The following is a 72,089-nucleotide window of genomic DNA, read 5'->3' as shown; positions in this document are numbered from 1 at the left end:
CCATCCTTGTCCTGGTCAGGTGCTATGGTCTCTATGTTTACCCAATGTCAGCTGTTTGAAGCTCTAAGCATCACTGTGAGCCATCTAAAGCTAGATGCCCTTGCCAACTGATGTTGAGAGAGTGCCACAGTTCTTCCTTTAACAATATTTTCAAATGTAACGAAAGTTGAAGCCCTTGGGCTTCTCATTTTGATGGAGAAATAGGAGATCAAATATGTTGGCTGACTAAGGGGTATTTCCAGGGACATGACTAAGGGGTATTTCCAGGGACAGCTGACTTGATCATTGTTTTTCTTTTATTGTTGTGTGAATGACGGGAAGAAAAGGGGAATGGAATGGGTATAATTGAGCTTTTTTTTTGACCAGAGCTTATTCAAAAGGCATTTGAACATCAGGAATTACATATAGCACACAAGTAGCCACAAGTTTTCCTTTTAATAATTGGAAATTGCCTTAATGTCCTTGATCTTTAGTTCAGGGGTGGGTAAACTATATTTCACCAAATACTGCCCACAGCATGTTTTGTAGATAAATTTTATTGGAACACACCCACGCCCATTCATTTGCATACTCTCTCCAGTAGCTTTCACGCTACAATGGCAGAGGTGAGTATAATCCACAAAGCCGATAATATTTACTCTCCAGTCCTTTAGAGAAAAAGGTTGCTAACCCACATTTTGGTTGAATCAAGGGTCTTAGGGGTGTTGTAGCCTGGTTGGGCTATATGCCTATTTTGATCATATTCTTTGGGAAAGATGGTAACAACATGTTTCCCATTTGTTCCACATTTTGTGTCTTGGAACACACAACTTATTTTTAGAATGAGTTGGTTTTATCCAAGGATTTATTATTTCAGTCTGTGAAGAAGTAGTCCCCACAGTGTGTTGTGTGTCTCAAGAGATATAGGGGTAAAATCATACGTGCAAATTCTGTGGGGTGTGTGTGTGTGTGAGAGAGAGAGAGAGAGAACAGAGACTGAATAAAAGATTTTTTTTTTTTTTTGTTTCAGTGCCTAAACATTTCTTTTGAGTTATTTACATTGGCTGTTGTACTCCTCAGTCAGTTTCTTGCAAGATTAAAATCTGCTTCCCACTCCTGGCTATGGCCCTAACTTCACTCAGCATTTGGAAAAAGGAGAAAGTTGGCATTGGTTTAATATTTAAGTTTCGGTGAATTTGTTCTTATGTATTTGTTTTTGCTTAAATAATATATACCCAAGGTAAGAGATCAGAAATACAGATGAGCTTATGATGGGGAGGGAGGGAAACCTCCCTGCTTTCTTCCTCACATTTCCGGGCTCATTTCCACCAGCATTTCTTTGAACCATTAAAAAGAAAATCTGGTAGCTATTGAATAAAAATCATCAACACCTATTTCTTAATTTAATGACCTAGGACCATTTCCCCTTATTCGGTGCTGTGAGAGATGGCAATTTGGCTCCCTCACCCTTTTCCTTAACTTTGGTGGTTACATTAGTATTTTCAGTTTTACTTTTGGTTCTTTTCATAACTTTAGAAAAAGTATCAATACTCCGATCTCTTGTTCCTTTTATTTTAGTCAATTGACTTGATTTTGCTCTGGGATGAAAATATTAGTCCTTTCCCTCTCTTGCCTGCTCCTTCTTTACATTTTTTTTTTCTTCCCATGTTCCTTCAATTTAATTTTGGCTTTTATATTGTCGAGGTTGATAACATTTACATTCTGTTCTGCAATTACAACCATACTTTCTGTGCTCTCTATGTTTGTTGCCTTTGAGGCTAAAAATAATCAATCTTTTATATTACTATAAGTATGTAATTATTTTTTACTGCCGAGACATGTAGTGTGCTAGGATTCCATTTCTTTTCTTCTGGATTCTATTACATGCCCCCAGGCCACTCATCAGGGTAAAATGGAATCTTTTCCTTTGTACCTCTGTGTCGTTTTTATAGGATTTCTGTTAATCAGACGCTGGCCAACCTGGATTGATTTTTATATGTCTCTTATCTTTTTGCTCACATTTTCAATTTCTTTGTCTTTTCTGCTCTATAGTCCAAAGGATGTCTCAAACTTTGTTTTCTATCCATTTTATGGCATTTAAAAATTTTTGGCAATTGGTCCTCCTGCTCTTTTTACTTGCTCTTTCTGGAGAATTCCACGATTAACTTCCTGCTTCAGCCCTCCCTCCTGATCATCGTTTGAGTGATGGCTCCCTCTGCTTTCATGTATACATAGAACCATTCTATTCCCTACTCTGTCATCCAGAAATCTGCAAAAATATCTGGTCCATTGATGTCCCATATGTTCTCAGCACTTTTATGAATTTACTTCCTTGTGTCTTTTTTAACTGCCATTTTAATGAGTTTCAAAGGAGAAGAGGCAAAGGCATATGCATAGTCTACCATCTTGAACTTTATTACTTTAAATTCATATCTCACTGTAGCTTTTTTTCCCTTTAAGAAGCACAGACTATTTTAGAGTTTATAATAAATAGCCCGCACATTTATCTAGCATATTTACATTGTCTTTTATTCTTTCAAGCAGGCCAACAAATTTTCCTCAAAGATTTGGTTATAAATCAGGTTCTTATCAATGCAGTAAATGCACCGTTGAATTTTTCCTTTCTATAATTTCTCTTTCTTCAAGTCAGTTTTATTTAAAACTATTCTACATACTTAGGTATTCTACAAACTCAGAGTTTTAAAGTTTAAGATCCTACATCATTTTTAACATGGCATTTACATTTAAATTTATTTCCCACCATAAATCAACCATAGACTTCGTATGCATTCAATTAGTTATATAGTTTCTTATGAACACAATAGGCACAGCTCCCTGTTTCCTTTTCCTCTTTTCCTCATTGTGATTTGCTTTTCTAATGAACTTCCCTTCTGGCACTTTTTTTGTACTTTCAGATCATTTACCATTTCTTTTCCTCAGAGAAGAGTTAAGCAGAAAATCAGATACTTTTTCTCCCCACCTCTTATCTTTAAGACATTTTGCATGTGGGTAGAGAGTGCCTATAATTTAGTTTTCTTCAGATGCCTTCTCACAATTAATTAATGAATTAGTTAATTAATTAATGAGACTGCTGTGGACGGAACTGTTTGCTCCCAGAAGTCAAAGGTGGAAGGCCTACCCCTCAGGGTGGCTACATTTGGAGCTAGAGCCTTTGCAGAGGTCATTAAGGTTAAATGACGTCATAAGGGTGGGGCCCTGATGTGAGAGGATTTGAGCCTGCCTGAGAGGAGACCTCCGGGTGCTCCCTCTTTCTTCCCACCCTGTGAGGACACTGTGACCAGATGATCAGTTGCAAATCAGGAAGAGAGCTTTTAACAGTAGCTAAACTGGTTGGCACCATGATCTTGGACTTCCTAGCCTCCAGCACGGTGAGAAATAAATTTCTGTTATTTAAGCCACCCAGGGTATGGTGTCTTGTTATGATGGCCCACACTGACCAATACAGACCCTACAAAGGTTTTGAGTTTTCTATTTTTCTATCCCTTTCTGTTGCTTAGATGTTGACTTAACTAGTACCTCCCGCTCCCCTCCTCCACTCTCTACTCTTTCCTCATGTGGTTTAATGAGCATCGTGACCCTTCCTCAGATACCCTGGATCCCAACAGTATATACTATAGAGGCTTCCTGTTGGGAGCACTTGGTTATAGTCAGTTTTCTTAGGTGAGGCCCCATCAGGCATTTCATGCATTTCATTTCAAGTTCTCGCCCAGCCACAGAAATTTCAAATTTATTTCCATTCAAGTCTGAACAAATGCTGTGCTCCCTTCTTGCATGGTAATGATTGTTTCTGTCATTGCCATTCGCCTTAGATGGCCTCCTACATTTATGCTTCCACGGGCATGAGGCTGCCTATTGAATTTCCCTCAAATGTAGGAATTTGTGTTAATTTCTGCCAAGAATTTTCTTGCACTCAGTTTCAGTGGTGGCGTAGGGCTGGCCTCTGATATCTTTATCAGGAAGCCATCTGCTGGCCAAGCACCTATGGGAGGCAGAGGGGAGCATTTTGCTATCACCTTCTCTACTTCTATGAATTCTCTTGAAATAAACTCCTTCGTGAATCTCTAGCCTACTCTTATGTGGGATGGAAGTGGGAGATGGACACTGATAGGCAAGTTCTGCCAACTTTAATAAGTCTCACGAGAATACTCGGACATCTCTCCGCAGAAGGAAGAATTTCTCCTCATCTAGTGTCCTCAGATCTGATGCTTCAGCCAACATCCCACCATTGCAGGGAAAATCCCAGTTAGCATCTTGTTGCTCTGCTTTGATAATTAACATTTGTTTCCACCAACGCTAGCTCTTCTTTCTCAGTCAGAAGTAGTCAGTGGAATGGAAAGGGGGAAAGAAAAGTTCCCTTCTCTAGAAATTCTCCCTCAAAGTGAGTTCACCCATTCGTGTAGAGATAAGATGAGTATTTCCCTAGGGTCCTTGGTGCTGTCCTCCGCACAAGGCTGTGGCGGCTCAAGAGTCTATTTACTGTTTGTAACGTGTTTCTTCTCTACCAGAAAATGGCCCCATCTCCTCCCACCAAGGTCCCTAGCACATAGCAGAGAACATGAATTATATAGCTGGGACTCGGTTAATGTTGGTTGCACTATTGACTATGAGCTGACTGGGGAGCTGTGAAGGGGAGCTTGACAGGAAATGGCCATTTGATTTTGACATTTGACATTTGACAACTTCGAAAGCTCTGAATGGAAGATGCAATTGTGGGAAGAATAAAGCAGTCCTGAACTTAAGTACTGCAACGAGGAAGGCCCTGTCTCTACCGGCAGAGAGGAATTGAAAGGGATAATCACCCTCTCCCCACCTCCAGTTAGCTTCCTGAGATATCCTAAATTTAAAAAAATTCTAAAGTCCCTTGAACAACTGTGTTAATCCTGAAAGAAGCAGTTTATAAACAGGCAAGGAGTGAGGGCCAGGAAAACACCTTGACTTACTTACTAAGATGCTTTGGAGAATCACTTAAAATTGTATTGAAGGCACAAATCTGTCAGTGGCCCCTGCTTTAGAGACCTGAAATCACATTCTTTAGGTGGGAAGACTTTTCCATTTAGGGCCGTGTACATTCTGCTGATGCAAAATCGACAAGGTTGGCAGCCTCTTTGGATGAACGTGTGGCAGCTTATTATTTTCCATGGTAACAGATTTTTGTGACACCAATATGGGATTGACTTTGCAGTAGGTTCAAGCAGAAGTACAAGCTGACTCGCAGGAAATAAGCCGTTATCTAAATTTAACCATTTGGAGCAGGTTACGAACCCAGCAGAGAAACCCGCGTTCTTTTTCAGGACATGGGTGTTTTGGGTCTGCTCCTGCTTCAGAAGTCTCGGTGTGGAAAACCCACGTTCAAACAGTGTGATGAGAGAGAGGATCGGAGAAAGCAAGTGACAGAGGGACAGGGATTGAGAGGGTCTGTGTGAGCAGTGACTGTGGGGAGGGAACGAGTCAGAAGTGCCTCTGCTTAAGAATGTTGAGGGAAGGGGCACCTGGGTGGCTCAGGCAGTTAAGCCTCTGCCTTGCGCTCAGGTCATGACCCAGGGTCCTGGAATAGAGCCCAACGTCAGGCTCCCTGCTCAGTGGGGAGTCTGCTTCTCCGTCTCCCTCTGCCTGCTGCTCCCCCTGCTTCTGCTCTCTCTGTGTGTCAAGTAAATAAATAAAATCTTAAAAAAAGAAGAAATGTTGAAGACAACCGACGTTGTAGGCTAACGGCACCCCTACCCCCCACGGTATCAAAAGGATAGCAGCATGGCAGTCTGCTGTGTATGTAAATAAAAAAGTTGAGGAAAGACGTGCATGCTCTTAAAACATCTGTTCTAGTAAAACACTTGAAAATAATCATGCACTAACAGGAGAAAAACAGCTGTGTGGGAATCGGTAGGCTCCACCATACGCACGCCTGGAATACAGATACGATAAAACCTTCAGAAATGGGCCCCTGGGGCATTTGGATCAGTGGACGGACTATTGATTATGTGTAATTTTACTGAAAGCTGTTTTTATTTAGCTGTACGGAATATACTGTGCCTAGGGTCCTAGGGAAAGCTTCTCCTCACGCATGTGTCACTTAAAGCCTTTTACACCAACTCTCACAAAGGAATCGAGGAGCAAAAATTACCCTCGAGGGAAGGTTTTGAGGCACCAAGTAGTGATGTTTCTGCAACTGAGTCATGGAGGTGACTCCGTGCTTAACTCGGGGCTTCCTGCTTCCCCTTGGCACTAAATTGTACCCCAAGCTTTGATCCTGTTCTCTATCCCTTGTTTTTGGTCAGCTCACTGCATTGTGATCAGACGTTCTTATTTGTAGAGACAGAGAGGCTAGGTAGCCTCCCAAGAGATAGCTTGTGTGGATCTTAGGAACCCGTCTCTTCTCACCCATCCCTGGAAAGCTGTTGGAGAAAAACACTTTTCTTTCCCCAGGCAGTAGAAAATGTGTAATATAAGCAGAATAAACTCTCTGTTTATTTCTCCCTGTATCTTTTAAGATTTTGTGTCTGGAGACACTCACTATTGAAATTAATTTGCTTCTAAATTAATAACCATTACTTATGTACTATAATTGCCCTCGTGTTTAAAAAAAAAAAAATCATTTGAAGTTAAAAAAAAAAATGTGGGTCAGCTCTTGTCCTCCAGATGTTGATGACGTGATGGAGGGGTTGGAAAATGCCCTTTTGCTTCTCCTTCTTCATGCCCCATGGTGAAAAGCCCCAATTTCGAGGTGTCTCCTGCAGGTGCAAAGCACTGCAATACCGTATTCCATCAAGATGCTATTTTTCTTGTGCTGAAAGAGCATTCCAAAATTTATCAACCTTTACTGGATTCAATCAGGCAGCCACTCAGAGCTGCTCAAGGCAGAGTTGTACTTCTCACCACTGACATGTGGAAAAGCAATCAGACACTGAATTATATGGCTGGCTTTCTTTGTCTTCATCTGTTTAAAGTACTCACCGAACCCCAGTGAAATAACAGCGCTGTGTGGAAAAGCCCTTGGAAAACCTCATTCATCATGAAGTTGGTAGGGAAACCTGAACAAATAGCTCAAGGGCCGACTTCACAAAAGGCAAGAACAGACAGTGTTCTGATGTTTTCAGGAATCCTGCTGTGAACGTCATTTTGCCTCCCTTCGCCCCCCACTCCCACCTTCCAGACTTGAAACATTTGGACCCTTAGACTCCAGGCAGACAGAATATGAACTTCTCATAGAGGGTTAGTGTGGCAGCTGTTATAATAATAGCATTTCCAGACCTTGCTCATCCACTTTGAGAGCCGCAAATGTACCATTAAAAGCAGTTTATGTGTCCCTGTGTATCAAGGACTGTGCCACCAGCAAGGCTGGCTAGGACCATCTAAGTCGAGGTAGAAAAGACAGACCTGCCATATCTAGAGGACAGAACAAATGTTGGCTTCAAGCTGACCTTCCCCGTGGGGATGAACTGCTCTGTAGGTTATTGTTAGTGGTTTAAATGGTAAGTTGGGCTTTCTCCAGGGAGCAGCGTGATTCTAGCTTATACTCAAGTCTCGTCATTAGATGTTTGGGCTTAGGGCGTGTAAAGAAATGTTAATATTTGCTGAAGCCAAATATAATTAATGCTATAATTTGGTCTCAGAAAGGTAATGCTTTAAACAACCCAGGATGTGTCGGTTTTAGATCATTTATAGTTTGGATAACCCACACAATGGATCCTCTATTCTGCAGATAATACGCAGTACTTTTAAAGGATGTTAGAAGCAATCTGTGAGTTCAGCTTCGATTTGGAAGAGTAGGGAAAGTTATTAAAATTGGATCTCTCAAGGAGATAGGACTAAATACCTCCTGCTCAAAGGAAAGATTGAGTTTCAAGAGTGTCTGAGGATAAGGGATGTGGCAATCTGGTAGGCTCCCAGTTTTGGCTTTGCAAGCAAATTGATCCTGGATGTGAGCTGGGTGTGTGTGTGTGTTTTGTGTGAGTGTGTGTTGTGTGCGAGTGTGTGAATGTGTGTAGTCCACATTTCCACACAATAGTGAATCTGATTTCAACTTGGACCCTAACAAGAAAGACAGGCTACTTGTCAAAGAATAATTAGTGTGCAAGACTTTCCATGTTCCTATCATGCCAGAAAATGAAAAACAAAAAAAAAAAGTAAGATATAGATTATTTAGAACACAAAATGCTCAAGTCAGTGAAGCCGTTCTAGAGAAAGTAGGTGGTCTCTTAGTGCCAGACATTTTGCAAAGCCTGTTGGAGAGAAGCATATCTCCCGAGAAATCCTGTTGGATTATCAGCATTTGCCAAAGAATTTCAGCAATTATTGGGTGAGTGAGGAGCAGTTCATTTCACAAAACAAGGTATGGCCCTGACATATGAAGGCAACATGAAGCAGAGGTAACATGGGACAAAAATGCATTCATGTGTAAACAAACACCGGCAGCACTGGACACTTCAAGAAGTAAAAGGTTTCAAACTGATCCAAGCTAGAGGCTAAACTATACATTGTTATAAAGCACCAAGGAATCAGAAACTGACACTTGAATGTGATGGAAAAACTTTGCTATGTATCCTTGTGTTAAAGTTAATGGTACATGTAGACAGTTCTCCTTGTATATTATGTTCATTTCCTTTCAACAGATCTTTTTGTTTTCCTCACATGGTCCAGAGTTAAGGAAATATTCTAAGTGCTATAGTTCTATGTATCTGTGAACTGGGTTCCGTTCAAATTCTAGACTCCAGAGCAGCGAAAGCAGCTATGCAGCACCGCTCAAAAGGATGTTGCTTTAGTTCAATATATTTTCCAAAGGAGGGAGTGTTAGAGTAGAAACTTCTTTGCTATATTCTCATTCCTCCTATCCTTATTCCATCGAGTCCGTTCTCTTAGTTAACTACCTTTTTTTGAGGTCTCCGTCATGGTCGGGCTATATCAATACTAATAAGTCAACAGATAACCAAATACAGATAACTCAATCAAATACAAACCTAGAATGATCTTTAGTAAGACAAAGCAAAGCCCAATCAATACAAAAGCGATCTATAACTGAAATGCCCCACCCAGTAATCGGGGTGCTATCAGCATAGTGTGGTGGGAAGGGCAATGAACTAGAAATCATTCTCCTCACTCTGCTGTCTGAGTTGGTTGACCTTTCGTGATCTCCTTAACCCTTGACAGAAGAAACCCATCTATCAAATAATGGTGTTGGATAGTAGTAATGGTGTTATTCTCTTCTATTGAGTTGTAAGATTATGGGAATTTGACACAAATCTGTTACACTGGAGCAGGGAATTTCATATGTACATATAAAATTCATATTATAGTTTCATATGTATATTTTATATACATCATATGTGAGGTTATATACTATCCCAGTTTGACTGTTTTAGGCAGAAAAGTAATTTCTTAAAATAATATGGGGTAAGTTACAGAAGCAATAGGAGGGCTTGAAAACCAGTTTGGGACTCTGCAGCTAGGAAAAAAAAATGCCCAAGATGGTGTCACAGAGCACGCGTGGTGAGAATACGGTGGAAGAACTTGGGCACGACAACCTCTGTGATAGACCCCCGGTGTGTCCTGCTGCCACTACTGCCTGAGGAAGGGGTCAGTTCACGCCACTTCTCCCCCAATGGGAATCCCCACCCCCCCACCCCAGTCCCTGCATCTTTGCACACTGCCTTCCAAGTAAAGGCTGTGGCCTGGGGCACATGCCCAGACCCTACCTACTGGAGAAGCCACAGCAGTGAGTTTCTAGATTTTTCAACATCTGTCTGGAATTCGCTCCTGTCTCCTATGGGGACTTTTCATATGGGGAATTCCCCAAATGTAAGCAAGGCTTCTGAAAATTGGCAAGCATCCGCCATATCATCTTTATGCCGTCTAGCAAACAAATATTCTGTTCTGAGGTGGAGAATTTATCCGTTGAAGTGCAGGAATACAGCCCATCCCAGGTTAAGGCTCTCTCAGAAGTCTGTGTCCCTCCTTCTTGTTAATTCTGCCTTCCTCCTCCTCCTGGTACATGTAGACAGTTCTCCTTGTATATTATGTTCATTTCCTTTCAACAGATGAAAGCCATTTCTCTTGGCTCACTTCTAATTTCTACCCAAACAATCTCTTTTTCTCTCCTCCTTCCTTCCCCTCCTTCTTGCCCTCCCTTCTAACCTCTCCTTTTTTCCCCCTTCATTACTCTTTGGGATAAACAAATCAGAAAATTATTTCTCTTTGGCCAACTGCCAACCTGACTTGGAACGTTTAAGCCTTAAATCCACACATGTTCTCTGTGAATTACCTGCATAAGAAAGGACTCAGGCATCTACAGTGATTTGAGAAAACATTATTCATTACAAGTACCACAGGCAGAAGGTTCAGAAGAGGGAATGGAAGGCTTGGACAAGGGAATAGTGGAAAAAATCATCCACATTTACATTGGGTAGGATTGTACATGTGAGTGGCATGGGGCTGAGGCAGTATGTTGGTCCTTTGTGGGGAAGCCCTTTGAAAAAGAGGATGAAGGTTAAGTTCAGTTCCATTAGACTCTAAGAATATTGCTCTTCTGTCCAGAATGTGGTTGGGGAGACAATACTCCAGTGTGATATTGAGCCCCGTAATGCCCGGAATCCATGAAAAGCTATTGTTATACTGTGTGTGAAAAATTGCAGTGTGTACACAAAAAATGCCACTCTCCAGCTCCAACTGGAAAATGCTATGAAGACACAATAAAGCAAATCAAAAGCCAGCCCAGTATAAGCTTGAAGAACAGTAATAAGTGAAAATGACTGCTAATAGCATGTTGTCAGTGATATAATGTTGCTGCCTTTTGGGTGTCAGAACTGGACCTTTTCTGAATTTATTACAATACTCATGGGGGGAAATGCATGTTCGTTACTAGTGTCTAGAGCATCTGGTAGGGTAACCTTTAATTCTGCTTAAATGGAAATCGACAAAGCAGATACATGTTATCCTGGTTCTTGAGAATTAGTCCCCGGGGATGGCTCTTCTGATACAGCATTCCTGAATTATGTGCCATCTTCAAAATAAGGCTTGAACATCAAATGACCCTCAGTGGTTCAATCTGTGTAAATAAATTGAAGCCATATGAATCTGACACAAATTGCTTCTTTCAATGAGCTGAGTGATTGCCATGGACTGCCATGGTCGAAATCTGCTTTATATATTGACTTCATGGATCTGAATCCCCTGCTTTTACAGGAAAGTAAAAGTTAGTGTCATCAGAGGTCCAGATTGCATTTTGAATAGATAATACTTATCTTTGGGATTATGGACCTTGAGAGAATATGAAAGCTAAAGGAGGAAAGAATCCCTTCCTGTAAATCAATAGTTATCATTCAGGTGTAGAATATGTGTTATAGCATCCTGGGGAAGGGGAGTTATTTTGTAGGGGATATTTCATATGTACAACAGCTAGATTTTGTTATGAAAACTCTTTGCTTTTTCCAGCAGGCAAGCCACCAGGGAAACTTCATTAAAACAAAAACAAAAACAAAACAAAACAAAACAAAACAAAAAAACCAACCCCCCCCAAACTATTTTACTTCTCTGTCTTATATTTCCTTCATCTACAGTAATTTCTATATGGCTGAAGAAATAACCTCAAGGTGGGCCCAGTGCTTTTGAAACTCGTTCCTGTGTTCAGGAGCTGGATTTTGAAATAATTTAGATGGAGGCAAGTCCCAGAACAGCCCCCACCTTGGTTGAGCCCTAGGTGATTGTGAAACGCTCCATCTGTCATCATAGATGCTCTGGAGGAGTATCTTGGTAGCTCCTGGCAGAAGTTATCAGGTGGATTGGGAGGAGATGAAGTAGAAAGAAGAAAGGAAGGAGAATGGTTTTATGTAAGTAACACAATAAGGAAGAGAGGGATGAATGATGAAAAGGCAGGTGGCAGTCTGACCTCCAGCATTTGGGCTGGAAAGGAAGTAGAAATGTGCGGATGGGGAGGTTGGCGGATTTTTCCTGGTGGTGGGTTTTTGTGCAGTGAGGAACTGGATCTACTTCTAGTGCTGCCACCGCTGTGGTCACTATCACCACCTCCTATCTGTGGGACATTGGGTCTTCTCCCATTTCCCAGTCCCAGAGATTCCTTCAAAATGTAGAGGCTGTGAAAAGTCTCAGGGCCTGGGGGCCAGGAGACCGAGCACTGACTTGACTGTGGTGACCAGCCAGCAACCAGGGGTAACTCACATAACTTTGTCTTTGGAAGATGCAAATAACAAGAGTTAACTCCTATGTGTGTTGTTAGGAATAAATGAAATAACTCAGGACAGTGGCGAGCACCATGTCAGACAGAGAGCTCACTGTTAGGTCAAGTTCCTTTTTTTCCCTTTCTAGTTAAACTCATTTTTTATCTACGATAATTAAATTTTAAAAATTACTTCCAGCTTGAGTATTTAATATGTAAATATTCCTTTTATACCAAATTACATCATTTTGGGGTTCTTCAACAGTCAATAGAAGCTGTGTTTGGTTTATTGCTATATGCTTGTTACTTATTACTTCTAAGTGTCTAATGTAATACCTTGCACCTAGTGAGTGCTCAGAATTTTTATTGAATTAATGGTGGGAAGGCCAAGACAGAAACAACCCTTTTGAAAATAAAGCTTTTCAGAGGAGACAGCTTTCAGTGAAGAAAAATATTATAGGCAACAAAAACATGATGAATGGAACATTTCACAGCCATAGTTTCTCAGGGGAACAAAGGTCCAGGAGGACAACATTGCCAGGTATGTTCTCAAGTCCGATAACAAGTTTCTTTTCTTTCTTTTTAAAAAATTATTTTATTTTTTAAAGATTTTTATTTATTTATTTGACAGAGAGAGACAGATCACAAGTAGGCAGAGAAGCAGGCTGAGAGAGAGGGGAAAGCAGGCTCCCCGCTGAGCAGAGAGCCCGATGCAGGGCTCAATCCCAGGACCCTGAGATCATGACCTGAGCAGAAGGCATGGCTTAACCCACTGAGCCACCCAGGTGTCCCACAAGTTTCTTTTCTGGAGCACAAAGGATCCATTGGGTTTTGCTCAGAACATCAAGATCTCAGAGAGAGTCTATGGGCACTTCTTAAGCTCTGAAAGAATTTAGCTTATCCGGATCCTCACCACCATTCTGAGGTGGACTGAAACACAGATGAAGGGCGCCTGGGTGGCTCAGTGGTTAAGCCGCTGCCTTCAGCTCAGGTCATGATCTCAGGGTCTGGGATCGAGTCCCGCGTCGGGCTCTCTGCTCAGCGGGGAGCCTGCTTCCTTCTCTCTCTCTCTCTCTGCCTGCCTCTCTGCCTGCGTGTGCTCTCTCTCTGTCAAATAAATAAATAAAATCTTAAAAAAAAAAAAAAAGAAACACAGATGAACTCACACGAGGAAAGTCTTTCTTTTTCCCCCACTAAAGTAACATGTTTTCATATTCACATTTCATTTCAATGCACAGTAGAATTTTTCTCTTCTTACCTTTTATATCTGGGTCCAGCGGATGTGTGCCTTTCCAAAGAATAAAATGAAATCTACTGAGTAGACAGAGACAGATTTTGGTATCTTTTGGTCTTTAATACTTTTTATCCTTTTGGAACGAGGTCTTAATTCACTATTCCACGCCAGTGGGTACTGCTGGTAATTGAAACTTATGTTTCTTGTGGATAATTTTGAAGGCCACAAACCACTTCATCAAAAATGTTAGTTATTGTAAAAATTGGCTGCCCTCACTAGTTTTAGTACATTTATACTAGTGGGTGATAGAGGAAGAAAGTCACAGGAACAGCAAAAAAAACCCTTAGTACTCTGGAGCTAGTCCCTTTCAGTTTGAATCTGGTTTGTGTATTTCCTACATATGGTCTTGTGCTAATTAGTGTACTTCTGTTTTGTCATCAACAAAATAAGGAAAATAATAGGATTTATCTTGTTGGATTTTTGTGAGGATTAAATGAATCAATATGGATTGAAACACCTAGAAGGATGGTCAGCCTTTAGTTGACCTAATATTCGCAGTATTTTTCCTGTATATTGGTGATAGTTTTTTGGCTTTTAAATTTTATAATCCTGTAACTTTTTTCTTCTTCATGATACTACCAGGACTTGGGTCCCAAAGTTGGGGAATATATGAGTGAATGTGTTTGTGCATGTATGTTTGATTTTTTTTCTTCTGGGTGAGTAGGCAGGTTTTATTTCATATAGTTAGAGGTATTAACTTTGAAACATCCCTCAGTAATCCAATTTGAAGAGCCAGACAATAAAGTACCATATTTTTCATTGAATGGGAAAATGTGCAGTGGGTATATGTAATAAATGAATATATTGTGCAGCGAGGATATAAAATTTAATGTATGTAGGTGGATAAGAAAGAAAGTCCACCCAAAAGGCTAATGACTTGGAATTAGAACTTTACAGAAGAGGTTTTGTATATCATTAAGTACACTGTGGTAGCCTTTTTCCTGCTCATATCTTCTTAGTTCTTCATACTCCTATTCAAAATCTGAGTATTCCAAGTATTGTTTTCAGATCCACAGTGCAATAGCAGACAGAATAAAAGGCTAAAGCTGAATTCTCAAATTTGATTTCCAAGGACACAATGGCAAGGAAAGGGACAAGTAGGCTCCTTGTCAACTGTCCAGCAGTGCAGAAAAAGACGATCTGTTCCTATGTAGATTGGCAGAATTTAGATGCAATGAAAGCATAGAAATATTCTTAAAGATCCACGTTCTTTTTAAAGTTGGTCTCACTGAGATAAGTCAAGCTTATTTTTCTCTATTCAAGTGGACAATGTGTTAGAATGCTTCAGTTCAATACTCTCTAATTTACCTTTTTTTTTTTCTCACTTAGAAAATAACATGGGGCTTCTTTTGGGAAGACCTGGCTTTGGTTCATGACTCTGTCATTTACTAATAGTTGGGCTGTGGGGAAGCAGCTTGCCCTTGTTGAACCCCAATTTTGGTATCTGTGAAACCGTGAGAACCAGATGCCAACTGCAGGGAGGAGGCAGTATTAAAAGGCTGGACCTGGGAAGTAGTAGGAGGCAGGCGCCGAACGTTAGCCCTCTGTCATAGTCCCAGCATCTAACCACACCTCCCAGCAGCCTTTCAGTCCTTCCCCCATTCCTACCTAGTATACATTTCAAAGCCTCCAAAAATAAATGAAGTGGCGCAAAAGATAAGAAGTTAAGGATTTCAGCAAATCATCTTATTTTCTCATTATCTTCTGCACTGTAAGGAACTGTGAGCATGTGGAAAAGAGAAAGAAGAAACTTCTTTTGGAGATTGTCATACCCCCTCCCTCTATATATTCTGGAATGTTTTTGACAAATGATCACCTGAAAGGTAAACAAATGGCAAATAGCAAGGAGGAGTGGGACACTTTGGTGGTACTTAGGGGCTGAAGGGTTAGCAACAGATGTTTATTCAGCCTTACATATATTCATATTTTACATCCGTTTCTCGATAACTCTATGCATTTTTTAAAAGGAGCATTTAAATTTGCTACAGATGTTTCATGAAAACCATTATTAGAGTAAAGAGAAAATGCATTTGGAAGCAATCGTGCAAAGGTTTAATTTTTATTTCTAAGGGAAAATGTGTGCATGCAGTAAAAGTAATAAAGGAAAGCTGAATTTCCCTTGAGGTACACTCGGCTGAATAAAATCTGCTACATTATCCTTCAATCAGCCACTTAAAAATTTTAATTGTGTAGACTCTTAATCACAAGGAAAGTAACCTTTGCGTGAGCTTTCCTTTGTGGAGGGGAGTTAGGGAGGGCTACCCCCTTTTCTCAGCTCCTTTGGAGGAATCCTGTCTTATTGCAACATTTCTGTGCCTCTCCTATGCTCCTCCAGGCTCTAAGCACTGACTTTCAGGCTCATTATGTTGTATTGCCTAGGAAAAAAGCAGAGCGGTAATGAACAGGGTTTGAACAAGCAGGTACTTGGTTACTGTAAAATGCCTCTCAGCTAACCCCACTCCAAATCCCTACAGTGTGTGTAGATGGGTCCCAGATCACTTGCTGTTCAACAGTCCCTGACTCAGCAAACCGAACACTGTGCAGGTCCCTCTCTGTGGCTCATGCCTCCCTCTTTCTTTTCAGCGTTGTATGCCATTTTGGAAGTGCACTGCAAATGCATAGGAGACGTAGATCTCCTGATTTTCTTTTTACACATTCAGTGGCAATCAAGGGAGCTATATAGTGTGATAACGTTAGAAGATGATGATTTTATGACTCTTAAAATTTGACTTTCCACATATCCCATAAAGGAACTTGCACTTAATTGAGATTCATGGGGTTTTCTGGGTATAGGATGAATTGGGAACCGTGAATTCTGTGAGATTCAATGAAGACACACACTTCTATCGTCCAAGGGAAGCAAGGGGCAAAGCAAATTACCCAGATCATCCAAGCAAAACATCTCTTAGAACCATTTGGCTTAGCCTCGGTACTCTGTGCCATTCGTCTCCCGCTCTGGCTCTCCTGGGTGAATTCTGATGCTGAGAGGCTGTGCCTTTTAGTGTCTCTGCCTATATTTCTTGGAGAGTCCCTAGGCGCCAGCCGTATTAGAACAGGGTCATGTCTTTTGTCTTGAGTCATCCAAAGCCGAAGGGAAATGTGAACCACAAAGCACAGGGACATCTTGTGGCAGTTTTTGCTTATTTTTAAGAAACCGTTTTACTGAGGTCTTATAGGCCTACAATAAACTACCGACATTCTAGTGTCACAATTTGATGTTTCGATACGTGAATATACCTGTGAAACCACCACTACAATCAAGACAATGAACACATTCAGGGAACATCACTTTCAAAATTTTCTTTGTGTCCTTGGCAGTCCTCCTCCTGTTGATGAGCAGCCCTCGATCTGTTTTTCGTCAGTATACATTAGTCGTAATTTCCTAAACTTTTATAGAAACAGAATTATGTTTTATGCACCCTTTTTTTTTTGTTTGTCTCCGTTCCACTCACATATTTAGTTGGATGTGTGCATGTTGTTTATAACACCCGTCATTCCTAACCTTTTACCACCGAAGAGTGTTCCTTTGTATGTATAGATCACAGCAGGATACACGTTCTCCTGTTGATGGGCATTTGGATGATTTCCAGTTTTTCGCGATGTCCAATAAAGATACTGTGAACACGGGAACACTTGGCTTTGCCACCTTCTCCAAAACAACTCCGGGAACACACTTCAGAGAGCTCTGCCTCCTCCTTGTCTCTTTCCCGTTTTTGCAAAATAGGGAAAATTATTGTTACCTATCTCCCAAGACTATTGTGAGGACTGCCTGGGATAAGGCATTATAGAGTGCTACCTAGAGTTCCTGGCTTAATCGTTCTCAGTTTTTTAAACGTTGTTATCATTATTACTCTTGCTTACTTGTAACGTTTCCTACGCTTTTCCTCCATTTGCATCAGCTTCCACTCGCTCCGTGCCAAGCGGTCCCACTTCAAGCACACAACACACTGAAGCTGGGCTGTGTGACTCACAGTCATTGTGACAGTCTGGGAAGAGTCACATCGGAAATGGGTCTTCTCCTAAATCCGGGCAAGAAATTATTGGCAGAATCATCCCCAGCGTCTGAATTCAGCAATTAATTTCATCAGCTGTGAAAAATGTGAGAATTATCTCGTCCTTAGAATCCACCCCAATGAAGCAACTGTTAATAAATCGAGAGAGAACATCAGCCGCTGTGCCAAGAGAGGCCCAGCTGTGTGTTGACAGGAGCCTTGGCAAGGACCGGGAGTGCTGGTTCGGGGTGGTGTGCCGTTCGTTCACGGCGTTCCCACCGCTGGCAGCCGGGCTGTCGTGAGCATTGCTGACAGGCAGTAATCTAATCTGCTATCCCATTTATTCTATTTTTCTCTTCAGCTTCCTTTTGGTTTAGCGTTTTGGCACTTATATGCAAGACATTGCATTCCATCTTGTTAACTTTTTTTGCCTTGGAATAGTTAAAATTGCGAATCTTCACAGTGAGTTTGGCTTGTCTCTTTGCCCGTGGGATCGCTATCTCGGGCAATAAGTGCGTAGCACTCCCCTCTCCCCACCCCCTCACCAAGTCCAGAGACGCCATTAGCCTCCTGTATGTGTGGGGGGTAACTGACATGAAAGTCAGTTTCCCTGGATGTCTAGGACAGCATTGGCACCTTCTAAGGGCTTATTTGGAAAAGAAGGCATATGCCAAACTTCCTAGTGTTTTCTTGGCATCTAGTTCTTGTCTGAGGCCTAAGAGAAAATATTCTGAACAAATGCCCAATGGGCTTTTCATAAAAAATATTCTCCTTCTGACATACTGTTTGTTTAGTCTCAGACTGCCCCCCACCCCACCCCAGAGGATGAATGCTACAAAGGTAGTAAATCTGGCTCTTTCATTTACTGCTGTATCCCTAGTACCTGGAACAATTCCTTCTAAGACCTCAATAAATATTTGTTGAATGAATTAGTGAAATCACTCAGTAAATGTTTTGAGTCTTAAGAACTAGTATTATGCTGAAACCTGGAAGTATCAGCTAACTCTAAAGACTAATTCCTTGTCCTGATAAAGCCGATATTTCAGTTGGGGCACGAGACACAGTAAGTGAAAAGTAATTGCAGATTGGGATTATAAATTACGATGAACCATTATGAAGGGCTATTTGATTAAATGATGAAAAATTACCTGGAGGGGATGGCAAAGCCAACTCAGGGAGATCTAAGTGATGAAAATAAACTAGCCACATGGAAAAGGAAAGGTCGATCATTCAGATAGTACAAAATTGTGTTGCGGGGGGAGGGCTTGGAATATCTGAGGAAAGAGAGAAGACTGATAGAACTCCACGCAAGCAAGGAGGGAAAGCAATGAAGTTGGAGAGGTGTAGGCGAACCACTTTATGAGACCCTGTGGACCCTGGTACGATAAATTGCAACAGTAAGCCAGGCCGCTGGAGGGTTTTGAGCCAGAGTGACATCTGATTTATAGTTGCAAAGATCTTTCTGAAAGCTACGTACAAATCGTATTGGAAAGGATTGAGTAGAAACAGGGGAGCCAGTTAGAAATTTCCAGAGTCCGGGGCCTTTGCTAAAGTGGTGCTGTTGGAGATGGAGAGAAGCAGATTGATTGGAAATACACCGGAAGGAAGTACTGACTCAGTCTGGTGATAAATTCAGTGCATGAAGGGGATGTGTTGAAATTGAATGAAGAATGATTTCTAAGTTTCTGTAGGTACTTTTAGGTAAATGGTAGAGCCATTCAGTGACTAAGGGGGGGGGGGGGTACCATTCATTGAGATGGTAATGACTCCATATATATGGTTCTCCAAGAAACCATATATATGGAGAGCGAGGGTAGTGGGAGGGGAAGGAGAGATTGATTTTAAGGAACGGGTTCATTTAACTATGGAGGCTGAGAAGTACCAAGTTCCAGAGTCAGCCTGCCAGAGACGGAGGAGAGCTGATGGTGTAAAAGTTCTAGTCTAAGGGCAAAAGACTGATGTCCCAGCTCAAATATCCAGCAAGAGTAGTTCCTTCTTACTGCGTCTTTCTGTTATTCGGATCTCCAATTGATTTGGACAAGCCCCACCCCCATTAGGGGGAGAGCCTCCTTTATTTAGTCTATCAATTCACAGGTTAATCTCATCCAGAAATACTCTCACAGAAGCACTCAGAATAATGTTTGACCAAATGTCTGGGCACCTTATTGCCCAGTCAAGCTGACATATAAAATTAGCCATCATCAGAGCTCATATAGGTTGACGGGTGCTGATACCCCTCAAAGTGGGGTGGGAGAAGGGAGTGATACATGCATTTATCAGATCAAAACCAATCCCCCCCACCACGAAAAAACAGAAAAAAATAAAAGAAACAAACAAAAATATAATCATCATAGAGGGACAGATTGTATGTGGACATTCCTAGCTTTGTTTTTATACATATTCAGCTTGAGGGGTCTGGAATCCACAAGTATGGAGATTTTAAATTACATGTTTGGTATATGAGTCAAGAGATTGGAGGTGAGGTCTGAGCTGTAGACATAAATTTGGCAATGTGGTGGTGATGGTTAGTTTGCCTACCTAATGGCAATCTTCCTTCTATCTTATGAATACAGTTCTTACTTGTTTGGTGGTGGAAACAGGTCCCGCTGTGAAAACTATACTACCCACTTTCCCTTGCACAGAGGGTGGTCACATGGCAGGTCTGGCCAATAAAATGTATGTGGCAATTGTTGCGAGGCAGTTAGATGAAAACTATTTAAAAGAGCAGCAGATTCATTTGCCTTTTATTCTTTGCCTTTTCCTTCCTTCCTGATTGAAATACCAACCCAGCTCACTTTTGATAATAAGGTGGCAAGTACCTGTTAAAGAAGGCTGAACAAAATGATTGAGTGAGACTGCACTGTAATTACTGTATCAACCCAGGACTACGTATCCTCAGGAGAGAAGTCAAACCTCTCATGTGTTTAAGCTAGCATTAGGCAGGCAGTTTTCTGTCCCTTGCAGCTGACTGCAATTCCTAACTGATACAGGGTGTCATGAACATAGAGACAGCATATTAGGGTGTTTTGGGCTGTAAGTAAGAAAAATGTGACTTAAACAATAACATTTTAAATTCTTGTATAACTGGAAATCCCAGATTTCCAGTTCTGAGAAATTCCAAGATTAGTTGTTCTAGGACTCTGTGAGGATATCAGAAATAGACTTTTCCTATTTTTACTCTACCATGTTTTATTTTTGTTTCATCCCATTGACTTCCTATTCATGTCCAGTGGGAGAGTAAACAACTTTCCACCAAAAAGTCGACATAAATCCAAACCTTTACTCCATGGAGACAATTTAGACAATTTACTCCATAGAAACATCCTCATCCTAAATCACTGGCATAAGAGAAATTTGCTGATTGGCTTGACCCTGGGTTTTGAACTGATCACCAGCAAAGGAGAAAAGATTACCTTCACTGACTTGGACAACTCAGGAATTATTTCTGAAACAGGGTCAATAATCAAGCTCTATTGCTATTATATAATAGAGAAAGATTGGGAGGAATGTGGAGGATTTAAACAAATGTTAAATATAGTTTTCTCCTTTAACTGCTCAACGTTCCACTTAGCTCCTCCTCAAATAAATATGCACCCTGAAAATGCTCACACCAGCAGGAACTACATTCAGCCTTCCCCGAAATGGGACAGCTCTAAGTCTCCAGGATTTCGGTTCCAGGGCTGTGTGGTTGAGGTGCTGTTTCTCCCATCACATCTAGATGTAGCCTCTCATTGGATTATTGCTAAAACACGGTTATTATCCGTCTTCAGCACGTTTAGTATAAAGTAGTGGAAAAAGAACAGGACAAGCACAATGAAAATTCTGTTTGGAAAAGGGCAGTAGCACACACAGCTCCCTAGTATGCAGCATAAACCATAGCCTGCTGGCTGGGAACAGTGAGAGCCTTCTGACCTGGGAATGCAGTGACTTCTGTTGTTACATACAGCAGCCTCTTACTCTCCTCTCCTTTCGATAAACTCACTTGTCAGTCCTCTTCTATCACTCCATGCTGTGCCCTAGAAAGACACACACTTTTCATTGTCTTTCATCCGAGGGAAACATTAGGTCGGATGCCCCTTGCGGAGCTGCCCAACTTGAGGTGACTCACTGCCTTTAAGTGTGTGTTGAAGGGATTTAAGTTTTAAGTCGTGGCTCTTGATGGGCAGGCTCAGTAATTTTCACTGTGCAATGCCATGCTGGGAGATTTTAGTGTGGTCATGTTTTTGTTTGTTTGTTTTTTTAAGATTTTTTTTTTAAAGATTTTATTTGTTTATTTGACAGAGAGAGATCACAAGCAGGCAGAGAGGCAGACAGAGAGAGAGAGAGAGAGAGAGAGGAGGAAGCAACTCCCTGCTGAGCAGAGAGCCTGATGCGGGACTCGATCCCAGGATCCTGAGAGCATGACCTGAGCCGAAGGCAGTGGCTTAACCCACTGAGCCACCCAGGCACCCCTTTTAAGATTTTTAAAGATTGTATTTATTAATTTGAGAGAGAGAGACTGAGAGAGCACACAAGCAGAGGGAGAAGCTGACTCACCACCGAGCAGGGAACCGGAGGCAGGGCTTGATCCCAGGATGCTGGGATCATGACCTGAGCCAAAGGCAGACATTTAACCATCTGAGACACCCAGGCACCCCCTGGGTTGTGGTTTTTCAGTGTTGGGCTTTGGACTCCTAGCAGCAAGACTCTGTCTCCTAGAATCTTAGTTTTATGCCTCCAATCTATGTTTGCCTTGTCCTTGGAAGAGATTTGAGGCCTTTGCCTTGGGTTAATGGACACCAGTATGTTGTATTCTTTTTCAGGCAGAGAACACTTAGCAGGAATTGTTGGAATCTTGTAATTTTCTTATGCTTCAATCTTACATCCTATCTCCTACCTCCCAATCTTTACCAGCACTTATATTTAAGGTGGTTAATTCAATTTTTTCAACCTATAAAATTCCATGATTTTGGAACATACAAAGGGCCCTTCTTAATGAAGCGAATTGTTTTTCTTCCTTCTGTATTTATAGTGGGCCACATTCAGCCTGTTGGTCTCTTTCCTGTAAGACTTCATTGATTTTCTCAAGAAATGTTAAAAATAGGATGCCTGGGTGGCTCAGTTGGTTAAGCGGCTGCCTTCGGGTTGGGTCATGATCCCAGGTCCCAGAATCAAGTCCCGCATCAGGCTCCTTGCTCAGCAGGGAGCCTGCTTCTCTCTCTCACTCTGCCTGCTTATGCTCTGTCAAATAAATACATAAAATCTTTAAAAAAAACGTTAAAAATACTCTAAACACATTTCTTACCGAGCCTCTCATTGCTGTAGACTTGGTAGGCAAGTCTGAGTTTCAACACAATAGAGACCATTGTTTAATGGTCTTCAAAATGGTGTGATAAAATTGCCAAAAAGTAATAGCAGAGTAAATAGTAGGGTCTTCTTTGTCCCCTACCCTTCATCTTCTATGAAACTAGTGTGTTTTCCACAGCACCTCATTTCCTGGTATCAAAATCTATGGTAGTTAAAATGCTCTCAGCTGAAAATACAGAAATTTTGCAGGGGGTGGCGGGCAACGCCACAATTCAATCAGGGCTGAGCATCAGCCTCAAGCTGTAGTGATTCAGGGTTCTATGTAGCAGCCAAAATAACCCAGTTGGAGATAATCCTGAAAGATTATGATCCTGGAGCTATCAGGGCCCATTATGTAAAGCCAGAGAAAGACACCAACTCAGTAGAAGATAATGTGAAGAGCTGGAGAGAAACCAAGTTCTAATGACATCCCTGGACCTCTGAATCCAATCATGTATGGAGCCAGCATATTTCTGGCCTTCTCAATTAAGGGAATCAATAATTTTTTTTTCTTCTTCTTAAGCTTGTTTGAACTAGAGTTTCTGTCCAATTCACCATTTTAGACTGCTGGGTTGATCTTAATAATTGGACTATGGAAAATCACTCAAATTCATCTGATCACATAATTTTAAAGATAAAAGGGATGCTTAAAATTAATTAATCCAACTGCTCCATTTTTATGATGTGAGCTCACATAGTCTGGCCATACATACAGCCTCAAGAATCACAGTTCTTAGACATAAGATGCTGCGAAGGGGGGTGCCTGGGTGGCTCAGGTCATGATCCTGGATTCCCAAGATTGAGTTTTGCATAGGTAGGAAGTCTGCTTCTCCCTCTGACCCTTCCCCTTCTCATGCTCTCCCTCTCTCATTCTCTTTCTCAAATAAATAAGTTAAAAAAAAAAAAAAAGATGCTGGGAAGGTGGCATACTTAATTCTTTGAAACTTGAGGATTCTATTTCTTTGGCTAAGCCATGGGTCTCTTGGAATCAAATTAATATCTAAGAGGGATGTACCAGTAAGTTGAGGATTTTGTGTTTTACAGTGTACCTCATTGCACAAATATTTTCTTGAGATTGATAGGTGATCTAGTACCAATCTAACCCATTCCACCACACTAATTTTATGGCTTTGGCTTTTGGGAGTCTTATAACCAGTAGATCTATTATTTCTTTTCTGAGAAGGGTTCTTTATTGTGGTGGATTCCCTAATGGCTTTTAATAGTCTGAATTGTGCCTATTTAGATTTTGATGTGGCATTTGTCCAAATAGTCCGAGTTTCTTGTCTTAATTTATTTCCCCAAGTTCTCTAGAAGTTTATGCTATGAACTTACCTTGAGGCTTTGTAAGTCCTATAATGGCTGCCATCTTGTTTTCTTCAATTGAGATGTACCCATTATTTTCCCTTGTTGAAATAATCCTCCCTAATTCAACCAGACTTACTGTTTCTAGATGCCTGTGCACAGCTCTTGAGGCCTGTGAGGACTGCCCAGAGATGTTTACTTTGTAGATGAGGTTGGCACAAATCCACATGTTGCAGTCCACTAAGTCTCATGCAGAAAAATCTGGACCCTCTTACACCCCAGTTTTCCACCAGGAAGGATCAGGTCCAGCAAACCCGAAGAAGGCCAAATAAGCTCAGCTCCACATGAGAGAAGCTTACCAGGGATCTGGGAGAGAACCAGAAAAGGCAGCCAACCAACAGGACTATGGGGCACCTTCATTTAGGAGCCATTCCCAGAATCTTCAGCAGCTGTCTTTGGTTGGTCCCATCTGGGCTGCCAAAACCACCAATGACAAAACTAAAACAAGTTAGTAATGAGCTTGATGCCCTTTATTTAAGGGAAAGTAGTCCCTGGATTGGGGGCCTACAGTGTCTCACAGGCAGAGAAACACTGTTCCCAAGAGATTTGGGGCAAGAGTGAGTTTTCTAGAATGTTAGAAGAGGCAGTATAGAAACAGGGCCTGATTGATCTCCTAGATCAAGGTTTTCCTGATAAGCCTACTGGTCTTATTTTCTAGGTAAAGTTAAGCTAGGAAGAGCTGAGTCAGAGGACTGTGCTTGGTGTATATTAGGTTTCCTTGGCAGGGTTTTCCCTTCAGTGAAGCCTGATTTCAGTACAGATTTTCTGATGCGGGGTGGGTCATTGACAGCCCTACATTGCAGATCTTGATATGTGAATAAACTTTATCCCTTCCTGCCTTATCTATTTTCTCTTTGTTCTTTTTGTTGTTTTGTTTACTTTCATGAAGGAGGTTCCTTCACATGTATAGTGATCTTTTCCAAGAATAACTCTTCTTCTTCTTCTTTTTAAGATTTCATTTATTGTGTGCCTGGGTGGCTCAGTGGGTTAAGCCTTTGCCTTCAGCTCAGGTCATGATCTCAGGGTCCTGGGATTGAGTCCTACATCAGGCTCTCTGCTCAGCAGGGAGCCTTCTTCCTCCCCTCTCTCTCTGCCTGCCTCTCTGCCTACTTGTGATTTCTCTCTGTCGAATAAATAGAGAAAAATCTTAAAAAAAAAGATTTCATTTATTTATTCAACAGAGAGAGAGAGAAAGAGCACAAGTAGGCAGAGCAGCAGGCAGAGGGAGAGGGAGAAACAGGCTCCCCAGTGATCAGGGAGCCCAATGCAGGACTCAGTGCCAGGACCCTGGGATGATAATCTGAGGTGAAGGTGAACGCATAACTGACTGAGTCACCTAGGTGCCCCTTTTCCATGAATTCTTAATCTTGAGAGACTAAAAGCCCCATGGGTGTGTTTGGGTGTGTTTCAATGTAGGATGATGGGGTGGCTATCTATCTTGTTAAAGGACACTAAAATATATTTTTCTGGAGATCTTTTGTCTAACAGGATTAACTTTCTCCGAATAAGAATCCTATAACATCCAGTCTTCACATAGGCTCTTTATTTCCTTCTGTAGAATGACATTTTTAAACAAAAGTTGTTAAAGGTTTGGTCAGATGTTACATAACTCAGAGTCAGCGAGGCCTCCAGAGACTGAAGTTTGTATATAAATTCTTTTAATATAAAATATTCTGAAAATGTCTTGCAAAGTAAAAAATCCTTTAATAAAGATTTTGAATTGTGGTCTTTAGACTTTTGAAAAGACAATACCCCTTCTCATGGGATAAAACTCTTGCACAATGAGGATGATAGTAAATTCGTTAAACAATCAATAGTGAAATCAGGAAAATGCTTCTTGTGTTATCTATTAATAGCAAACTTGAAAGAAACCATTTCCCCCCCCAGCTTTTATCTAAATATAAAAGAAGAAAAGTAGTGCGAAACCAAGGCAAAAAACATTGACTGAACTTTGAAGAGGTTAGTCAGTTTGTAATTATCTTTGAATGATTCCTATAAGGTAGGAGGCTAGTATTTCTTGGTGGGGGGCATGTTTCCTTTGCATTACCCATTATAGCCTGAAGCTGATTTATTGTATTAGCTCAGTAGTTTATATGTTTGTTTTTTGTATGGCTGCCTCAGTCTGGCTCATTATTTAACATCATTAAATAATACTATAATTTTAACCTCTCTTTCTTTTTGTATACTCTCTAACTGGATGGAAAATCAAAATATTGGAGTCATCACCTACCCTATTCAAGTAAGGCCCAGCCAGTTAATGGAGAATTTCTATTCTATTGCTATTTTAATGACCCTTAGTACTGAACTCCACTCTTAATTCCTTGGTCATACCATGTCAGAGAAGGAGGAGGCACTAAATGCTCCCTCCATTTTATCGTTTTATCTTTAGGTTTGCTGTTTGTTTCTTTGCAAGCTGCTGTTTTGAATTGGGAAAAACAAGAGCTTGTGCAAGAAGACAGTTGCTTTTACCTAGCATACAAATGTTTATGGCACTTTTGATTAGTTGTGGATTTCTTTGCATTTCAAAAAGCTTGGAATTCTCATCTAACTTCATGCAGATTCAACAGAACAGTAAATAAACATTTTCCAGGTATGTAAGAGTTCTTCCTAAGACAGATACATTGCATTATTACATATGTCATGCCACATTCCAAAATGTCCATTACATGTTCCAGAAATTAAAGCTTGAGAATTTAGATTGGCAATTTTTGAGAAAGTTGGCGACTGGAATATGTAAGTGAATTTGAACTCATTGTTTGGTGCTAGCAGGGTTGAAAGGCACTATGCAACATTTTCATAAAGTAAAACAGAAGTGAAGAAAATCCAGTGGGCTACTTGTTTCAACTGCTGTGAGCCCACACATAAAAGAATTGTTCAACCTGAAAAGTCTTCCTAATTTTTCAAGCCATCAACCTAACTGATGATCTTAATGTCCATCCTCAGTCTGTAGCTGGCTGAAGGTGGTTCTTGAAAACAAAGAAAACAAAGTGTCTTTCAGGCTGCTCTGATGTTTATTTTAATCTATTTTATAATATTCATAATTAGGGAGAAAGTAGAGATTTCCACTTAGCCTAGCCTTCCCAGTGCCCTAGTCAGTAGCTTTTGATATATTGTGGAAGAAGGCCCAACCGTCAGGAGTGCTGGGAATCTGGGTAAAAATGCGCATTTTTATATCACACCTGTCAATCACTGGTCAAAACTTCTGGGAGTGGCTCCTTGATATCTGTGTTTTAAACAAGTTTCCAAGGTGACTATCTTGTGCCCTAGAGTCTGGGAATCACTGCTTTATGTATGACACAGCTTTCAGATACTTATTAACTTCTGCCATGTGCACATAATTTCTGGCTCTTATCACCAATAAATTTATTATCTAGTAGAGTTGCACTAATGAATATGGAAAAAATAGTAATATATTAGAGATAGAAGTAGAGGTATAATGTACTGGAGAAACTGAGCCTTGCATCCATCCATCCATCCATCCATCCATCCTGTAAATTATGTACCAGAAACTCTTGGGTGCCTTATGAATATTTAGGTAGCTACTTGGTCCTTCTATTCCTCCCTATGTAGGCTCTACCTATTTTGCCTATGTCTAATATGTTTTACAATGCGCTTGCTTTTATATTTAGTTTCATATATCTTCCTTACTGGTCTTATTCTCTACAGCAGAATTGAATATTCCTACATAATACAGCAAACGCGTATGACATTAACAGAGACATTCCTTAATAACGCTAACACGGAAATGATCTCAATGTGAAGAGAATAATACACTAGTTGTCTGAAATCAGGCTTCTGAAAGTGGAGTCTGGAGAATCTTAGGAGCATGTGGGTTGATGACCTTTGGGAAAGTAAATGCAAAATTGCTTGTATGGGTTTCTTTCTGGGAATAAATAGCTTTTAATGGAGTTTCTAGAAAACTTTAGAGCTAATAGTCTGGATTTCATAAAGCTAATGCCTGCAACAGCAGGCAAGTAGAATAGATGGCTGAAATAGTACCCAGGGCCAGAGGCTATCAATGGATGTTCCGGTAAATAGAGAATATTAGGGAATGCATGTGTTCCTCTAAAGGGAGCAGCTCTCTCTGCCTCAAGACCACTGTTTTGCACTGTGAGAACTCAGGCCCGAATGGCCAGGTATTGAAATTTTTCAAGCAAATCCAAATATATGGCATTTCTTTCCTCTCTCCCTCTCTCCCTTCCTTCTTCCCTCCCTCTCCCCTTCCTCCTCCAACTCCTCCTCTCCTTTGTGAAACTCCCCATATGTTTTCACTGGATGTAGAAATCTGGTTTGATAGTTCTTTTTCCTTCAGCACTTAAAAAGTGTTGGGTGACTCCTTTTTAGCTTCCATTTCTGCTGGTTAGAAATATTTGGGGATTTGAATTGTTGCTTTCTTATAAGTAACATGTTGTTTCTCTCTTACAGTTTTCACATTTTTTCTTTCTTTTTTTTGGGGGGGGGTTCAGATTTTTTATTATGATAGACCAGAGAATTGCATTTCTTTGCATTTATCCTGTTTATGGCTGCTCTTTTTTTTTTCTTTAAGATTTTATTTATTTGACAGAGAGAGATCACAAGTAGGCAGAGAGGCAGGCAGAGAGAGAGGGGGAAGCAGGCTCCCTGCCGAGCAGAAAGCCCGATGCGGGGCTCGATCCCAGGACCCTGAGATCATGACCTGAGCCAAGGGCAGAGGCTTTAACCCACTGAGCCACCCAGACACCCCATGGCTGTTCTTTTTTTTTATAGATTTATATCATTTTTCAAATTTGGGACTATTTCAGCTACTATTTCTTCAAATATTTTAACCCCAACCTCTTCCTTATTTCCTTCTGGGACCTCAGTGACATAAGTGATAAATCCTTTATTATTGCACCACTATTCCTCTACACTTTATATTTTTATATCATTTTCTCCTTGTTCAGACTGGATCATTTGTATTGATCTATGTTTATGTTTACTGACTTTTCCCCCAGCTCTGTTATCTCTATTCTGCCCCTGAGCTAATCTAGGGAGTTTTTCAATTCCAGTTACTCTATTTTTAGTTCTAAAATTTTTATTTGGTTCTTTGTTCTATCTTCCGTTTCTTTGCTGGAGCTCTCTCTCTCTCTCTCTCTTTTTTTTTTTCCCATTTGTTTCAAGAGTGTTTGTAATTTCTTGTTGGAACATTTTTATTTTTTTTTAAGACTTTATTTATTCATGAGAGACAGAGAGAGAGAGGCAGAGGCAGAAGCAGAGGGAGATGCAGGCCCCACACTGAATAAGAAACCTGATATGGGCTTGATCCCAAGACCTTGGGATCATGACCTGAGCCAAAGGCAGACACTTAACCAACTGAACCACTCAGGTGTCCCATTGGAGCATTTTTATGAGAACTTCTTTAAAATTTTTGTCAGATAATTCCAGCATTTGGATTATCTTGATGTTGGCATCTGTTGATAATCTTTTCTCATTTGAATTGAGAATTTATTGCTTCTTGGTATGACACATAATTTTAGATGGCATTCTGGGTTTTTAAAGTATTAGGTTGTGATGCTATTAATGGATGCTACTTAAATCTTCTGTTTCACCAAGCAACAGACCTGTTTAGGTTCAGAAAGCATGACTTGGGCCACTTTTGTAGGTGGATTGTAGTTCCAATGTCAATTTAGTTTTGAAACTTCTGCAGTATTACCTAGAATATCCAACTTGTGTACTACTGAGGCCAGTTTCACCCCTGAGTGCTATCTTGCCCCAAGGTTCACTTCTCCAAACTTTTGCTGTATTGATGCTAGTCAGTTTCACACATGGGCTGCTTGGGGGTGTGATCATGAGTTTATGTTGCGATAGAAGAATCTCTTTTCCCAGCCCGCTGCTCTCCTTTATCTCATCTCCCAATCTGCCCATTCTGACCAGGCAGAGGTTGGACTGCCTCTTCTTGACCAAAGATGTTTCCTTGGTGCGGAGCAGGGACTGTAGATGGGGTTCCTTCCATAGTCTTCATAGCGCCTAACGTGGAAAAAGGAGGGATGCTGCCGCTATTTATATTCACGTAGAATAAGATGGGCTTTTGGCTGGGGTGGGGGAGAGGGCTCAGCCTCTTCTGCAGTTATTGTTTCACAGTGGGGCTTATTGACATGGGTCTACACCATAGTATCCCCAGCACCTAGGGAGGGGCAGGGGGGAGGGTCACACTGTGGCCTCTGCTTCATTAGTGAAATGTGGGGAGTTTGACTCAGCTTTGCTCCCCAGTTGCTGCAATGCCTGATGGGAAGAGGGATTGGCAGTTTCTTTTGAGGTGTCTGCTGCAGTAGGGGACATAGAGTTCAATGGGTCTGTCCTGAGGGGATGCCTTCTTCCCCATGCTTTGGCTAGCAAGGGCAGTCTGTTATTTAATTTTTGCATCTTTTATTGCTTTGTCTTTCAGGTTGTAAGTTGTAAGGTGCTCTAGGGTCAAGGCCAAGAGATACAGGAGACAAAACCAAACCAGGGCTCTCCCCAGTACATTGTTCCTTTAAGGTGTGGGTTTTGAGCCAGTGGCCTCATCTCCCTCTCACAGTCTTCTGCTACTTCCTCTATATATTTTTGTTTAGAGTGTTTAGTTGTAAATAGTGAGACTAGTACAGTGGAATGTGCTTATCCCATCTTTTGTAGACACCTGATTCCTTTCTGGTGGCAGTGTGTGTCCAACTTCATAAAAGAGGTTCTAACCAAGTATCTTCAGATTCTTAATGAATTTTTAATCAAGGACTATAATTATAAGTGACCTGTAATTTCAAGCACTCAGTGAAGCAAATTCATTGTAAATATGATGCTATGTGTGCTGTTAAGTTAGGAATATAATTTAAATAATTTCACTGTGTGGAGTTTGCTTCAGGTTTTTAATGAAATATTTTGGACACACAGAAAGATAAATGAAGGACAGCTTTTCTTTTCTTTCTTTATTTCTCTTCCTTTCTCCCTCTTTCTACAAATTACCTCTTTCTTTTTGAGGGGCTGTCTGTTGTACCTTAGCCTTCATAGGTTTGGGGTGGACATGGGACCAAGGTTTGGCCAAATGTGTGCTCTCTCTCAGGATTTGAATCAAGAGCAGAGGAACAAAAACAACTGAAGAGATTTGGAATTTATCTGCTGTGGTAGCGACAGGGCCCTGCATGTAAGTTTTGTTTTAGTTGAGATTTCCCTGAAAGAATAGAGCCTGGCACAGGGTTTGTGGGCAGGAAGTATGTCTTGGGAGGTGGTTCTACATCAAAGGTGCAGAGGACAGAGAGGGTAAACAGGGAGAGTTCAGTTAGAGCTGCTACTTCTGGCTGATCACTGCCCTAAGCGATTGAGATTTCATCTTGCTGGGACCATATGTGGAACCATGTGGAAAGCAGCTCAAAATTACCCAGATGGGGGATGGAAGAGGCTAATATTTTTCCAGCAGCTCATGTCCCACTAATTGCCAGATGAGTTTCTACTTCTTCCCATCTCCATGTTTTTGTGTATGTGCCTGAGTGAGCTCTCCTACCCATACAATGGAGCAGAGACACCCCATACAGAAGGGGCTGTTACATTACACCTGTGTAGTTCTATTCTGTAGCAATGGCTGGAATGAAGAGTTGACCCAAGGGGATGTGAGGTGGGGCCGAGCAGTCTCCAATATACATTTCCCTCAGTGCCCTTTCTCAAGGCCTCACGGATACCTTGTTGTCCTTCCTCACCTTAATCCAGTGAGCAATTCCCAAATCTATTTATGATGAATTCTTATTTTTGCATGTTAGCCAGAACAAGTTTCTGTAGATTGCAACCAAAGAACCCTGACACTTCCATTAATCTGCTCGCTTTCCCTGCGAGATGGTTTCATCTGCGGGAAAAGTCTGTCTCCTTCGCTGAATCTTGGCATGTCTATCAAAATGCTTGAGCTGTGCCTTCAAGGACCATATGCGTGTTGTTAAAATAGAATCCTCTGGCCCCAGATGCTGAAGTTTCCCCTGTTAGCTTCACAGTTAGGCCTAACTTATTTACATAGTATTTAATGACAGGCAGCACTTCAAGTTTTGAATAGATGTAAACAGGCAGCAAATTGAAAATACAAGTTAAAGAGGTACAGGTGGATGTTATCACGTAAATAGTATTTGGTTTTCTGAAATTACAATTATGACACTCCTGAATGATCTCCGATCCCACTGTATTATAATGTGACAGATGTATATTGCTGTGATTTCTCCGGTGATGCTCGCCGCTGCTTCCTTGTCATCTTTAATAACAAAGCGACCGGACAGATTAAATGGAAAAGATTTATTCTCTGAATGCCATAGTCAAAGCATGCTGTCATAGTAACAGGTGAAAGCGTTTCCACTAGGAGGTTATTATGCACAATAGGGTGGTCCCGCTAGCAACCTCTTTACATCCATTGTACCAATGACACAGTATATGCATTTCTAAGTAGGACTTGATGGAGAGGCCTTTTGTGATGACTAGCATCAAAAATTTGAAATGCTAATTATGTTGAACCTACTAAAAAATGCCAGTGTCATCGGTGTACTTGAAATTTTACAAAGTAAACAGCTCGGCACAAACAGTACCCAGATGAGACAGAGAACATTGTCAGTCCTGGAGAGGCTGCTTTGTTTCTTTCTCACGTCCCAATTCCATACATTGTGTAACTACTATCTGGACTCTCATTGCGATAGATTCATTTTGTTGGATTTATTGACTTTTTGGTGCATTTATTTTCTATTTTTTGTTGAGGTGTAACTTACTTTCAGTGAAATAAATCGTAAGTGGTACAGTTTAATGAGTTCTGGGAAATGCACACGACCACATAACCAATAACTGGATCAAAATGGAAAACATTCCCGTCACTCCAGATTTCCTTATTATTCTCCAGCCAAAAGGAGAAAGCAGCCCTTTTCCTGAAAGCAACCATTTCTCTGAAATCTTTTGCTATACATTGCTGCTTGAAATTCACAGAAATGCAATTGTATCGTACATTTTCTTGTATCTGGCTTCTCTTTGCTCATCATAAGGTTTTTTGAGATTTTTTTTATGTTGTATGTATAATCAGTTTGGTTTTTCTATTGATGAGAAGTAAACTTCAATATAAATATACTACTCCAACATCCCACAACAAAAGTTCGGATAAAGTATAGTTTTACTTCTTCTTTTTCAATCTTTATAACTTTCATGTAGGTTTCTTGCCTTATCTGTTGTCTAAGACCTCTAATACAATGCTACCTAGACTTGTTAAAAGTTAATATCCTGGTGTTATTCACAGTAGTAAGGGGGAACGAATTCATTGTTTCACCATTAAGTATAACAGTAGCTGTAGATGTTTTTAAGAAATAGGTGCCTGGGGCGCCTGGGTGGCTCAGTGGGTTAAGCCTCTGCCTTTGGCTCAGGTCATGGTCTCAGGGTCCTGGGATTGAGCCCCACATCAGGCTCTCTGCCCCCGCCCCGGCAGCCTCTGCTGACTTCTGCCTACTTGTGATCTCTCTCTCTGTCAAAAAAAAAAAAAAAAGAAAAAAAAGAAATAGGTGTCCTCTATGAGATTATGGCAGTTCCTTTATTTTCTGGTTTGATGAAGGATTTTTATTTTATCATGAGTGGGTGCCAGATTTTGCTAGAAAATTGTATATATTTTGAGGTATTCATGTATTCCCTTTTATTGAGTTAATATGGTGAATGACATCAATTCATACAAATGGTAAATTAATTTTGCATCCCTGGGATAAATCTCACTTGGTCATGTTATTCTTTTTATATATTTCCAGAATGATTTGCTGATATTTTGTTGAGGATTTCTGCATTCATGAGAGATATTGGTATGTAGTTATTTTTCTTCTAATATCTAAATTAGGTTTGGTGTCAGTGTAATGTCAGCCTCACAAAAATGATAGGAAATATTATGTCTCCCTTTATTTTTTTTCAAATATGTATAAAAATTACTTTTTCAAATATTTGACAGAATTCATGAGAGAAACCACTTAAATTAACTTTTTCTTCTTAAATATCTGATAGTATTCACAAATAAAACTATTTGAATCTGGAAAGGTTGTAAGTGAAAACTCAATTTTTAACAGATATATGGCTATTTAAATTTTTTCTTTGTTCTTTTCTCCCTTTCTTAATTTGTGTATTTTGTAGAGTTGTCTATTTTACCTTAGCTGTCCATTTTATTGATATAAGATACTTTTTAATGTGTGTAGTATATGTTGTGATAATCTTGATACTGGTAATTTGAAATTTTTGTCCTTTTTCCTTCATCAGTCTTACTAGGTATTTTTTAATTTTTAAAAAATTTTCCAAGTATTAATATTTGGTTTTACTAAGCTTTTCTATATGGTCCTTTCTTTGTCAATGACCTCCATTTTTTGTCTACACTGTTTACTTTCATTACTCTTTCAAGTTTAATTTAGTCTTGTGTTTCTAACCAAAAAAAAAGTTTTATTTTTCAAAAAAGATTAATAAAATTTTAAATCCCTGGCAAGATTTGTCAAGGGGAAAAAAGAAGATACACAAATTATCAATATCAGGAATCAGAAAGAGGACATCAATAGGTATATAAACTATAGATGTCAAAATGAAAACACTAAGATATTTTGGATAACTCTATGCCAATAAGTTCTACAATTTGGATGAATGGGCAAGTTTCTTAAAAGACTGATATTACCAAAATTAACATAAAAAGAAATCAAAGATATGAATAATGCAGTATTTACTCACTCAAGAAGTTGAATTTTTGAAGACTAAATCCCTCTCCTCCCCATACATCGCTCTCCATCCTTGATGTCTTTTCCCAGGCATTCTAAGAAATATATATATATATATATATATATATATATTTAAAGATTTTATTTATTTGACAGAGAGATCACAAGTAGGCAGAGAGACAGGCAGAGAGAGGGGAAAGCAGGCTCCCTGCTGAGCAGAGCCCAATCCCAGGTCCCCAAGATCATGACCTGAGCTGAAGGCATAGGCTTGAGCCACTGAGCCACCCAGGTGCCCCTCTAAGAAATATTTTTTAAAAATGTAATTGCAATATATATAAGCTCTTTCAGAAAAATGGCAGCAGAGGAAGACTCAAAATTCTCTTTGTCTTTTTTTTAAGGCCAGCATAACCTAAATACTAAAACCTCCCATAGACCACAAAAAAAATTTTTTTTTCAAATATATTATGAATATAGACACAAAATTCCCTTTAAAAAATTTGCAAATCAAATCTAGTAACATATAAAAAGGATAATACAACATGACTAATGAGTTCATCCCAAGAATCAATGAGGTTGATTTGCCATTTGAATATCAAACATTATAATTCATCTCATTAACAGAATAAAATTTAAAAAATCTATGTAATCTTTCATTATGTGCAAAAAAAAGTATATAACAAAATTTGATGCAACTTCAAGACATTACCTCTCATCAAATAATCGAAGGTGAGTGCCTTAAATGATAAAAGTCATCTGTGAGAAAACTATAGCTAATATTTTATAATAGCTAATATGGCTAATGTTTTCCCTTTTCCCTTAAATTTTGGAAAAAAAGCAAAAATATCTATTCTCACTAGTTCTATCCAACTTTTTCTAGAAAACCACATCAAATAGTACAGAAAAACAAAGATAAACAAAATATGGATTTAAAAACAAGAAGTAAAACTGTCATTATTTGAGGATGACATGATTGTGGTTCTAGAAAACTACGGTATTTATAAGAAAAATGATTAAACTCAAAAGTATATTTTGAAAGATCAAGAATGTAATATTAACATATAAATCAATTACATTTCTATATACATTCGGCAAACCATTTGAAAATTAAGGCAAAAGCCAATACCATCATAATGTATTTAAAAACATTAAATCCTAAGGAGTAGACCTAATGAAATATATGTTGGACCCCTAGATGGAAAACTATGATACACAGCTGAGAGAAATTACAGAAGTCCTAAATAAATATATAGTATCGTGTTCATGAATTGAACAAATTATATTGTTAAGTTCTCTGTTATACCTAAACTGATTTATATATCCAATTTCTATCAAAGTCCCAGCACACTATTTTGAAGAAATAATAAGGTACATACCTTTATGTGTATGGAAATGCAAACAACTTAGAGTAGTCCAAAGAACAAAGTTGGAGAACTCAACTGCACTTGATGCTGAGATTTAATATAAATCTGTAGGAGATGAGATAATCCGTCATTAGTGTGTTCAGATGAATAAATTAGCAGAAGAGAATAGAGTCCAGAAAATATATGTATGAGATATATACACATATTCCCGTATATGTGTTTAATAAATAAATAGAAATATGCATTTCTATATAAATGAGGATAAGCTATATTAAGGCAATGAAACAGAAGAGTAAATCTAGAAAAAGAACAATATGAGTGTGTATGTGCCAGTACACACATTGCCAATTGATACTTGAGCAAAATGTTAGGTTAAATCAATGAAAAAGCCAAGTCTTTGTCAAACACGTAACTGGAACACCTGGATTTCAATGAGAAAAAGAAACCTTGATATCTGTCTCAAATTTTTACACAAAAATAATCTATGTAGGAGAGCTATATGCACAAGAATAAAATCGGACCACTTTCTGACATCATACATACAGAAAAATAAACTCAAAATAGATTTAAGACATATACATGAGACCTGAAACCATAAAACTCCTAGACGAAAGCACAGGCAGTAATTTCTTTGACATCAGCTCTAGCAACGCTTTTCTAGGTATGTCTCCTCAGGCAGGCAAGGGAAAGCAAAAACAAGCTATTAGGACTACAAAAAAAGAAAAATCTTTTGCACAACAAAGGAAACCATCAACAAAATGACAAGACAATTCACTGAATGGGAGAATGTGCTTGAAAGTGATTTATCTGATAAGAGGTTAGTATTTAAAATATATAAAGAACTTGTAAAACTTGGCCTCTTGTGGGACTCACCTGGTTCCGCAATGACTCATGATTTTGGCTCAGGTTGTGGGATCTCATGGGTTGTGGGATTGAGACCCACATGGGGATCCCAACTAAGTGGGGAATCTGCTTAAGATTCTCTCTTTTCCTCTCCCTCTGCCCCCCCCATCATGTGCCTGCATACTCTCTCTCTCGCTCTCAAATAAATGAATAAATCTAAAAAAAAAAAAAAAAACACCAAAACAAAACAAAAAAGAACTTCTACAACTCAATACCAAAAACCCAAACAGTCTGATTAAAACATGGGCAGAGGCGCCTGGGTGGCTCAGTGGGTTGAGCCTCTGCCTTCAGCTCAGGTCATGATCTCAGGGTCCTGGGATGGAGCCCTGCGTCAAGCTCCCTGCTCATCCAGGAGCATCTCCCTCATCTTCTGCCTCTCCCTTCCGCTTGCTCTCTTTCTTTCAAATAAATAAAATTTTAAAAAAATATTTAAAAAATGGGCAAAGGATCTGAATAGATGTTTTCCCAAAAAGACATACAGATGACCAACACACACATGAAAAGATACTCAGTATCACTAATCATCGGAGAAATGCAAACCAAAACCACAATGAGACAGCACATTTCATTTGTCAGAATGCCTTGAATCAAAAGAACAAGAAATAACAAGTGTTGGCAAGAATGCGGAGAAAACCCTTGTGCACTGCTGGGAATGTAAATTTGAGCAGCTAATGTGGAAAACAGTATGGAGAGTCCTCACAAAATAGAAAGTAGAATAACCATATGATCCAGGAATTCCACTATTGGGTATTTACCCAAAGACAATGAAAACACCAATTCAGAATAATATGTGCACCCTTTCGTTTATAATAACATGCTTACAAAAGCTAAGCTGTGGAAGCAACCTAGGTGTCCATTCATAGATGAATGGATAAAGAAAATATGGTATATATACACAGTGGAATATTACTTAACCGTAGAAAAGAATGAAATTTTGCCATTTGCAACAACGTGGACAGAGCTAGAGAGTATATTGCTAAGCAAAATAAGTCAGAGAAAGACAAATGCCATATGATCTCACTCAAATGGAATTTAAGAAACTTTCAAATGAACAAAGAAAAAAAAAGAGACAGATTTTTTTTTAAAAGAAACAGATTCTTTTTTTTTTTCTAAAGATTTTATTTATTTTTTTGACAGAGAGATCACAAGTAGGCAGAAGACAGGCAGAGAGAGAGGGGGAAGCAGGCTCCCTGCTGAGCAGAGAGCCCGATGCGGGACTCGATCCCAGGACCCTGAGATCATGACCTGACCTGAAGTCAGAGGCTTAACCTACTGAGCCACCCAGGCACCCCAAAGAAACAGATTCTTAAATAAAGAGAACAAACTGATGGTTGACAGAGTAGGTGGGTGGGGGAAGACTGAAATAAATGAAGGCGTTTAAGCATACACTTATCTGGATGAACACTGGGCAATGTATAGAATTGTTGAATCATTATATTGCATACCTGAAACTAGTGTAATATGTTAACTATATTTCAGTAAAATAATGAAATAATTGTGGTGGTTAATTTATTGAAAATTTAAAGCAGAACATAAAGCTTATTCTAGAAAAAGAAAATGAGAGTATCTTTGTGAGTTTGGTGGAGTCAAAGATTTTTTGCTTGATGCATAAAAAGCACAAACTTTCAATGAAATTATTGATAAAACGGGTTTCGTCGAAAGCCATCATGAAATAAATAAATATAAAATATAAAACTAATATGAAAAAAGTTTAATATAAAAGCCAGAAACTGGGAAAAACAGAACACAGACATTTGACTTGCATAAAAAAGTACAAGGAACACTTGGAATTCAATAATAGGAACATAAATGTCCCAGATTTCAAAAACGAGCAAATCGCTTGAATAGACATTTCACAAAAGATGATATATGAACATTCATTAAACACATAATAAGATGTTTATCATCATTTCTCACCACAGAAATAGGAAATAAAATATTCAAACCATTTTGTTTCACATTTATTAGAATAGCAAAAAAAGATACCTATATATCTAACAACAATGTATCCATATACCTATATCTATGTCTATAACTATATCTTTATCTAAATATGCCCAATATTGATGAACATGTGGAGCTCCTGAAATTCTCCTACTTATTTTTATGGATGATTAAAGCAATACAGCTTTGGAACAATATTTGTCAGTTTCTTTTTTTTTTTTTTAAGATTTTATTTATTTACTTGACAGAGAAATATCACAAGTAGGCAGAGAGGCAGGCAGAAAGAGAGGGAGGAAGCAGGCTCCCCATCGAGCAGAGAGCCCGATGTGGGACTCGATCCCAGGACCCCGAGATCGTGACCTGAGCCGAAGGCCGAGGCTTAACCAATGAGCCACCCAGGCACCCCATTTGTCAGTTTCTTATAAAGTTAAACATAAATCTCCCTAGGACCCAACAATTTCATTCTTAGGTATTTTTCAAGAGAAATAAAAACATATTCACAGAAGGACTTGCAGAAGAATGTTTATAGTGGCCTTGTTCATAATAGGCAGAAATGGGATACAACCCAAATGTCTTTCAAAAGGAATATGGATACACTGTGATATGTTCACCCATGGAAAGTATATACAGCAATAAATCTATGGATATAGGCAACAAGGTGTTTGAATCTTAATGTTTAATCATTACATTATGCAAATAAAACTGAACATGAAAGTACTACATATTATATGTTTTTATTTACATGAACTCCAAAGACAAAACTAAACTATGATAAAGACATCAGAGTGATTGACTAGAAAAGGGTATTAGGAAATTTTGGGGGTGATGAGAATGTGCTGTATCTTGTATTTTTGTGTGTATATGTGTGGCAGTAGTGGATATAGGTATACATAATTTTAAAATTCAAATGAACACCTAAACTGTATTTTATTTTACGTCGATTATTTGAAATGTGTCCACCAATGTTTTGGATTTGATTCTGTCCATTTTTTTCTTTCCAAATTTTTGAGCTTCATTGGTAGGTTTATACACATTTCAAATTCCTTACCCCTTCTGCCAATAGATTATGTTGTCTTCCTTTGAGTGTTGGTGGGTTTTTTTCTTCTTCTTTTTCTTCTTTTTGCAGGGAGTTATTAGTGAATCCTTTTGTACTTGTTGGTCTTGGTTTTAGGCTTATTTCCGTTTTGTCCTTAGTCCTTGGTCATGGCCTTCAATACAGGGCATAATCCTGAGTTGTAAGATGTGACCTTTTGGGATCTCCACAGAATGGCCAGTGTACATGGTGACCTTCCTGCCTCTGGCTTGGCTGGGGCTCCAGTTTTTCTATGCCCCTTCCACCTGTGGCATCTCACTGTTTACACGCACAGCCCTGCTCTCAGCCAAAGGCCTGAGGCAAGCTGTCACACTGACATCTGGGTTGCTGGATTTGTGATTCCTTCTCTTTTTTTGCTCCTCTATCTTAAACAATCAGCTGTTTCTGCAGACCCAGACTCTCATCTTTTCTCCTCATCTCAGATTGTCTTTCCCACCACTCTTTGCTTGGGGGCTACTTTTCTGTGCATTGTCAGGATGGTGTCTGTAGGCAGAAAGCTACAAGAAACGTGGAGCCAATTTCACGTGTCCCCCTTTTCTCAACATATTCAATTCTCGAAAACCTTTGTCTCAGATATACGGTTCAGTTTTGGAATTGTTTTCCCAGAAGGGTTAATTGATATCAGTTACTTCATCATGGTTGGAAGCAAAAGTCTCACTGTTAGTGATACTTAACTTTTAAACTTTTAAAGTTCATTTACTCTAGAGGAAAGTTCTATCAGTCTTGGTGTTACGAAGATAAAAGATTTTTACACATAACTTGTTTTATTGAGTAGGAGACTAAATGAACTGTCTTCTTTGGGAACAAAAAACCTGGTGATTACTGTTAGCAGGTTAATTTTCTTTGACTCTGATACTGAGTGATTGAGTTGTGGTGTAAAGTAAATGACTTTGTAGCACTATCCATCTTTATATCTACAGTGACACTTGGAACCAAGAATGCCAAAAAAAAAAAAAAAAGCAAAGCCAAAACACTAGAAGTTGTAATTTTGTGTGTGAAAAACAAAGTTAATTTTTTTATTAAAGGTGGGGTGATTACTATTGAAAATTCCAAGGTATCATTTTAATTGATTTCTTCAATTAGAAAAACCATTTGGAATTTTGATTCTCTGATTTTAGGTAAAAGTGATAGAAGATACTGTTACAGGATTTTTTTTCCTTTGGTGCCCACTGTTCTTGGTCACACCACTTTAAAGAATGAAGAGGTGGACCAGGCGAGTTTTGGGCAGCAAAACAACATTTTATTGAGTGATATGATAGTAAAAAGCTCCCAAAGAGGGAGGGGACTCTAGAGAATTGCCCCTGGAGTTACTTTTTTTTTTTTAGGACTTTATTTATTTAAAAAAAAAGATTTTATTTATTTATTTGACAGACAGAGATCACAAGTAGGCAGAGAGGCAGGCAGAGAGAGAGGAGGAAGCAGGCTCCCCACTGAGCAGAGAGCCTGATGTGGGGCTTGGTCCCAGGACCCTGAGATCATGACCTGAGCTGAAGGCAGAGGCTTAACACACTGAGCCACTCAGGTGCCCCACCTCTGGAGTTTCTAAGTCTAGGGGTTTTTCTGGGCTTGTTGGCGGGATGTTTTAGTCTGATTAACCTTCCATGGGTGTGTCATCCAATCAGGCTTTTGTCATCTATCACATGGGAAAGGGTGGAGGGCACTTTCCAAGGTAGTGTTCAAGTCTTTTTGAGGGTGGTTTCCTCTTGAGGGGTGCAGAGAAAAAGGGGGCTGGCGGGCTTGACCTGTCTTCTAACTATCCTTCACCAGTATGTGACCTGAAGAAAGAACATTTGTGACTCTTATTTCAGGGTAAACCCCACTTCAGAAACATCACTGGAAAATAAGCAACAAACAGAATCCTATTTCTCATTTTTAACTTCTAAATTGAATCCTAGGAAATGACTTGAATTCCTTAAAGATATGCAACTTGCAAATGAAAAGTTCACTGTACTCTGGTTTTTGTCCATTCCCCCCCTTTGGTTTTCTAAAATTGAAGCATTTCCAAACAATGTGCAAGAAAATAAGTTTCACAATAACTTTATACCTTCCTTCGTGAAGTTTGGTTTACCTAGGATATCTTGTTAAGGAACAAGTCTGCTTGGTTAAACTGATATATGGATATTTAACTGATTTTTACAATATTAGCAAATATTAAGATGGGCTAAATTTGAATGCTGGGCTCTTAGGCTTCTCCCTTCACTGAGGAAGTGAAACACTGGGCATTGTGTTCCAGTGATTCTCGATCGAGATGGGGATGATGGGTTGAGATAGGTGGGGCATTAAAGAGCAGGGAGTGGGGGAGAGTTTACCCCACATGGGATATTTGACAATATCTGGCATCATTTTTGTTTGTCACGGCTGAGAAGGGGTTTCACTAGCATTCATTGGGTAAGGATGCAGGACAGTCTACTCACGCCAAAGAACTGTTTGGTCTAAAATGCCAACAGCATCAAGGGTGAGAATCTCTGCTGTATCCTAATGGACTTGGGTTCAAATTCCAGTTGTGCCCCCTTATTACTGTTAGGTCTGTAATCTAAGGAGCGAGACTGATAAAAAGCGAAGGTCAAGCAGAGCTTTATGTCATGCCAAGCATCGAGAACCAAACCGACGGGTCAGGGCCGCCTCTTACAGAGAGGGCGACCCCTCCCATCCTCACAGACTAACTTTTATAGAGCAAAGGCCATGTGGTTGAGCCTGGCCACACACAGGTGGCCAATGAGATTGTAACACACAGAAGAAGCTGCACGGTCATGCTAGGCCCCACACGGGTGACCAATTGAATTACAATTCACCCCCTAGTAGCTATTTGAACTAGCCTATCACCTTGGTCAGAATTGGCACCCAAAAGGTGGGGCCCACACTCCTTGGTAGCTAGGGAAACAGTATGCCCCAGTGATTGGATGTCTCCAGCTGGCCCGACCCACCCTTGTATTTAGGCTTTGTTACCTGGGACTGATTTCCCGGACTTGCTTTTAAGCAAGGGCAGGGGGGATGGGCAGGGTCAGTTTAAGTTTTACTGCATAAACAACAAAATCACTGTTTAACCGGATGGAATCGCTCTGGCTAAATAGGCCCTTACATTACCTAAGTGATCTTGAGAAAAATATTAAAATGAGACTTAGGTTTACTTTCAGTGTTGTTTTCTTTCATTGTTTGGTGTAGTGCTAGGAACATAATAGATCCTTAATAATTGGTATATATTATTATTGCTACTGTTGCTTTATATTGTATTAATTTACATTTTTATAAGAGACTCCTTAATGTTGAGTTTGAAATCATCTCACCTTTGAGAAGAGAGAGGGAAAAATGTGAAAAAGCCTATTAGCTCGTGAATCAGAAGTTTTCTAGAGTATTTTCCCTTGGAGGGAAAAAAGAGACCCAAGGTTACCTTGATAGTATATAGGGATATATATTGAATATATTTTAGCTTAATATGGACCACAAATCACAGACAACTTAGTGGTACTCACAGAGAACTGACAAGATACATGTTTGTTTGTTTTTGTAATATTACTAGTCCCACCTTCAAAAGTAAGATTATATAGTTGGACCAATAACTGAAACTCATTTGTCTGGAGAGAAGTAGATGATTTAAAATATAATTTATAATATGTTATATATTTTAGAATACATATTAAATATTTTATAAGTGTTTGGGGATGCAAATGCTGGTCTGCACATCATGGTTATTTGGAGAAAATGAGATGAAACTTCGTCTCTAAAGATTTCCCATGTGTAAAGGCCAACTGAACATCTTGGGGTATATGCCATCATGTAATAAATATTATCTAATAGACTTGCTCTGTTATTAGAGAGTTTTCTTGTCTTATAAAGTAGGACACAGAATCTTTATTTATTTATTTTTTTAAAAAAAGATTTTATTTATTTGACAGACAGAGATCACAAGTAGGCAGAGAGGCAGGCAGAGAGAGAGAGGAAGAAGCAGGCTCCCTGCCGAGCAGAGAGCCCGATATGGGACTCAATCCCAGGACCCTGGGATCATGACCTGAGCCGAAGATAGAGGCTTAACCCACTGAGCCACCCAGGCGCCCGGGACATAGAATCTTTAAATAGAGTTTTGGTGTCTATTAATTTACAGAGCTACCAAGACAGGAAGCATTTATTTTTTGATCAGTGTTTAGTGAGTGCCTACTATATGTTTGGTCCTTTTCTATAAGTTGGGAGTATTGCTGTAAGTAGAATAATCTAGTGGGGGAGGCAGTCATTAATTAATTAAATTGGTTAAATACATATATACATGTATTTTCAAACTATAACAAGTACTATGAAGAAAAATTAAAGGAGCTCACATGTGAGATCAGAAAACACTGTTCTGAACAATTCTAGTAATTTCTAAAGACATTTTTTCAGTATTTCCTCCCTCCCTTCCTTCCTTCCTTCCCTTGAGAAAACGGTATTAAATCTACCCTAGTTATATTCCAGCTAACAGCTGGGAACAAAAATTGTAAATAAAATAGTCATGATGCCTTCTTGAAATTTATGATTTAACTATTCAAGTGACCAGATGTTTTATAGAAGTAGAATTAAACATTTCCATCCCCCTTGCAAAATCACAAGGGAAAAAAAAGAAAACCAGAGAAATTATCTGCAGATGAAATGAAATCACACAGGTATTATTAGCGATGCCAATTACACACTGACCTTTGTGACAACACATGAACAAGCCTGCCATTTATTGTCAGTGTTTACAAGAAGAAAGGGGAGGCTCTGTTGCCATCATTAAGTAATGACCCTGATTACTGAAAAAGGAAAAGATGCAGAGAAGAAAGTCAGAAGAATCTCCTGATTGCATTACGGTTTTCTAGCAAGCAATAGATTATCTTTCACTGGAAGACTTACCCTATGTCATCTGTTCCTGAAATTAATTCTATTTGTTTAAATATTCACAAAACACATAATTTCTTACTTTGCCTCTAGTAAATAGATACTATAGATAGATTTTAAAATAAGAGGTCTCAAATTCAATAATATCTTTTTATAAATGATTATTTCAAATTCCATTTATTAAGGCTTAATTACCATCTCTCTATATAATGAGTCCACTGCATACCTTATAAATGCTTCCAATAATAACATGAAATTTTAATGAATACACAATAATGGTCTTATTAATTTTAAATTAAATGTACTTGTTCATTTTTTAAAATAAATTTAAAGTGCCACTATAAATAATTCAGGAAAGGGAATTCATTTTTACATGGGAGAGACTATGAGTTTGGAAGTTTATAACTGTAAATACTCTTGCTCTTCTCAAAGAATAAGGGTAGTGGGTAGAATTTGATTTTTTTGATCTGTGTGGTATGCATATATAGTCATTACTGGATATTTGTTACATGGATTATTTAGTTTAATTTTTATGAAAAGTAAGGCTGGCTTCATATTATATTCAATTTAGAGATGTAGAAAATGGTTTACAGAGGTTACTTGGCAAGCTCAAAACCATGTCGTCTAAGAGTTGATCAGATTTCAGTCTGAGTGTCTAAAATCCTAGGGACTTAACTACTGTTTGAGTAGTGTAACATCATTGACTTACTTTCTAATTTCTAATTTATTTACACTTGGTAAGGGGTTAATCAAAGCTGCAAATTTTCTTGGTGAAAATGTTGCTGGAAAAACTTTGACTTTGTCAGTAACAATAGGCAAAATGATAACAATGAAAGGTAAACACCTTTGTCTTAAAGGGGGAAAAGTGTGAGGGAATAGCTCATATTGACCCACAGAAGAGGGTTGTTAAATACTAACCTGCACACAACTGAGTATAACTCTAATCAACAAAATTGGGCTCTTTGCCCCTCCCCATTTGACAGACAGATGCATCTTCTGGTGCCGTCACAGCTGTGTCCCTAAGACACGATGGTGAAAGTCGAATAAATGGATTTGGCCATACTGGGCACCTGTCACCAGGGCTATTTTTAACTCTGGTAAAGTGGATATTGTCACCATCAATGACTGATTCATTGACTTCAACTACATGGTCTGCGTGTTCCAGTGTGAGTCCATCTATGGCAAATTCAACAGAATAGTTAAGGCTGAGAATGGTAAACTTGATATCAACTGATAACCATCTCCATCTTCTAGGAGTGAGATCCCACCAACATCAAATGGGGTAATACTGGTGCTGAGTATGTTGCAGAGTCCACCATGGAGAAGGCTGGGGCTCACTTGAAGAGTGGAGTCAAGGGGGTCATCATCTCTGCACCTTCTGCTAATGCCCCCGTATTTGTGATCAGTGTGGATCATGAGAAGTACAACTCCCTCAAGATTGTCAGCAGTGCCTCCTGCACCACCAGTTGCTTGGCCCCTCTGGCCAAGGTTATCCATGACAACTTTGGCATCATGAAGGGACTCATTACAACAGTCCACACCATCACTGCTGCCTAGAACACTGTGGATGGCTCCTCTGGGAAGCTGTGGCATGATGGCCAAGGGGCTGCCGAAAACATCATTCCTTCTTCTTCTGTTGTTGCCAAGGCTGTAGACAAGGTCATCCTTGAGCTGAATGGGGAGCTCACTGGCATGGCCTTTTGTGTTCCCACTCTCAGCATGTCAGTCATGGATCTGACCTGCTGCCTAGCGAAAGCTGCCAAATACATGACATTAAGAGTGTTGTGAAGCAGATATCAGGGGCCCCCCTCAAGGGTGTCCTGTGGTACACTGAGGGCTAGGTTGTCTCCTGCAACTTTAGCAGTGATACCCACTCTTCCACCTTTGATATGGGGACTGGCAATGCCCTCAATGGCCACTTTGTTAAGCTCATTTCCTGGTATGACAATGAATTTGGCCTTATGGTCCACATGGCCTCCAAGGAGTAAGAGCCTTCTGGACCAAAAAGTCCAGTGAGAGCAAGAGGAAGAGAGAGACCTTCAGCTTCTGGGGAGACCCCACCCCAATCCACCCCCCACCACACTGAGAATCTCCCAACCTCTACACAGTTTCCATCCCAGACCCCCTGCAAAAGGGATAATTTGGGGGAGCCCTACCTTGTAATGTACCATCAGTAAAGTATACTATACCCAGCAAAACAACAACAAAACAAAATAAAAAATCCAAGATACATGTTAAGGAAGCAGGTCCCTGATGCCTTTTTCTATTGCAGGTAATCATAATGCTTTTTGATTATTCACATATTGGTGGAAATTTAACTCTTGAGAGACATTTAAAACTTCTTTCCATTTTTATATTCAGTCTGATGGAAAGCCATAGGTAAATATCCTATCAAAAAACCCAATCCTTTATTTCTGTAGAATGATTTTACTTTCATATATACATGTATTTCTTTTTCATTTATATTTTATGACATGTCTTTAGAAGAGTATCATCTCAGACCATCCATACTGGCAAAAATCAACATCTTGAATATTTTATTTTATTTTCACTTATTCCTCTTTTGATGCTCTTGTTTATTTTATATAGCTCTGAATTTCTAATCTACATTACTATCCTTCACTCTAAAAAACTTCTTTTGGGGTGCCTGGGTGACTCACTTGGTTAAGCAACTGCCTTCAGCTCAGGTAATGATCCTGCAGTCCCAGGATTGAGTCTTGTATCAGGCTCCCAGCTCCACAGGGAGTCTGCTTCTCTCTCTGACCTTCTACCCTCTCATGCTCTCTCTCACTCTCAAATAAATAAATAAATAAACATTTTTAAAAAACCACTTCTTTTAACATTTCTTACAAGGCAGGTCTAGTGGCAACAAATTCCTTCAGTTTTTGTTTGTCTAAGAAAGTCTTTATTTCTCTTTTATTTTTGAAGGATTTCTTTGTAGGGTATAGAATTCTAGGTTGGTGTTTTTTTTCTCTCAACACTTCAAGTATTTCACTCTACTCTCCTTGCTTGCATGGTTTTTGAGGACATGTTGGATATAATTATTATCTTTGTTCTTCTATAGGTATGGTATTTTTTTCCCTTTGGATTCTTTTTTTTTTTTCTTTATTTTTGATTTTTTGTAGTTTTATGTAAGTTTTAACAAAGTTGGGGGAAAAGGTGTGTGTGTGTGTGTTTGTGTATTGCTTTAATCAATTCTAAAACAAATTGTCAGTGATGCTTAGCAGTAAGGCAGATAATGTCTTTTTTTATGTATAACTTCTTTGGAATATTACTATTTCTTCTCCTCCTGCTTTTTTTTTGTTGTTGATATCTTTTTTTTTTTTTTTTTTTTAAGTAAACTCTACCTCCTATGTGGGGCTTGAACTCATGACCTTGAGATCAAGAGTCTTATGCTCCTCCAACTGAGCCAGCTAGGTGTCCCATTCCTTCTCCTCTTTACTTCTTTTCCTCCTAATTTTCCCTTTTCTTCTTCCTCCTTTCATATTTCTCATCTGCCTGTTTTTGTAATCATATGACAATCTAACACTGAACTCTTCAAATGAGGCCGGAGCAAAACTTGGCTATTTTATGTGACTATCTTGAGTTGCATATACTCATGGTGCTCATAAGGGCAATAATTAGTTTTTGAGTGAATAAATGGTACTGTTAATGAAAATGTACTTAGGAAGAGGGGTAATTGAATAGGAAAATCATATGCACAGTTTCTATAGAAAAATAATTCTTTTCTCCCCCATGTTCTCATGTCGCTTTGATTAAAAAATGTAATCCGGAAGGGCAGGCTTTTTTATACAAAACTAAGTTTTCTGGGGTGGTCTGTTTGATTGCTTGGCTAAAGACAGATCAAGAAGCTATCATTTGAAAGATTCTTTTCTTAAATTTACATGGTCAAAAACTCAGAAATACTCATTGTGTTTGTGTTTCCTCTGTGTGAAACATGAGATCAAACTGACATTCAAAGGGCAGCATCAGAATAAAGACCATTTTCTGAACAGACTGCTTTTCAATTAACAAGTACAACTCTGAACCTCAGTCTAGGAAAGCTGAATGTTGTGACACACATATCTTATGAATGAAATGTAAAATCTTGGTTGGGGGAGGGGTTTAGAATCAGGGTCTGTGAGAGTTTGGTGTTTAATTTTTAGACCAAACTGTTTTTTCCTTTGTAACCTCATGATTTTTGTCTGTATAGCATCTTAAACTTCATTCTTATTCTCCTGTTGCTTTGGAAGTCAAAAAGGAATCTTTCATAATTAAATTCCTTTGTCAGCAACACCGTTGCTTAAATTTTATAGTAATGATGGATGATCAATGCCATTGAAAATGATTTCCTGTGAGGGGATTCGTCTACCCTCTTGAAAGCCTGTTTTACTGTTTGTAATCATTCTTGCCATGAAATGTTCCTATGTCCACCAAAAAAAATCAACACCAAAACCAGAACCAAAAACAAACAAACAAATAGAAAACTCCAAAAGAAACAAACAAGAAAAACTGGAGTTGAAAAATTCAGCCGGGGTCAACATACATTTGTTAAGCATTGAGTAAGCAATAGGTATTGACCAGATGCTGAGTTACACGTATAAATAAGCCCTCAAAGATGTTTATGGCGATAAGAGAGAAGCCCCAGAGCTACACAGTATAATGCTGACTAATGGGTGCCTGGGGAGAGGTATTGATTGTGAGGGTGCTTTAGCTCTGACATTGACCATCTCATTGATTAGTAAGGTTGGTTTAGTTGACTTGGCTAGCTAGTGTATACCTCTTTTCTTCTTTACCTTTCTGTCCCTGCGTCTGGAGGATCTTGTCAAAGAGTGAAACTTTCCAGGGGAGAAAGGGTTATTTATTAGCCAAAGCATAGTGTAATTATAAATAAAATATTCAGGGGAAAGCTACAAAGAAAAGGTGTCATTTAAACAAGTCCTTGAAAAATGAATGCTATTTTGACAATGAAGGATGAACATGAGTGTGTGAAAGACATTTCATAGATGAGGAACAGCATGGACTTGATGGTAAGATACAAAGGGTGTTGCAGAAGGCAAAATTACTAGGGAATGCCAGGGCATGACTATAGCAATAGATTCAAAAGAGTGGGACCATCCATCTCTTAAAAAGTGAGCTCAGTATCTCAATTTTAAGTGGATTTCAGAATAATGTGTTGCCAAGAATTCAATTTGAGGAATTTTTTTTCAATTTAATTTTATTTTTTCAGTGTTCCAAGATTCATTGTTTATGCATCGTACCTAGTGCTCTATGCAATACATGCCCTCCTTAATACCCACCACCAGGCCCTCCCAACTCCCACCCATCTCCCCTCCAAAACCCTCAGTTTGTTTCTTAGAGTCCACAGTCTTTCATGGTTCATCTCCCTCTCTGATTTCTGCAACTCACTTTTCCTCTCCTTCACCCAATGTCCTCTGTTACTCCTTATGCTCCACAAGTAAGTGAAACCATATGGTAATTGACTCTCCAACTTGAGGAATTATTTAATAACAAAAAGCTTACAGGGAGCATGAGGAAGTATAGAGATTTTAAGGGAAAAAAAAAAAAGAAATGGAAACGAAAACTTAAAAGAGTAAGAGATGAGAAAGATGTTGAAGACAAGAACATGCTCAGAAAAATAAGTTGGAAACATCTTCTAGATAATTGACCTTTATGCAATTGACTGTGGGTGTGGCACTTGAGGAATTGGGTAAATCCCAAGACAATGCATGACTTTATTTACTCCTTCAAGACCTGAGACTGTGTGGTCTTAAGACGTCCCCTCATATGCAGTGAATTCCAGGATCTGAACAGCACTTTTATTTTTCAGAGAGTAGAGAGCACCCAGTCCACCATAAGAATGAGAATACTGGGGTGCCTGGGTGGCTCGGTGGGTTAAGCCTCTGCCTTCAGCTTGGGTCATGATCTCGGGGTCCTGGGATCGAGCCTCGCATCGGGCTCTCTGCTCAGCGGGGAGCCTGACTCCCCCTCTCTCTCTGCCTGCCTCTCTGCCTACTTGTGATCTCTGTCAAATAAATAAATAAAATCTTAAAAAAAAAAAAAAGAATGAGAATACTTTTCCTCTGGTTAGCACTTTCGGCTGTCAGGCCTGGAGAAAAACACGGCTTCCTTCCTGGCAGCAGCATCTCACAGGGTGACTGATGTTGATTAGGGGAGGCTATATTAAAATTACCCAGAAAATTGTCCCCCTTTGAGATGAATACTTGTGAAAATGAGTGGACATTAGACTACGTTTGGTATCTGAACGAGCACATGCTCTTAAAACAATGTTATTTAAGAAACTATTTCAATTAGGATGAAAAAAAATCTGCTTCAATCTGGATCTACTACTAATCCCAGTACTAAAAACACAGCTACACAATCTTGTTTTTTTATTTCTCTGGGGCTCAGGCTTCACATGTGGTTAGTCATGTGCAAAGCAGAAGGAAAACTTCCACTGTCAATTTATGTTGAGTCCCATCTGCCATGAATGGTAACCCATGATCTCTCCTACGTCGGGTATTTTTGTTGTCTTCTTGTTGCTATTTTACAAAGAATCTGCAATCACTTATTCTGTGCGTCTCACCCAGTTCTTGAAAAGAGACAGCACTTGAAAACATAATGGCCAGATGATCTCAGGATGCAAGAATCCTTCAGATGTTTGCTGGGAACTATTGAAAGATGCGTCAGTTTGACAAAAGCAGGAAATGTTAATTTTCAGCTCTTTTATAAATAGAGGGATGATCTGTAAAGGGAAAACTGTTGTCACAGCAAATGTACACTTGAGTGATTCAAACCTAATTAGTGGTTATATGATTCACTTTGAATATATTTACTGTAACAACTGGTAAACTCCGTTTCAAATGCGGCTTTTGAATAGATTTTTTTTTTTTTTAAGCAAAACACTTCTGAAAATTTCTTCTTCTTGTTTTTCTTATCCAAACCAACATTTTTCTTACCTTCGTCCTTGATGTATGTGCTATATATAACCAATGATTAGCTCCCTCTGTCTTCTTTTGGTTCCGACTCTACTCCATGCAAAATTCCTAACATATTTAATGAAGAAAACATATTAGCATTGCTTACTTGTTCTCAGCAACAGAAGGATGTATTATCTGGTGAGAGCGTGTAGTAAGTAGAGAGTTACTAGTCAGGATCCCCAAAGACTCTTGAACAAGATGTTTCCAAAGCAATTGTTATGTGGTAATTCTGTGTTAAGCATTCTTGTTTTGTTAAATACTTTACTAGGTATGACCAAGAAAAGAGGAATTCAAGCCGAGTGGTGATTTAGTGACTGTAAATGCAAACAATTTGCAATTAAAAAAAAACCCTATATAAAGCAGATATAAGGGCTGCCTGGGTGGCTCAGTGGTAAAGTGTCTTCCTTTAGCTCAGGTCAGGATCCCAAGGTCCTGGAATGGAGCTTTCGTGGTGAGCTTCCTGCTCAGTGGGGAGTCTGCTTCTCTCTCTCCTACTCCCTCCCACCCTGCTTGTGCTCCTTCTCTTGCTGTCTCTCTGTCAAATAAATAAATAAAATCTTTTCAAAAAGAAAAAAAAAAACAGACATAATTTATCTCTTGGATGTACCACAAGTATATTTGGGAGAAGTCATTTTCATAACCAAATACTCTAAAATTCAGGTAATATAGGCTTCAGATCAGCAGTAATGGAAAGAAGAGTCTTCTCTTTCATATGCTTTCAAAAAATGTGATTGTAAAAATAGCAAGTTTGTGGCAGATATTTTGGAAAACATAGGAGCAGATAGGAAAAAAGAAAAAAAATGTAATTCTTTTACTCATAACATTTAGAAGTATTTTGTTCCCTGTTTCTCAGTCTCAGCATGTGGAATTAAAAAAAAAAAAAAAACACCAGAATCATATTATATATACACTTCTGTAGCTTTTTAGAACACAGTTGCTTTTCCAAGTGCCTGCTTGGATTTCTGCATGCCTCATGGCGCTCTTTGAAAACCCGGTTCCTCGCTCCATAAATAGACACAGATTCACAAAGAATACTGCTGTTTCATAGCTATGCCAACATGCATTTTCCTAGAAATGTGAGACACATGTTGATAATAGTAACTTTTGCCTTGTGGTCTGTGAAGGCTTAGATATTAGACATGAACAATATTTAAAATAAACATAAACTTTAATGCACATTTTAGCAAGGAGAGTTGAGGGCAGGCAAGTTTCTAGAAGATTCTTCAGGACAGTCAGTGAAGAGTCCTTGAGATATGTTTCAAAGCCATAGTCATCTGGGTGGTGAGGAAAAAGTTAGCGGAGTTGGAAGGATTTCACCTCATTTGGGTTTAAGGACAGTGTAAATGAGGTCTTAATTTTGACATCCACCTTGGCTAGTTAGCTTTCTACAGAAAAACAGATGACACAAAACCAAACAAAAAACCCCGTTTCTTGGCTGCAAACATGTGTGCCCTCATGAGTTCAGTCACATCACTTTGTTTTCTTTTTGAATTGGAGCTGGAGAAATGAAAAAAGGATCACACTGACAGCAAAGAGAAAATTACTTTCCCAGAGTGGGTGGAGAATGTGCTATGAGGTCAGATTCTTAAACACCGTGGTTGGAATTTTTTTTTTAAATTTTTATAAGGCTGAATGATTTTATTACCACTAATAACCTGTGAGACTCTGAAAGCTAAAATAATCTGGGTAATCAAAATTTATGCTTTAGGACAGACGATGATTACCTGCAGGTGAGAGGGAGGGCATTCTTCTTCCCTCAGTTTTCTCCACTAACGACACTGTGGGTGAGTAACCATGTGACACTTTGGGCTAATGGTCTGTGGTGGATGGGCAGGGAGGCCCTTCTTCGAGATAGCACATGTTGGTGGCTGTAGGCAGTGAACTGTACGTTGATGGAGTGATCAGAAACTTAGAGCAAAAGGACCCCTTGGCGAGACTGCAGAGGAGGCTGATGTCAAGGTGTCTGGCCTCCTCTTTGAGAAGGCCGTTCCTTCAACTGTTGAGTTTCCATTTCTTTGCAAGTTTACTTTAAGTGAAAACGTCTTTTTATGATGGAGATTGTATTGATTCCATCTTATAGGAGTCACACTGTTTTTGAGAGTCTTGATTCCCCATGTTCAGTAAAATGGCCATTTCGGGTGTTTTAAATGAGGAGTTGGGGAGAATAATATTAAAAATATGCTTGCTAAAAAAAAAATATATATATATATATAAAATATATATATATATGCTTGCTAGTTTTAACCTGGGTTCATGGAAGACAGGACTTTCTATTATCATTCAAATATGAATGGATTTGATTTGTGGATTTCAGTTCCAACAGTTAAAGGAAAATTATTTGGAGCAGAGGTAATAGATTAAAGTATGTGGATTTCCTCTGGAACTCTCTAAATCAGATTAAATTTGGACCCAGAACCTCCTCACGCGAGGGTGGCAAGAATCCTAACCTCAATCACTCTCCATTCTTCCAGAAACAGTCTGTATTCCAATGGTCCTACATAGTTTAGAAAAGTGATCTCTCAAAAAAAAATCTGTGCATCTGGTGTTCTATTAATATATTTATTATAAAACATACAAAAATAGAAAGACAGAGACTTCTGTACCAATTATTTTTTCAGTATTTAAATTTTAGTATAATGGATTGCATCTTTGTCATATTATTTATAATTATTAGTGAGCAAAACTTGATTGAGTGTGCTTTATAGTTTTGAAAATATTCCTTTTATCAGTGATGCAAATGTTGGCTTTTAAGTCCAGTTTAATTTCACACTTGGTTTTAATGAAAACAAAGCTGGAAAAGATATCTAATAAAGATAAGTAGATTCATATGGATGAAGTGCAAACTTGATTCCATTTTTGAAATTGTAACGTTTTTTCATATCTAATAATAGAAGGGTTTTGTTGAAATTATCTGGTACATTTCCATGTTCCATGATGTCATTGAGTTAGTGGTTCTTACCCATTAACACAAAGGTTTTCCTTTGTTACATTTTTGCTGAAGGGCTTAAATTCAGTGAACGTCTTTGCGTAGATGATTTAAAAGCAGCCTAGAAAACTGTTTCTAAGTTGTTGGTTTTTTTAAAAGATTTTATTTATTTATTTGACAGAAAGAGAGAGAGAGAGACAGCGAGAGGGGGAACACCAGCAGGGGGAATGGCAGAGGGAGAAGCAGGCTTCCTACCAAGCAGAGAGCCAGGCGAAGCCTGATGTGGGGCTCCATCCCAGGACCCTGGGATCATGACCTGAGCTGAAAGCAGACGCTTAAAGACTGAACCACTCAGGCGCCCCTCTAAGTTTTTAAAAGTGTAAGAAATGAGTTTTTGTTTGTTTGTTTGTTTGTTTGTTTTTTAAGAATACTATGCTTACTTAATTTTGGCAGCAAAGTCACATGTTTCCTTTTCCAAAGATCTGTTTTCAGAATGCTGTGTTTCTGCCTTAAGATTCTTGCAGCATGTAGTCATTTCTTTCCACCCACATTTGAAAGGTCACTTTTACCTTGAGGGAGCAAATACGGGTGGTTGCCTTTATGTTTGTTTTTGGGGTTTCTTTTTGAGAGAGAGAGAGGAGGCGGGGCTAGGTGAGAGAATCTCAAGCACATTCCACAGTCAATGGAAGCCTGAGGCAGGACTGGATCTCACAATCCTAAAATCATGACCTGAGCTGGAATTAAGTCAGATGCTTAACTGACTAAGCCACCCAGTAGCCCTGCTTTGGTTATTTATTTATTTATTTATTTATTTATTTAAAGATTTTATTTTATTTATTTGACAGATAGGGATCACAAGTAGGCAGAGAGGCAGGCAGAGAGAGAGGAGGAAGCAGGCTCCCTGCTGAGCAGAGAGCCTGATGTGGGGCTCCATCCTAGGACCCTGGGATCATGACCTGAGCCGAAGGCAGCGGCTCAACCCACTGAGCCACCCAAGTGCCCCTATTTATTTATTTTTAAATCTTCTAGGTGTCTTAGCATTGATATTCACAATTATTATCACAGGAAGGCAAACAATTTGAAATGCATTTTTTTTTTAAATTATAGATGTGTAACTTACCTTTAAATTTGACAGTCCTGGGGCACCTGGATGGCTCAGATGGCTAAGCGTCTGCCTTTGGCTCAAGTCATGATCCCAGGATCCTGGGCTCTCGAGCCCTGCATCGGGATTCCTGCTCCGTGGGGTGCCTGCTTCTCTCTCTCCTTCTGCTACTCCCCCTGCTTGTGCTCTCTCACTCCAAAATAAAGAAATAGCATCTTAAATATAAATGAATAAATAAATTTATTTGGCAGTCCTCTTAAATACTTTGCCATTAGCTAACATGAAACAAAGGATGGTCACACACCATGTCATTCCACTTCACAGAAAGATTCCCCATTTGAGATCCCATAAATCTATGAACTGATGTACAGAAGCTGCAAAACATAGCGACACATGGAAAGTCAGTGAGAGCCTAGGCAAGCCTGGTTACCCTCTGCTCTGTAGACCTAGCACTCTCATATCAGGTAGCTAAATACTGGGGCTGCTGGAGGAAAGTCTGACAAATGGATCATGTTTAAGTTCTTTCTTTCTTTCTTTTTTTTTTTTTCCTTAAACAAATCTAACCATTAGATACAACTATAAGAGTCTATTTATACCTGGGAGATGACTGATATAGAATGTCTCCTCTGACCTTTGACTCACATGCACCAGGAGACAGTATTCAAACCCCCAGGGGTCTGTTGCTTCTGTGTTGTTCTGGAACTTGGGAGCATGAGGTGAGGCTGGGGCTTGGCTGCCCAGAGTTCAGCCTCCCTACGGATAGTTGGTCATGTGTGAGGGCCAGCTACCTCAGCACAGTCTTTTTATTTATTTATTTATTTTCGGCATAACAGTATTCATTATTTTTGCACCACACCCAGTGCTCCATGCAATCCGTGCCCTCTATAATACCCACCACCTGGTACCCCAACCTCCCACCCACCCGCCAATTCAAACCCCTCAGATTGTTTTTTAGAGTCCATAGTCTCTCATGGTTCACCTCCCCTCAGTGCAGTCTTACAGGCAAGTGGAATCATGGCTTTCTGGACCCATGGAATGTTCTACTAGGGATCTGTGGGTGTTTGCCCCACAGGGGAAATTCTTTATGCAGTTTCGGTTAACTCACCAACTCACCATGAGGTTCTAGACCCTCAACTTCCTACAGACCGGAATTTTTTTTACAGTCTTGAGAACATTCATTCAGTCTAAGTTCCGTGTAAGGGTTTGGTGCAGGGGTGGGCAAGCCTGGATTTGAGGAGTTTGAGGAAGGCAGCCTTGTGTACCAGAAAGCCAGGGAGTTAATCAGTCAGATTTGCATTTGAATGCCAGATCCAGGGCTTACTAGGTGAGGGACTTGAACAAAAGGTTTAATGTGCTGGAAACTCAGTTTCCTCTTCCATAAAATAAGCATAAAAGTCTTATCTTTCAGAGCTGGCAAGAGGATTAAGGATAATATATGTGAAGTGTTTAGTACACTATCTAGGTATTCAGTAAATAGTGGCTTTTAACCCATTTTTTCTTACCCCTCCTTTTCTGTGTGGATCAGATCCCTTCTTCATGTTTGGAATGAACAAGCAGAGTATTATAGACTGAATATGTCTCCTCAAAATTCATTTGTTGAAGCCCTAATCCCCAGTGTGTTGGCATTTGGAAGTGGGGCCTTTGAGAGATGATTAGATTTGTTCATGAGGTTGGGGCTTCATGATGGAATTAATGCCTTATCAAAAGAGGAAGAAACACAAGATCTCTCTTTGTTTCTCTCTCTCTCTCTCCCCTCTCCCACAATGAGAGAATGGAGCGAGAAGTTGGCAAGCCGTCTTGCAAACCAAGAAGAGAGCTCTTGTATTTGATGAAAAAAATATACTTATTTCTCACAGTGGGAGCTTGGGACTCAGAATGTCTGGATGTGAATCCCAGCCCTGACACTTAACTCTGTGTTACCTTGGAGAAATTATGTAACCTCTTGAAATGTATTTCCTCATCTCTAAAGTGGGTTTAAGTAATGCCTTATGGAGTGCTTGTGAAAATTGAATGAGATCATTCACATCAAGTTATTGACAACAATAATAATATTATCAGAGGTTGATGTTATTCCTTGGGGGATTTTATGTGACGTGAAAAAGACTTTGTTCCCACTGTCAAGGATTTTATGACCAGCATACGCTACTTCTTAGCTTGATGAGTGTTTCTAGATGCAATAAGACTGTCATACTGGGGTCTGCATTGTCTGTAGTTTACGGTGAAGTTCACGTGTATTTCTAAGTGCGTTATCACTGTTCACTGTGCCAGATGTCCTTCTCTGTATCATTTATATTCAGCATGCTTTTTCTGATATGAAATCTTTCTTATATATGGCTTTTTTTTTTTTTTTCCTGTAGCAATCTTTAGTTTGCTACACTGAAACATGTCAAATAATTTGAAATTCCATTCTTGGGATTATCATACTCTACTCATTTCATGAAATACAAATGAGAAATTCAAATCCCAAGATAAACAATTATATTAGGGTTTATATCAATAAAGTTCTTTTTAATCCTTATTATTTTTAAAGGTAAGAGATGAAGAGAAAAAACAAGGAAAGGACATTTTCTAGTTTGTTTGTTTGTTTTTTTTCCCTTACTCCAAATTTTAGATCTTGGTTACAAAATACTTCAGTTACATTGTTGACATGATGATGTAGTCTTTTTAGCTAATAAATTCAAAATAAATCATGCTACTGAATTTATAATTCAAGTATTTTACTATTGTTCTTCATGTAAATCTTCATGTATACCTTTTCTTAAAGTGGGACTGTTTATTCAGTGTTGTATCTGAGGGTATTTTGGTTTCTTACAAATATATACAGACACACCCCTCCCCGCCCCCAGGAATGGATTCTGGATCCAGAAGCATGAACTCAAATTTTAGATCCACAAAAGACTTATATTAATAGTTACAAGATGTGCCCCTTCTGGGTTCATGGGCCCTTATCACTCAAGCACAAAAGGCATAAGTGGAAACGATCTCTTCTATTCTTCCTTTCTTTTCTCTTTGTCTTTTTTTTTGGGGGGGGGGAATAAAAAGTCTAGGATTCTATTGAGAATCACAAAAAAGAGGCTAGATGAGTCTACATAGTATTATGCCTATTGTTTCTGCATTGGTTATCTTTCATTTTCTCTTAAAATCCCTATAAAAGAAGACTTAAAATTATATTTGTTTTTCAACATTCAAGAGAAGGAACGATTATAGTTATAGTAAAAGAAAATGTTCTTAAGATTCTGAGAAAATCCCTAAACTGGAAGCAATGTGTTTACCGAGGGGAAGACATTGTGCTATATTACCAGAGGGATTTTATGGGAATGGAAAAGATCTTATTCCTGTTCTCAAGGAATTTATGACCTAAAGGGAAATTAAGAAAAGATGTAACTTTCACTGAAAGTCTAGACTGCACTTTCCTATAGTATTTCCCCTTTGTACCTTTCTGGACAGAGGAGCACTAAATGTGAGTAACAATTATTTTTAAAATTCCCCTCTGGGGAGAATTAGCATTAAGAAAAATATCAAAATGTTGCCTCAGAGATGAGCAGTGAATAACAAGATAGTGAAGAGTTCAAACTACACCAATTTATTATATTCACTGTATGAATCATAGAGAGTTAATATTCGGCTCAATGTCAAGTCCCTGTGTCCACTGTCCCCGAGTCAGAAACATTATTATCCTTATCCTGAATACCCAGCATCACTGTTCCTCCCAAAGAGCCCATATCTTCCATCTCCATGGGTGTTGTTTAATTGTTCATCAGCTCCTTTCAGGGAGAGAAAACTGTACCTGTTTATGTATTTATTTGTTTATGATTTTAGTTTTAAGTGATCTTTATGCCCAATGTGGGGCTCGAACTCACAACTCTGAGATCAAGGGTTACATGCTCCACTGACTGAGCCATCCAGGTACCCCAAAGTGTACACATTTAGGAGCTAGTAAATTTTATGTGTGGTTAGTAGTTAGGTTGTCTAGATATTGCCTCTTTCACAGTTAAGCTAACATTACAACAAATAGCTGAAGTGTAAAATAGAATCTGTCATATTAATCTTTTTCTTATTTTGAAATGGTACATGAATTGATTTTGAGAAATTGAATTGACTGGATGAAAGTAAAAGTTTTGGAAGCTTATTTAGAAGTCAAAAAATTGAAGACATAATAGAGGTAAAGAGTGGAAAATTGGAAATAACGTTTTCTGTCTTGCAGCCACGATCCTTCCAACACTCTAGCTTTGTATAAACTTATTTGGCAAGTATTTTAGGATCTCCCTTTTCTTATGTGACTGTATTTTGTTATCAAATAGATATAAATGGGGTCCTTTAATTGTTTCTTACCCAATGGGTATGATTTTCTGCTTTAACTAAAATGTCTGTAACATTGATGTGAAAATGAATTAAAGTAAGGCTGGATTGGTATAAAGAGTTAGTGTGTTGGAAATCCTAAAATCACCAAATGCTAGGATTTATTGATCTTGTACCTTCCACTTAAGTTTGGTTTCCATAATGGAAAAGTGGCGATGGGATATTCCTCCCCCAAACCCTCTCAACCAGCTTTTTAAAAATGCAATTGACATATATTTAAGGTTTGCATACTCTGATGTATTATAATATGATTATCTCTATAGCATTAGCTAACACCTCCATCACATCACAGGTCACCATTTCTTTTTTGGAGCAAGGACATATAAGATTTACTTTCTTAGAATTTTCAAATATACAATAGGTACTTTTAACTAAAATCACAATACTGTGCATTAGATCCTGAGATGTTATTCATCTCTCACTGCAAGTTTATACCCAGTGACCGACACATACCTTATCCCCGCTCCCCTAGCCCCTGGTAACCACCATTCTTCTTTGTATTTCTACCAGTTCATCATTTTTAGGTTCCACATATAAATGACACCATACAGTCTTTGTCTTTTCTGTCTGACTTATTTTACTTAGCATTATGCCTATATATCTCTCTCTCACATCTCTCTCTCTGCATATGCTATATCTTCTTTATCCATTCATCCATTGATGAGCACTTGAGGCTGTTTGCATATTTTGACTGTTGTGAATAATGCTGCAGTGAACATGGGAATGCACATAGGTCTTTGAGATCTTTATTTCATTTTCTCTGCATGTATACCCAGAAGCAGGATTGCTCATTCATACAGTAGGAATATTTTTCATTTTTTTTAATGATCCCTCCCATACTGTTTTTTGTAGTGCTATAGCAATTTATGATTCTATCCATATTACATAAAGGTTGTCAAAGGGATGTCTTGTCAGGTGAATGCTTCCCCAGTCTTGGACAGACCATTTTCTAGCAGTTTGTCTAATTTTCTGCCTTTGACAGGGCAACTGCAATGAAAATCTTAGGCACCCTTTGTCTATACCTTATGGGAATTTCAAACCTAGAACATCTCCTAAGCAGCTGAGTCTCTCCTTTTGCTCCCTCTAGACTAATCGCCAAGCTCTCCACTATCAAAGGTATCCTTCAGGTGTACCTGTATTTGTGTAATAGTGAATATTAGAGACATAGTAGATGGCATGCCAGTGAAGAGACAATAGGAGAGTCAATAAAAGAAAGTAAAACAAGACATGTGTATTTCCAGAGTCCACAGGCTAACTGATCTGTGCCCCAACCACAGCCCCAACCATACTTCATCATGCAGTTTTTGGATAGTCTGAAAAACTGTCCAGGTTTTTAGTGGAATGTCCCAAACAACTGTTACCGAGTTGTTGTAGTCTTGATGTTACAAGAGGAAGAATTATCATCTATTTACCTGTAATTTTTTTTCATTCTGTATAATGATTCCAGGGTAATAATAATTACTATGAACCTCAGAGGGGATATTTTAATAATTAAAATGATAATGTCCTAAGAAATAAAGCAAAGTGAGTAAAGTAAGATGTATTTAATGGGTAATTTAATGCAACAGATCCCACTGTCCTTGCAAAATAAATTAATAAGATACAGTGAACTTCAATTTATTATTTTAAGTGTTTTCTCTTGAAAGTCATTAGAGTATTATCTTCAATAAAACATAGAAAAACTAGGTAGCATTCTCTGTCCCCAGAGCTATGATGCTCCCTTTTGCTTTGGAACTCATAAGAGTTGTATTTCAATATAGAGTTCATATGATAGCTTAATTTTTAAAAACAATGTCACTGAATAGGGAAGTTGTAATGTAATTTTTGGGCAGAATTCTTTTCCTGACTATTCCCTATTGAGAAAAAGTTCCAATTATGAAGTAGGTGTTTTTTTTTTCTGTTATGAATGGATGTAACTTTACATGTGCACAAACGCCTATGCACATGTGTGTGTGTGTGTGTGTGTGCATATGTGTGTCTGTAGCATACAGATGTGCTCTGCCCTCATAGTGCCCATGCATCTAATATACTGAACCACTTAAGTAATTTGGTCCAAACTCCCCTCTAGAAGATGGTAGAAGACCCAGCATCTATAGGCCTTAGGAATAAAGAGGTTTCCATTCCTCTCAACTCTGCCCATTAGTGTTGCTTTTACTGATGCAAGAGTTGAAGTATCTGATAAGCTTCAGAAGGTCCTGCTTGGCATGTCTTCAATCCTATCCTTCCATAATGGTCACTAGGTTAAGCCTATAGGGCAACCAGACTTTATTGAAGATTTTCAGAATATATTAGTTAGGGTATAGTTTTCGGTATGTATAAGAGAGACCCACATTAACAGGATCCTAAATATTATAAAAGCTTATTTTGCTTGTTTTGTAATAACCTGGTGACCTGATTCTGGTATGTTGGCTTTACTTCAAAAGGTCAACCAGGGGCGAGGTTTCCTTCAATCTTGCGACTTCACCATCCATAATATGTTAGCCTTGTTGTCATGGTTAAAGATAATTCACTATAACATCCACATCCTGGGGGTTAGGATTGAGGAGGTAATGAGTTAGCTTCCTTCCTTTTAAAGGTACATCACACTACTTCTTTCAAATTCCTTTGGCTAAAAACTAGGCCTATGCCTTACCTGGCTGCAAGTAAAACTGGGAAATATTTCTTCTGGGTGGCCATGCACTAAGTTAAAAACTAGAGTTCTGTTTTATCCAACAATAGCAAAACACACATTCTTCCCAAGTGCGTACAGAACATTCTCCAAGTTAGATCATCTGATAGGCCACTAAACGAGTCATAACAAATTCAAGAAGGTTGAAATCATACCAGTTATAATTTTTAACCATATGGTATGAAACTATAAATCTATATCAGGAGGAAAAATGGAAAATATGTGGGAATTTAGAAACACACTCTTGAACAACCAATAGGTCAGAGAAGAAATCAAAAGGGAAATGAAAATATAGCTTGAAACAAATAAAAATGGAAATAAAACATACCAAAACTAATAGGATACAGCAAAAATAGTTCAAAGAGGGAAGTTTATCGTGATAAATGCCTACATTAAGAAAAAGAGAAAGATCTCAACCAGGAAGTCTAACTTTATACCTCAAGGAACTAGAAAAAGGATAATTAAAGCCCAAAGTTAGCAGAGAGAAGGTGACAATAAAGATCAGGACCAAAACAGATGAAATATAGAATAAAAAATAATAGAAAAGGTTAACAAAACTACATTGGTTTTTGAAGAGATAAATAACATTGACAAAATTCTAGCTAGACTTAATGAGAAAAAAGAAAGAAGACAAATAAATAAAATTATAAATGAAAGAGGAGATGATACAACTGATATCACAGAAATACTAAGAATCTTGAGACTACTCTGAACAGTTACACTCCAACAGATTGGATGACTTAGAAGAAATAAATAGGTCCCTAGGAACATATATCCTAATAGCAATATCATAAAGAAATAGAATATCTGAACAGATTAATAATGAGTGAAGTTTGAATTAATGATCAGAAAACTCCCAAAAAAGAAAAACAAAGGACCAAATGGCTTCACAGGGAAATTCTACTAAGCATTTAAAGAAGAATCAACACCAAGTATTCTCAGACTCTCATAAAAAATTGGATAGTACCTTCCCAAACTCATTTTATGAGACGAGCATTTTATGAAAACAAAGCTAGATAACAATACTACAAGAAAGAAAAATTATAAGCCGATATCTCTTGGCAAAATACTAGCAAACTGAATTTAACAGCATATTAAAAGGATCATACACCATGATCAAGTGGGATTTTTATCACTGGGAATCAAGAATGTTTCAATATTCACAAATTAATAAATGATGTACCACATTAACAAAATGAAGTATAAAAACCATATGATCATCTCAATAGGCACAGAAAAAGTATTTGACAATATTTAACATACTTTCATGATGAAAACTCTCAACAAAATGGGTTGAGAAGGAATGTACTTCAACACAATAAAGGCCATATATGACAAGCTCACAGCTAATATCATGCTCAGTGGCAAAAGGTTGAAAGCTTTTCCTGTAAGGTAAGGAACAAGACAAGTGTATATACTCATACCACTCCTACTCAGTATAAGAAGTCCTAGCCAGGACAATTTCCCAAGGGGAAAAACAAAACAAAACAAAACAATAAAAGGCATCCAAATCAGAAAAAAAGTAAAATTGTCTTTTTCTGTAATTAACATGACACGTCATGTCCCCGTCATGACATGACATATATATAGAAAAATCCTAAAGACACCACTAAAAAATTGTAGAACTTATAAATGGATTCAGTAGAGTGTCAGGATACAGTCAATGTACAAAAGTTAGTCGCATCTGTATACACTAATAATAAAGTATCAACAAAAAGAAGAAGAAAACTATCCTATTCACAATAGCATCAAAAATGATAAAATACTTAGGAATAAATTTAACCAAGGACGTGAAAAATCTCTACACCAAAAATTACTAAACATTGGTGAAAGAAATTGAAAAAGACACAAGTAAATGGAAAGATATCCCGTGGTAATGTATTGGAAGAATTAATTGTTAAAATGTTCATACTACCCAAAAGCCATCTATAGATTCTGTGCAATGACCATCATAATTCAAATGGCATTTTTCACAGAAATAGAATGAACAATCTATATTCATGTGGAACCACAAAAAACCTCAAATATCTAAAGCAATCTTGATAATGAACAAAGGTGGAGGTATCACAATTCCTGATTTTAAACTGTATTACAAAACTGTATAGTAAATAAAACAGTATGGTACTAGTATTAAGACAGACATAAAGATAAATGGACCAAAATCAAGAGGTTAGAAATAAACTTTCAAAAATATAGTCAACTGATATTTGACAAGGGAACCAAGAATATTCTGTGGGGAAAGGATAACCTCTTCAATTAATGGCTACAAAGACTGGATATTCATATGGGGGGGGAGGAAAATTTTGGATCCTTATATTACACCACTCACAAAAACTAACTAGAGATAAATTAAGACTGGAAGCTCTAAAACTCTTAGAAGAAAATGTAGGGGAGAAAGCTCCTTGACATTTGTTTTGACAGTAACTTTTTGGATATGACATCAAAAGCATAAGCAGCAAAAGCAAAAATCAGCATGGGACTTCCTTCAACTAAAAATCTGCACAGGAAAAGAAACATCAACAAAATGATAAAGCAACCTATGGAATGGGGGAAAACACTTGTAAACCATATATGTGGTAATGGGTTAATATCCAAAATATACAGAGAGTTCATGCAACTCAGTAGGCAAACAACTGCAACAGCAACAACAACCCAATATGATTACAAAATGGGCAAAGGAGCTGAATAAACATTTTCCAAAGAAGACATAAAGGTGCTCAACAGACCCTGGAAAAGGTATTCACCATCACTAATCATCAGAGAAATGCAAATCAAAACAAGAATGAGATATCATCTCTCATCTGTTGGAGTATCTCTGATCAGTATAGACAAGAGATTACAAATGTTGGGGAGGTTTTGGAGAAAAAGGAAACTTGGTGCACTGTTGGTAGGCATGTAACTGATGCAGCCATTGTGGAAAACATTGTGGAGGTTCCTGAAAAAATTAAAGATAGAGCTACTCTATGATCTAGCAATCCTACTTCTGGCTATATCTCCAAAGGAAATTGGAATCAGGATCTCAGAGATAGGTATCTGCACTCTTGTGTTCTTTGTAGCATTGTTTGCACACTAATGAAGATATGAAGACAACAGAAGTGCCCATCAACAGAAGAATGGATAAAGAGGAGGTATACATATATATGTGTATATACCCACCAAACAGACCACTACAAAGAGATACTATTCAGCCATGAAAAAAGAAGGAAATCCTGCCATTGTGACAACATGGATGGACCTTGAGGGTATTATGCTAAGTGAAATGAGATAAGAAAAAAAATACTGTATAATTTCCATTACATGTGGAATCCAAAAAATCCAATGGCATAAAATCAGAGAGTATAGTGGTAGTTGCCAGGGACTGGGGAGTGGTAGAAATGGGGAGACGTTGGTCAAGGGTACAAATTTCCAGTTACAAAAAGAATTAAGTTCTCGGGATACAACACAGAGCCTGGTAACTATAGTTATACTGTATTGTATACTTGAAAGTTGCTGTAAGAATAAATCTTAAATATTTTACCATAACAATGATAACCAAAAGGTGCTTCTGTGAGGTGAAAGATGTGTTAACTAACCTTGTTTTTGTAAGCATTTCACAAGGTATATATACATAAAATCATTACATTGTACACCCTAAAGGTATACAAAGTTATTTGTCAATCAAATCTCAGTAAAACTGGAAAAGAGAAAAAAGAAAAAAAAACCCAAACTCTAAGAGTTCTTTTTAATGTTGGAGGATGATATGATAGGAGGAATACTTAGAGGTGTCTGTCCTCTTTAAAGCCCATTTTTGGCACAAGCTTGCATCACATCATGGCATAGCATGGGACAGCAGAGACATTAATGTGAAAATTCGTAATGTTGAGTCTTGACATTCCTTATAGCATTTCATGTAGCAGGGCAATCTCTCAGGTCTTCTGTTCTATTCCAGCTTTGGCGTCTGACCATGTGGCAGAAAGTGTTACATTCCCCTTCTCCTCTATTCCTTAGCTTTACATCCTTTTCTCTCAACCCACAAAGTTTTCTTTTTCATGCAAGTGGGATTCATTTATCTATCTCTGTACCCAATGCCAGAACAATGGCTTCAAACTCAACTGTTACAGAGACCATACTGATAAATGAAAGAAGTGAAGTGGGCCAGGTCTGAAGTAGAAGGGAGTAGTGGAGACTATGGTAATTAGAGAGCACATGCCCCATCTTTGGGGAAAAGAGCCTGTTCACCTTGGGAAGAGTGACATTCCAGAACATAGCCACGGTGGGGCCACATCTCCTGGCTTTTAAAGGGGAGCTGAAAGTTTGGATTTTTACGTTACCTTTTATTTAAGTGTTAGCAAGTGATTCATATATTTTCCAAAACAATATGACAGCCAACAGTGAACTTTTGCTGGCTGCCCTGGGACAGCTGTTTTACAGATGTGGCTTTAGAACACCAAGAGAACTGATCTTCAAAACTGTCCAATCTGGGCATTCTCCTAATGGAAGGCTTTCTCTCTCTTACTGACTGTTGCCATACATGTCCCATGGATATAACAGTGCCCTGATTTTACTGTGTACTTGATAGTTCCCTAAGAGCTTTTGCACACGATTGCTTATTAACCGTTAACAATAACCCTGAGATTTGGCAGAGCTAACATTATCCTTACTTTCAAGGTGAGGAAACTGAAGCTAACAAGGTTTAAATGCCTTGCCTAAATATTATAACAGAAATGAGGCAGAGGTGTAGCAAGCATCCATTGCTTCTGATACCATGCTCAGGACACTTCTTACTGAGTTCAGTTTTTGGAGAACTCTGAATAGTTTAAATATATAATATATTCTGAAATCTTAGCATTCAAGCCCTCAAGAAGTACTTGAAAATCATTAATAAACTCACTTCAGTTTCCTGGGAAGTAAACATTATTGTGCTATTTTATAAAAGGAAGAAAGGGACTCAAGTTCAATCATCGTGGGAATGCTGTCAGTTTCAAATTGTATTTCTTGTCTTTGTATTTCCCAGTTTGATACTCCACTGGCTAGAATTTTATGTTTATTGTTATTCTCTACTGTGATTCTATGTAGCACCTTCTTTGACAAGAGAAATCATTTTAAACATATAGCAAACGCCTAGTGCATAGTAACAATTGCCAATGAACCAGAGAAGATAAATTAAGACTCGTCTTCGCATGTGATAATTATGAGAGGAATGCACAATCTATCACAAATAAGGTGAATATTCATAAGAATTTTAAAATAAAATTAATGCATGCATATGGCAAAAAATAAACAAAAAAAAACCATGTGGGATGCAGAAGAGAGGTTTTGGTCTGAGTTCTTCTTGTCAGTTGACTCTAATGTAAGGGCCTCTGGTTATGTCGTTTTTTGGAAGGTTGTTGTATAGAGAAGGGAGAGATACAAAACATTAAAATGGAAAGAAAAATATATAAAGGGAATATTATTGAGTTGGTCCCACCTTGGGCAGCTGCAGCCCAATCACAAAAGGTTTTGTGAGGAGTCTCTAGAATGTCTCTCAGAATGATCTATCTGACCAAGGAGTGTCTGGAGAAGCATTTGTCCAATGACGTCCCCCATCTATAAGTTGTACATCCATGCATGAGAGGGCCTCTCCCTGGTGTGGCACTCTGCAGCAGTGTCAGAGAAGCCCAGAGAGTGAAGGGCAAGTCATTAAAGATGGTATACCCTTAAGGTAAGGAACCATCAGTGTGAAGTGACTTGAAGCCTGCACAAAATGTTCACCCAGGGGGCACCTGGGCAGTCTAGTTTGCTGAGCATCCGACTCTTGGTTTTGGCTCAGGTCATTGGTTGATTGATTGGATGCTGCATCGAGTTCCACACTCCACCGAGTCTGCTTGAGACTCTTTCTCTCTCTGTGTCCCTCCCATTCTCTGTCTCTCCTAAAAAAAAAAAAAAAAAAAAAAAAAAAAATCACTCTGGGAATGGCCGGAAACAAATGTGGGGTCAAGAATCTGCTAGACTGGGGTGCCTGGGTGGCTCAGTGGGTTGGGCCGCTGCCTTCGGCTCAGGTCATGATCTCAGGGTCCTGGGATCGAGTCCCACGTCGGGCTCTCTGCTCAGCGGGGAGCCTGCTTCCTCCTCTCTCTCTCTGCCTGCCTCTCTGCCTACTTGTGATCTCTCTCTGTCAAATAAATAAGTAAAATCTTAAAAAAAAAAAAAAAAAGAATCTGCTAGACTCTGCAAGATCTTGAAAATAAGAACAACAGTCCATTTGTCTATTTTGGTCTTCAGTCTTACAGTGGGCAGTATATCATATAATTCTAAGTTGTATAAATATTTCACTGTTTCTCAATGGATCAACTTTAAGCACTACTTCCACACCTTCCTCTAAGTTGTTGTTATCTTCAGTAATTTTACTGGTGACTTTGTACTTTTAAATAATATACTGAAGTGCACTATCTCTTTCTTTTTTAGTGATTTTATTTTTTTTAGCTTAATTTAATTTTTCATTAAGCAGTTCATTTTGACTTCATAATAAGTTGAGATTTTTTTTTTTATTGCTACCTTTGCCTTCCATCTATCTCACTGTATATTTTCCTCCTGTGGTTATTAGATATATTTTTTTACTATTTACAGAATCTATGATGATAACCTTTAGATTCTACTCTATGCTTTAATTAAGTTATCTGTGCTTTTTCTACAGTTTGATTCTAAGAGTTGCTAATGAACAGCCTTTAACTATTTGCCTGTATAAATATCACTCTGCGCAAAGCAGAGTGATATACTAGGATTATCTTTTTCTCAACTGATCCAAAATCATGACTCATATACAACCTGAGAAAAAAATGTTTCTAGCATTAAGGTTCAAATCAGTTATCTTTCTTACATGCCATCAGAATCTGAAAATCATGCCGTGTGGACTTCACTCTATGCATATGTGTGTGTGTGTGTGTGTGTGTGTGTGTGTGTATGTGTGTATTTCTCTAGCGTTTCTAATTGCCGTTCATTTCTTTCTGTGGAAAGAAGAATAAGGTCTTATTTGCTGTATCACTTCTAGTCTCTTGATCATTCTATCTATGGAATGGTGTTTATCCCTTACATTTTCTTTTTGAAGACCTTTTTGGTGCTATTTTCTTGATGCAATTTTGACCAATTGCATTTTGAACTTAGTCCACTTTGAAGATTTGAGATTGTATTTACCACACTTCTATGTTAGATCTAGCATTTCGTGGGTCTCCTGTTAACCTTTCTTGATTTTAACTGAGTTTGCTTGTTTCAGTATGTTCTCAAGGAACTCAGAAACATTCTTGGCAAGAATTCTTATGAGTCTTAGACATCTCAAAATGCATTTTTTTTTTTGCACTCACATTTGATTGATGATATAGCTTGTCTGAAAATCTAGCCCAAAATAATTATTCTCAGTTGTTTGAAAGTACTGCCCCATTGTCTTCTTGCATAAAGTTTTCCAAGTGAGAGTTCTAATGCTACTCTAATTCTTGGTCAGTTTTTTTGTTTGTTTGTTTCTTTTTGTATGAAATCTCTTCCCCCCAACCTCTACCATGGAAACTTTTAGGATCTTTACCCCCGTATTTCTGAACATTTAAAACAAAACGTCTTCTAATTCATTGCCCAAGAGCTGTTCTTTATAATAGGACACTTATTCACGAAACTGTTTTTGATCTTTGCTTGTAAATTTCTTTTTATATTAGCTAGAGTCCACTGTGGCCTGGATCCTAGAGGTTCCCCATTTAAATACCACATTATAAGTGGTATACTACTGAGGGAATTTCAAGGCTTGTTACTGTGAACTCTTTGCAGTCTTATTTTTGATGGTTACTGTTGAAACAGTTTTGACAACTGAAGCCTGGATAACTTTTGTCCTTGAACTCGTTCTTGGGTTGGGTACTTTTACTCAACATGGATCTTAGAGCGCCATGCTGGAGAGGACTGGTCAAGGGCAAGCACAGCCTTAGAGCACCAACAGGCGGAATGAACCTTCACCTTGACCCAAAGTGTGAGAGCCAGAACCAACCTCTGATCCAGCCTTCTGTGTGTAGCCAGGGCTCAAATGTGTCATAGTTTTATGGATTCCTCTCAAGCCCTGAAAACATTTTAGGTTTTAATCTAAAAGCAAAAGATGTTATGTGTGTCTTCTGAATCTGTTTGAGACTCAGACGTCCCTGTGAGTCCAAAGATGCATGACTTACAGTGGTTCATTTTTATTCCTTTTTTTCCTCCCCATAAAAATATGATGCAGAGTCAATACTCAAACCAACAAGCTTCATCCCCCACCCCCACCATCAGTTTATTTCAATCTTTTCAGAGAACATCCCTTCAACATATTTGCTTGGACTGCAAATTACCACCATGGGCTGCTGTTGCCCTGCATATGGGGAGGGAAGGAAAATTGTGTAGGTTTTATATTTTAGTCTACCTGTTTTAATGCCTACTTCTGCTCCTGCTTCTGAGCCTAGGGTCTCTAGAGAGAAGCAAGAAGACTGAATTACGCTCCGCCTGCAGCCTGTACCGAGGCATAATTCCTCACTTCCTTCATTCTCAACATGCTTTCCCCCCAATTCTATCTTCCAAAAATTTGTTGAACTCCTTTAACAGGCTCTGGATCTCTTCCCCAACTAATCCTCTCCACTTGCTGGGTTTAACTCCCCCTCATATTCTCTTGAGGTTGTTTCTTCTGGCATCTTCTTAGGAAGCTGAAGTCATGTCTTTCTTATTTTTGTTTTAATTTCCTAATACAAACTGAAGCCCTTTCTTCCCTGCACTTATTTTTACCTTGGAAGACACTGACTTCATATGTGTTTTCACTACTGTCTTGATAATAGAGATATTGGTATTCACTCTTGAGAGGGAAATAGATGTGATGCTTAGGAAGACAACCAGCACCTTTTCTAATTATTTCTTTTTTCATGCAAATGGTAACAAAATACTTTCACCCCTCCTTCAAAAGATTTGATATCCATTTAGTGCATGGGAAATTTTTTGATTTATGAGCTCAGTGTAAAAGGAGAGAAAAATGTAAAATTAAATGGTAATGTTTTACAGAAGTTATTGTTATGTGGTGAGCCTGTTTTTCTGTCAGTTGGGAGTCTTGTGTAGATAATAAATCCCCATCAGTGATTTAGCATGTATAAAACACATCAATCCTTTTTTATT

General features: G+C 38.7%; 1 pseudogene across 1 annotated transcript; it reads left to right on the top strand.

Annotated features, from left to right (window-relative positions):
- The first annotated feature begins 17,464 nt into the window (after window positions 1–17,464).
- LOC309861909 (glyceraldehyde-3-phosphate dehydrogenase-like) lies at window positions 17,465–46,943 on the top strand (annotated as a pseudogene). Its single transcript has 4 exons — window positions 17,465–17,486; window positions 17,579–17,747; window positions 20,680–21,142; window positions 45,939–46,943. The product of its transcript is annotated as a glyceraldehyde-3-phosphate dehydrogenase-like (transcript).
- The last annotated feature ends 25,146 nt before the right edge of the window (window positions 46,944–72,089 follow it).

This window comes from Mustela nivalis (assembly GCF_964662115.1).
Source record: "Mustela nivalis genome assembly, chromosome: 3".
NCBI classification, from domain to species: Eukaryota; Metazoa; Chordata; class Mammalia; order Carnivora; family Mustelidae; genus Mustela; species Mustela nivalis.
The sequence above is the reverse complement of the archived record's forward strand: the minus strand, read 5'-3'. Positions and strand labels throughout refer to the sequence as shown.